This window comes from Gopherus flavomarginatus, chromosome 17 (genome assembly GCF_025201925.1).
Source record: "Gopherus flavomarginatus isolate rGopFla2 chromosome 17, rGopFla2.mat.asm, whole genome shotgun sequence".
NCBI classification, from domain to species: domain Eukaryota; kingdom Metazoa; phylum Chordata; order Testudines; family Testudinidae; genus Gopherus; species Gopherus flavomarginatus.
Window position 1 is genome coordinate 5,955,255 of NC_066633.1, and position 72,089 is coordinate 6,027,343.

Here is a 72,089-nt window from a genome sequence, read left to right on the forward strand (position 1 = left end):
TGGTGGGGTGCTTGTGTTGGTTTTGGGAGTAGGGGCAAATGAGCTCCTACTTCCTCTTGAAATAAGAGAGGCTCAAAAAAAAAAAAAATCCATGACCTGCACTTAACACAGTAGCTTTCAAAGCCCTTTACAACCTCCCAGCCACATTCTCTAGGTCCTGCAGCTGGTGTACTCGTTTACCATTCTGTGAAGTGGGTGGAAGACAATGAGTCAAACAGTCATGCATGCAAGGCTGTTTTTGTAGTTTCATTTATTATAAAGGGTAAAATCCACTCATCCTTGCACTATACCTAAATAATCTGGCTTTGCGTCGGGAACGTCCACTCCCCCAAGCAGGGTGACCAGACGTCCCGATAAAATAAGGACTGTCCCAATATTTAGGTATCTGTCCCGCATCCCGACCGATCTTTGGTTGGGATGCAATTTTTTGTTTTGCTCCATCAGTGGACCTCTCCTCCCCATGTATCCCGATATTTTCTCCCTCTCATCTGGTTACCCTCCCCCCACCCCAAGTTCTGTGGCTGATATTCTAGGCTTTGGGCAGTAGTTAGTAGCTATGGCCTCGTTGTGCCCCTTATGGGAAGGTTTTGGGTTTCTGGAGCCACATGAATGCGGCTCCAGAAGTTTATCTTTTCCTGCTTGCAATCGCCCTCTCCATGCTTGGCCTCTCTGGGGCCCATGGCTTCATTGGCTATAAAACATTCCACAAAGCTGACCAATCAGTGTAGACCAAGACAAACCATATTCAGCATCTATCTTGGACCCGTGTATGCTGCTGCCACTCACTCTCCCATCTGAGTACCTTCTATGTAAAATCAGTAGCAATAACAACATCCCCAGTAGATGCTATGGAGTCACTGACTGCTGAATCGTGATTACAATGCTGTAGTATAGTCTCATCTCCACACGGGAGAGAGACAGCGGACAGCAACCTGAGCAGTTACTCCACACCTGCAAGGGGATATGGCAAGACATAAGTCATGTTAGTGCAAGGGACTGGGGGTCAGGACTTCTGGCTCTCCCAGTAACTCCTTGGTGACTAACCTTCCTAATCGTTAATTTACCCAGCTATAAACATTGAGACAATTACACTCACAAGGATGTCTGTGAGGCTTAATTACTTGGGCCTGATTCTCTACTGCCTCGCACCTGCTGTAGTAATTTACATCTGTGCAATGTGGGTGTCAAACAATACCAGAGCAGAGTGGTAGCATCTTTGTAAAACAGTATCTCTAACATTTTCTCATTGGTTTAAACAACCAATCCATTCAGACGTTTAATAAAAATGTTTAATTAAGGTGGCACGTTTCATAAAGAACTCAACAGGCACTCGAGACACTGAGTTGTATCCATGTTTCAAAAGGTTAACATGGTGCAAATCAAACACCTTGCATTGTAGTTTATACATTCATCAGTTAAAGGGCAGAGCTAATGCGACTTTGTTACCACACATGCAATCATCCTTGCCCTTAAGTCTGCTGTAACAGATTGGGAGTTCCAGCTTCAAAAACATAAAGGTCTTCCATTCCCTGCATATCTGAAACCTGCAATGACTTGAAAAGGAGATATCAAAGGGAGTTTGGGATGTGCAAAGACTGCAGGATTGGGCCCCGAAGGGACACTGTCAGATCAAATACAGCCCAATATGTAGGTCTGGTAAAAATAATCTCTCTCAAAACTTATTTCTATTTGTCTTGCTTCTATGGTTTCTATTAAAATTCCTCTGGAAGCATTTTAAAAACCAAATAAACATTAATCTGCAGTATTTATAGCCCAAAGAAGCAGTATGACAGGATCAAGGAAACACTAACTAAAAACAAAAATGAAAGCGACCAGTTTATTCTCATTGTCCAAGATGAAATTGAAAAAGTGAAGCAAACATCACCAATGGGGAAAAGTTGATTAAATTTTTCAAATCGTTTCAGTTTTATTATCCATAGTTATTTGTAATATAATGAATTTTTTTGTCTAATTATTTTAATCTGACCATGTCTCTCTCATGTCTGAGTGAGTTTGGGAAACAGGAATAAATCCAAGGGAAAATTGATTTCCACAGTGGAGTAGGGTTTGCCCACACCTGCTCAGGCTAAAATATTTCTGGCAACTAACATTAATTTGCTATTTGTCTGACTCCTAAAGACATAGGAATAAATTCCAGCTTCTACCCGTTCTATTATTTGGTCTGTTCTGACCATTTTTTTTTTTTAAGAAAGGACTTTTGCAATGAAGAAAACTTTATGAGAAAAAATTGCTTATTGAAAGCACACGCTTTACTGTGTCGTTTACTCTGTCCATCATATAGCTTTGGCTTGGTTAACAGCTTTCTCCTCACAGCCTGCCTTCACGTCCTTGAACTTATAGGTCACTTTGAACATCTCAACTTCTCGAGAAAAACCTTTAATTAAAAGTAAACTTAAATGCTTAAAAACAAAATCCCTGTATTAAAAAAACTGATTACAATCCCAAATCTTTACCAAGATCTTACTTATTCAGCAACCTTCTAGGGATGTTGTGAAGATTAATTAGCTAGTGATTGTAAAACACTTTGAAGATGAAAAGTGCTAGGTAGGTGCCAAATATTATTCTATTCATGTACACCTAAAATGTTCAAGTTGACATATTTTAAAACAAATTATTTGAAAACCACTCCCTCTTCCTCTTACCTGCCCACATTGGTGTTCAAAGATCATTGTTTCCCCAGCTGCAGCAGATAACATCACTATCACCTATGCACTGTAAGGAATACAAGTCTTGCACTGGCTTAGTGCCCGTGACATATTTTTCCCTTTGTGTATTTAGTACCTTTCAACCAAAGATCACTAGCACTTTACAGAGGAAGGTAGGTATTATCCCCATTTTACAGATATGGAAAATGAGTCAGTTTCAGTGACTTACCCAAGCTCACAGCAATACAGTGACACATCTGGGAATAGAACCTAGGAATCTTGCTACTTGTTCGCCTGCTGTAACCATACCATGTATTTACAGCCTTCCAAGTTATCCACCTTTCCAGGAGAATCACAGAGTCCTGACGTCAGGTCTTGGTAAGTGAAGCTTTAGGGCATTGTGACAGCAGATATTTAGGCATAGGAAACAAATTGAGGGATCATTCTCATATATAGGGCACCATTTTCATCTACATTTAATCTTTTATGTGACCTTTTATCCTTGGTTGGCCTGCTCCTTTCCTTGATTTGATAAGCATTAGCCTTTTACTTGACTTCAGAAGGACATTCACTTGATACGTAATATCCAATTTTGGACACAGAGGGCCAGAATGGTGCTTTAGGAACACTGCAATGCACTGAAAAAATGCCTGGCTCCCTAGATCAACAAGGACTGGGACCACTGTAGATAGCTCATGCGGAAGATGGAACAGCTGAGTGGAAATCAAGAGAGCACACCGCCAAACTCTCCACTGATGCCTCTTTTGGCTGTTATTTAAATAAGCACTGAAAGAGATCCCCTCTGCCAAGAGTTTCTACCTGACTTAAAGCCAGAACTTGTGATGTGCCAGCCAGGCATAGGAGCACAAGTGGCTTTACCTAACTTTTGCACCTCTTGGATTTTGGATGGTTTGGGGGCTGCTGGGGCCTCCAGCGTTAGTCAGAGCAGCTCCATGGCTGCTGTAACTTACATTGCCTGCAGTGGCTCCCTGTGAATTGTCAGGGAGGCTAGGATAGTCAGTGCCCAGAGTGCTCCAACCCTTAGGCTGGGAGCTGCATGGAGAATAGAGATAACAGGGCATTGTTATCTCATTTGGGGACCCACCCTCCCCAGAGACCCGACGTAGCTTTGCTAGAAAGGGTCAGCGCACTTGAACCCAGAATCTGGGCCTCATCATTTTGGGAGGGAAGACTGGGGAATGGAAGTATCACAGAAGATCTCCCTCCCTCCCAGCAATTCTGGAAACTCATATATAAGAAATATAACTAAGGCAGTGATACTGTCATGGAGGTTGCAGATTCCATTACTTTCCAGGACCTCCAGGACTTCTGCTGGAGCAGCTGTCAGCCTTGGGGCTGCTCAAACCGCAGCTGCTGGAACAGTTGACCAGTGGCTAACCCCAGGGCCGCCGGAACAGCTGACCGGCAGCCAGCCGGAGTTGGGTCAGCCCCCCAGGAGCAGTGGCGGAGCTGGAGCAGCTGCAAATCCCAACAGCACTGTGAGTCGTGGCCGTCTGTGACTTTTACTAAAAATACCCACGACAAAATCTTAGCCTTAAATGTAAGATATTAGTAAAACAAAATAAGAATGTGTAAGGTGCTCAGACACAAGGGTGATGAGTGCAGGTTGGGTAGGCAGATGTAATAAACACAGCAGCTGGGTGAACTCTCCTAGAACAAAGCCCAAGGGGAGCAGTTACATGCACAGTTCTGGTAACTATCAAGGAGCATCAAGAGAACATGGCTTCTGGCACAACACTGATTAACCACTTTGCTCCCATGGAAACATCTCTCAGCTCCTGCAGTGCTGATCTAAGATTTATTCTGCCAAGACCCAACCTTAATCAGCACCCTGTGGTCAGTTTGCATTACTGGATTATCAGATTGTAAAGATAATTTCTGGTTTTGCTCTAGATTAAGGCTTCAGAGAGAAGCAGCCCTACTCTGCATCTGCAAATCTGCAAAACCAAATGTCTACCACCAAAAGGCACTGTCCCCATAAGCTGCAATGTAAAAACACCCTTTCCCTCTGCATATGAGTATGTATTGGACCCTATGAAGTAACCCTACTGAAGGAAATACAAACACGGAACCACACAAAATGTCTTTTCAATACATTAGTGACCTAATTCTCGTCTCACTTATACTAACTTTATATCAACATGACTCCATTGACTTCAATGGACTGAATTACAATGATTTGAAAACAGAAATAGGTCTTGGTCTTTGTAGCCAACCTTCTTGTAAGAAATCAATCTGCAATTCCTTACAGAAAAATGGGGAAAGGGACCACATTCTAAGTCTGTTCTGAGTAACTGCTGGTAACTCTGAATAGACACTTTGGGCCAGGCTCTGAACTCACTTGCAGTTATGTGTAAATTGATTTCAGGGGAATCACCCCAGATTAAGATCGGTGTGACCGAGATCAGAACTTGTCTCTCGATTATTAAATCATCAGAAAAAGTTTCTAATGACTTGACCTTCCACTGCCACAACTAGTGGCAAAGCCAGAATATTTCCTCTATATTATTAAAGAATTCACAATGCTGCACTTACAGATTTTGGTTACTTTTCAAGTTCCCCTAGATGAAGGACACCATAGCCTGATCTCACTTCCACTGGTGCAATTCAGGGGTAACTTCCATGAAGATACTAGAGCAAACCCAAAGAAAGAAAGATCGGAATCAGGTCCAGATATGTTAGGCATTAAGGAAGAGATGGAAATGAGTTACTCTAGGCCTATCATTTTCCAGTGGTTTATTTGCTGAGGGTGGAATTTTCAAAAGCACTTAGCACTGGGCCTAACTCTGCTTCCATTACTTCACATGGGAATGATATGTCAGTGCCAAGTGATTCTGGAAGATCCCACCCTAAATGCCTAAAGAGGGGTAAGCCGCTCAAAGCTATCAACGCAGCAGACTGAGGTAAATACAATATCAAAATGGTCCAAATACATCGCTGGTGTAAGTCTACTGAAATCATTGATGAATTTGGCCCAATATGTTTAGCAAAGGATAATACAAGTCCAGAATACACCAAGGGAGAAGAGTGGGTAGATAGGAATATATATTACTTGCACAGGACATCATTGAACATTTTTAGAAAGAGGATACAGATGATTAAAGGGGCAGGGTGCAAAATTATTTGGCTTCCCTCCTCCAGTTAAATCACTGCCCTTTCCATGCCCACTGGAATAGTTCAGCAGGCTAGACTCCTATGGACTGAAAGGAAATGTATGTAGTTTTCACTGTGGAAACAAAAATTGAATGTAGCCCATTTAAAATCAGGGATTGTAACTCAGCAGCACCCCAGCCCTCAAAAAAATAAAAATAAACCCAATTCCAGAGACAGGTACATGAATTTATCAAAATCTAGCACTGATAAATAAATTTGTATTTAAAAAAAGGCAAAGGAGATATCCAAAGGTTTTGGGGTAGAGTTAGAGTCACCTCCTGAGCCCACATGCGCTCACTTTATTTACATATCCACAAACACCATGAAACACCAGCCCAGCCCCCCCACTAGCAGCATGGTCACGTGAATTCCATAGATGAGCAGTTCATTCATGAGGCTGAAGTCCACCCGCCTTCGCCCCAACAAGAGGAGGATGATGGAGAGTTTGTACTGGAAACGCAGAAAGATCCGGATGCCCAGGTACTGAAGGCAAAACAAGATAGAGAGCGCCACCCAGAGGATGGAGGTAAACAGGCTGCAGCTGAAGTACAGCAGGAAACGAATGAATCCATACATCCATCGGGATTTCAGATAGATGTCGAAGTTGTTGTACTTGGTGCGCACCAAGTGAGTGGTCCTTACTGGGCCACAGGCTGAATGCAGACATGTTGTGTGGGGGCCGTGGAAAGAACGGACACGGCGGGGAATGGGGATTACAGGCATCAGGCACCCCACAGTTCACAGAGTCCCAGACCAGGATTTGCAGTGCACATACCAAATGTCATCCATTAATATGGAAAAGATTCAGCAACCTATGAATGCAAACTTTCTGCTGAATTTCCAGGAAGGAACAGGCCTGCAGGAAGGAACAGAAGGAAAACACATTTAAAAAACTCCAGAGGGAGATAAAGAGAGTCTGGTGGATCTATTCCAACCTGGTGCTATTTACAGCCACCTTGCAAAACTTTACTCACTCTGTTGCCTGGGGTAATGTATTTTTTGATGGGCAAGTAAAATAGAATTTTTTCCACTACTGCCTAACTGGATGATTACAAAACACCCAATCTGCATGGTATCTAGGTTATAATATTAACCTATCATCAACCTCACTATGGTAATGGAGTGGAAACAAGAGGACTGTGTCTCTGAGTTGGTATATTTTCATGACAATTTTGCAAGGTTGACTAACATATAGCATATCCCCTTAATCAACAGGGCATGATACCGCAACACGAGCAGTCCTTACCCATGTCAGTAGTCCCATTGATCCATGGGTTTTCATTTGATCCTTATTCACTTATAAGTAACACTCTATTCAAGTGAGGCTTTCAACATACTGTGCAAATAAATACAGGACATAGTACAAACAACAGCAATTCTGGGCTCCTGCTAATTTTTAAACCTTGCTAAGCATTATAGAATCACAGAATCGAAGGACTGGAAGGGACCTTGAGATGTTTTCTAGTCCAGTCCCCTGCATTCAGGGCAGGACTAAATATTCTCTAGACCATCCCTGACAGATGTTTGTCTAACTTGCTCTTAAAAATCTCCAATGATGGAGATTCCACAGTGTCCCTAGGCAATTTATTTCAGTGCTTAACTACCCTGACAATTAGGAAGTTTCTCCTAATGTCCAACCTAAACTGCTAAGCTTGCTGCAATTTAAGCCCACTGCTTCTTGGCCTATCCTCAGAGGTTAATGAGAACAATTTTTCTCCCTACTCCTTATAACAATCTTTTATGTACTCAAAAACTGTTATCATGCCCCCCAGGTCTTCTCTTCTCCAAACTAAACAAACCCATTTTTTTTTCCAATCTTCCCTCACAGGTCATGTTTACTAGCCCTTTAATCATTTTTGTTGCTCTTCTCTGGATTTTCTCCAATTTGTCCATATCTTTCCCGCAATGTGGCGTCCAGAACCAGACACAATACTCCAAATGAGCCCTAATCAACGTGGAATAGAGCGGAGGAATTATTTCTTGTGTCTTGCTTACAACACTCCTGCTAATATATCCCAGAATGATGTTTCCAACAAACAAAATGAAAACAATGGAACATTTTGCAAGAAAAACAAAGCAATGTCCCTTCGCTTGGATGAGCCTGGAAGGCTCACTGTCATCGCAATTCCCTGTGCTCCATAGTTTTAGAAGGTATTTACCTACCTTATTTCTCCCTTTATATTCTACAAAGATAAATGAAATACCCATAGTCTTACACAGTGTTTATGATTTATAATCTTGGCATGTTTCCATGTAACCTTTGTTATTATTTGACAGTGATGAGCATTAGTCTGTTAGCTACTCTCTGTTTCACCTCATGCTTTTAATGTGCCAACTTCCAGGAATTATCAGATGACAATACACTAATCAGACAATGCTATTAAGTAATGAGGAATTTCCCTAGCCTCCTTCCACACCTCATAACATTGTTTCTTGTTATTACTTTGCATCTTACAGCTGGAGAAAGTTCAGACACACAGGCCTGGAAAGTTCTCTCTTTTGCTGAAGGAGAAATACTATCATTGCTAGGACTAACAAGAAATTTCACTTTATTATTAGACCATTCTTTGAAACTAATTCCTATTATTACCAAGGCTACTATTAGTTAATTATAAGGTTATAATACCTTATATGCCAGTATTGTAAAGTACTTTACAAACCTCACAACAACCTCATTAACTCAATGTGTGACTTTGGGCAAGTCACAACCACTCTCTGCCTCAGTTAACTGTGTAGAGATAATAATCCTGACCTATTGGATAGGGCCATGTATTGGTGCACTGTTTAAGGTGAAATCCCCAAGTAAATTCTGCCTAATAACCAATGCACAGTATGACCCAGAGGCTTAACAGAGAGGAAAATTAATGGTGTTGTGGTTGAGTTATTTGAGAGATCTAGGGATCTGCTCCTGGGTCTATCGGGGCATCCTATATGACCCTAAACAAGTCACCTTCCCAGTCTTTGCTACAGCCTCCCATCTGTAAAATGGGAATAATAATTCCCTACTTTACAAGAGTTTTATACGAACAAATTTAGTACAGTGCTCAGGTACTATCATGACAAACATTACAGAAAAAGCTCAAAACATACAATTAATTCAAGTTTCTAAAGTGCTTTGAGATCCTTGAGTGAAAGACAATACATAGATGCAAAGCATTATTATTATTCTAATCATATTATGAATTATTCTTAATCCTGTGATTAAGAAAATGAAGTATCTTTCTAACAGATGAAGTTCTAGATTAACTTAAGACATGGCAGTATATGTAACAATGTGCTTCCACATACTATACTGCTTTTAAGTGATTTTTTTAAATAAAAATATTGTGAATGGACAAATTACAAAACTTAGAACTTGGTATATTCATGTATTAGATAGGGCAGTATCAACAACATTTTATATATTATTTTTTATTGTATTTTTAAAAATACAATCTCTTCTTGAATATCTTTAATTGGAACATTTTTGAATATTCTAAAATCCTTCCTGAAGACCCTGTTCCCGCAAACTCTTATGCACCTACTTAATTTTACTCAGATGAGTAGCCCCACTGAAGTCAACTGAACTACTTACCTACTTAAGAGTAAGTACATTAGTAAGCATAAGTGTCAGAGCATTAAAACCTGATTTCTGAATCTGCTCTGTTCTACCTTGCCCATGAATACTCCCCCTTTTCATGGTATTATGCTGGGGTGTAGTTAAGATACTGGCTTTATGTCTGAGCCCTATCATAGAGGGAGAGTTGTTATTCTCTCCCATGAAACAATCAGCAGGGTAATCTGAGATATGCTTCAGCTTCTGAGCTGACCAGGTCATTTAACAGCAACAGCTTGTTCTCATTTGCATGCTGCTGTGCCCATCATGTAAACATAAATGACTTTTAATGGGTCTATGCTCTTAGATAAGATTAACACTGACACTGTAGCAGGTGTGGGAGGGTGTGTTGTAAAATGAAATGTAAACTTTTAAGAATATTACATTTTTAATGGCATAACCATCCATTCAGCAAAAGGTCGATAATCCGTTGGTTTTTCTGGATGCCATTTAACGCCTGCAATGAAATAATATTTGACATTTTCCAGTGCCACCTGACTTGTTAGGTACAGTGAAAAAGATTGCTAAGGCGCTTCACAGCTCCACAACTTTCTAGGTTGGAGCTGATCTAAAAAATAAAAAAAACAAGTTTCATCTTGCTGACTTGAAACTTCCAAACTACTGAAACAATTGTCTTCTGATCTATCTCACTAAGACTTCAAAAAATATCAAGCCAAGTCTGAAGCACATAATATATTGTAGTTTATTGCATACATGGCTGTCTTATATTATACTGTACATAGTAGCAATTTGACAAATAATTTATAATGTTATAAAGAGAGACCTCTATTAAGGTATAAGCTCAAGGAACAGAGTTAATGTCACGCTTCCAGTTGTAGCTTCAAAGGAATCCCTCAATCTTAAAGTTCAGCAAGTGCATAAGTGATTTCATGACTAGGGCCTAACTCTGAAATTGTAGACTTTTAGGTGCTTGATCTCTCAGGGAAGGTCTACACTTAAAACACAGCAATGGTGCTGCTGTAGCACTTCAGTGAAGACACTACTATGCCAATAGGAGAGCTTCTCCCATTGGAATAGTCTATCAACCTCTGCAAGGGGCAGTAGCTATGGCAACAGGAGAAGCCCTTCTATCAACATAGCACTGTCTACACCATGGTTTACATTTTTCACATCCCTGAATGACATAGTTAAAGTGATGTAAGTTTATAGTGGAGACCTGGACTCAGCCTTAATATTGTATTAATGCTAGTTTTCTGCAAGGATATAACAAATTATGTTTCACATATCTATAGCACCTTTCTTCCCAAAAGCTACTGGATCTGTGTGGAGGAAGGTCCACTGAAATCATTAAAGTTCAGAACAGGTGCAAGGTTCTATTCACACGGCTCCAACTAATATGGGCCTAATTCATTCATCTCCACAAATTACAACTGCCACAGGGATAGAAAAGATCAACCAGCTGATGCACAGTACCTTGCACAAAAGAGGGAGAATGGAAATTTTCCCCAGAAACTGTTAGGCAATTTCCCCCTCTTACTACAGTATGTTTAAGGCCCATTAGAGACCCTACAGGACATAGAGTGAAAATTGTTAATCTCAGTGATTAATGCTAAGCACTTAAATCTGTATTTAGGCACCTAAAGTTCCTAACTATGGATTTGGATACCTAACTTTATGCACTGTATTTTGAAGATTTTGGCTTTTTTTCTTTTTCTTTTCTTTCTAAAGATCTGTTGCTGCAAGGAAGTATCTATCTCAGGAGGATGAAAAGCTGAGTCAACTCCTTCTGGATTTCAAGTATCAGAGGGGTAGCCGTGTTAGTCTGGATCTGTAAAAGCAGCAAAGAATCCTGTGGCACCTTATAGACTAACAGAGGTTTTGGAGCATGAGCTTTCGTAGGTGAATACCTACTTCGTCAGTTGCATCTGACAAAGTAGGTATTCACCTACGAAAGCTCATGCTCCAAAACCTGTTAGTCTATAAGGTGCCACAGGATTCTTTGCTGCTTTCTGGATTTGATACTGTGGTTCTAGGAATTTCAACTCAAAGGCTTAGACCATCCCATCGCTCAGTGTCAGTCTGGATCCAGGCTCTCACAACACAAAACCCTCACCACCGTCAGCACCCTTTACCATGCTGTCAGGCTAAAGATCTGAATGTCATTGAAAATTGAGTCCCCTTCTACCCTTTCAGACATTTCCCTGCTTGCTAAAGTAGATGGGGGAATGCATGTGCACACATATAAAGTGCTGCCCATGATGATCCCATTCTGCGGGTAAATGGAGGCATCGGTCTCCAAGGCAAGCAAGCTGGCACATTTTATTCTCTCTTTATATAAAGGGTGCTCATGATGAAAATGCTATAATTACCTCCTATAACACCAATTCTACTAGAATCACACTAGATTCGGTCCAGTGTTGTTTAATATATTTATTTGTGATCTGGAAAGGGAGGTAAACAGTGAGGTAGCAAAATGTGCAGATGACACACAATTATTTAAGTTAGTCAGGTCCAGAGAGGCTTGTGAGGGACTTCAGAGGGACCCAAACTAGCTTGGTGAATGGGCAACACAACAGCAAATGAAGTTCAATGTAGATAAATGAAAAGTAATGCACGTTGGAGGGAAAAATTATATTCCTCATACACCTTGCAAGATTCTAAATTAAGACTATCAATTCAGGAAAGGGATCCGGGTGACACTGTGGCCAATGAAGACCTTGGCTCGGTGTGCAGCTAGGGCCAAAAAATCAATCACTGTTAGGATGCATAAGGATTGAGATGGAGACTACAGAGCGTATTACAATGTCATTCTGTAAATCAGTGATGTGGTCTCATCTACAATACCATGTGCAGTATTGGTAACACCCCTCTCCGCACCCCCCCCCCCCCAAAAAAAAAGGATAATCCAGAATTAGAAGGAGTTCGAGATAAGAGTGATGAGAATGATCAGTGGCCTGGAAAATCTCTCAACTGAAAAGAGATTTACAAGACTTGGATTATTTACCTTACAAATAAAGAGCGGACATGATAAAAAATGTATAAAATGACAACGGTAGATCAGGAGTTAACAAAATTTTGCAGAGTTATTAAACCTCATGCTTTTTCTAATTTAAGAGATTAGGAGATCTAATTGCGGGGGAGGGGCAGTTATTCCCACATGTACCTAATATGAGGTTTCTTGCACCTTCCTCTGAAGCAACTGCTGCTGGCCACTATCAGACATGATACTAGACTAGATGGGTTGTGGCTGATCCAGTCTGGCAATGCATATATTGATAGAGTCATAGATTCTAGGGTCAGAAGGGACCAATGTGATCATCTAGTCCAACCCCCTGCACAAAGCAGGCCACAGAACCCTACCCATCCAGTTCTATAACAAACCCCTAACCTATGCCTGAGTTATTGAAGTCTTCAAATTGTGGTTTGAAGACCTCAAGCTGCAGAGAATCCACCAGCAAGTGACCCATGCCCCATGCTGCAGGGGAAGGCGAAAAACCTCCAGGGCCTCTGCCAATCTGCCCCGGAGGAAAATTCCTTCCCGACCCCAAATATGGCGATCAGCTAAACCCTGAGCATGTGGGCAAGACTCACCAGTGAGCACTCAGAAAAGAATTCTCTGCAGTAACTCAGATCCCATCCCATCCAACATCCCATCACCAACCACTAGGCATACTTATCTGGCGATAATCAAAGATCAATTGCCAAAATTTGGCTCTCCAATCATACCATCCCTTCCATAAACTTATCAAGCTTAATCTTAAAGCCAGATATGTCTTTTGCCCCCACTACTCCCCTTGGAAGGCTGTTCTAGAACTTCACTCCTCTAATGGTTAGAAACCTTAGCCTAATTTCAAGTCTAAACTTCCTAGTGTCCAGTTTATACCCATTCGTTCTTGTATCTACATTGGTACTAAACTTAAATAATTCCTCTCCCTCCCTAATATTAATCCCTCTGATATATTTATAAAGAGCAAGCATATCCCCCCTCAGCCTTCTCTTGGCTAGACTAAACAAGCCAAGCTCTTTGAGTCTCCTTTCATATGACAGGTTTTCCATTCCTCGGATCATCTTAGTAGCCCGTCTCTGAACCTGTTCCAGTTTGAATTCATCCTTCTTAAACATGGGAGACCAGAACTGCACACAGTATTCCAGGTGGGGTCTCACCAGCGCCTTATATAAAGGTACTAACACCTCCTATAAATCAATAATATATATATATATATGACATACACCATTACATGTACACACGGACACCAAATAACACATGATACGCACACACACATTTGGCAGAGCACGCTCACACCATCAAAGAAGGTTCTGTGAGATGAGCAGTTTGTTGCAGCCACAAACCACAACATAGCACTGGACAGAACGACATTTCCTAGCAGTAGCCTGATATCAGAGTAGCACAGGAGCAAGAAGCTACCGCAATACCCATCCACAGAACAAGCTGATGTGGGCAGGGCCACCTCCCTTACAGAAGATTTACACACAATACCCCCCCACAACACACACCCCTTGCCAAATCTACTACCCCAAGGCCCAAGCCATTAACTTCCTCCACATCCTTTTGCTCCCATCTCTTCCTCCCTGCTCTTTTTTGTTCTCTTTGTGGCCCTTGCCCTCCTCCCAACTATGGGGAGACATGACTGAGGTCTATAAAACCGTGAGTGGGGTGGAGAAAGTGAATAGGGAAGTATAATTACCCCTTCACGTAACATAAGAACCAGGGGTCACCAGATGAAATAAAGAGGCTGCAGGTTTAAAACAAACATAAGGAAGTAGTCCTTACACAACACACAGCGAACCTGTGGAACTCCTTCCAGGGAACGCTGTGAAGGCCAAAAGCGTAACAAGGTTCAAAAAGAGAATTTGATAAATTCATGAAAACGAGCTGTGTGTAGCTTGAGTGCCTACCTCTCTCACTAAGGGTATGTCTACACTACTCGCCAGATCGACCTCCGAGCCCTCTCCCTTTGACTCCTGTACTCCACCGCTGCAAGAGGCGCAAGCAGAGTCGACGGGGGAGCAGCAGCAGTCGACTCACCGCGGTGAAGGCAAGTCGATCTAAGTAGGTTGATTTCTGCTATGTTATTCAGCTGAAGTTGCGTAACTTAGATCGATCCCCCCCAGTGTAGACCAGAGCTGCGAGAAGTTGGGCAAATAAGAGATGTTACCTCACCCACCGTGTCTCGCTGGCCAGGCACAGCTACAACAGGCACACATAGAGGACTGGTCCACAAAGGAGACCCAAGGTGGGTGAGCCAGTGTGTTTTACGGGCCCGTCCCTTGGTGACGGAGATAGGCAGAGCTCTTCTCGGTCGGGGAAGGCACGGGGCCCGTCCCAGGCGGAAGAGGTGGGTTCGCCTCAGGGGTAACACACACGCTACGGGGCCCTTCACGGCGGAGTGGTCAGTTAACGGCGCTGCAAAGGCCCATCGGGGCTATGAGCCGAGAGGGGCAGGGACGCAGCCCCACGCCCGGGGTCCCCAGCCGCGGACTGCCAGGAGCTGGGACAGGCCGTGGGTCACTGGGCGACCGCCCCATTCTCTCCCTCGGGGGCACCCGGCACCGGCCACAGGGCTCGCTCCCCCCTTCCCCCGCCCCAGCAGCCGCACACCGGGGCTGACACTCACCGCGCTGCCCATGGTCCCGGCCCGAGTGGCCGCCGCTACTGGGGGCAGGTGTCCCGGGCCCGACGGGGGCCCGGGCCTGAGCTCAAGCGCTGCTATGCGCATGTGCGGGCCAGCGGTGCTCGGGCTCCAACCGGTACCGGCAGAGGCGACTGAGGGGGTGGCGCGGAATGATGATGTCATCATCGAGCGCCTCGCCTCGCCTCCCCTGAGAGCAAAAGAGGAGCCGCCAGGGTGGGGGGAGCCTGTCGCCCGGGTAACGGGGGAGGGACAAGAACAGGCGGCGAGGGGGCGGGGAGTGGGGGGCAATGAGGAGGGGAGTGAGTAAGAGCGAGGGGAGTGGGAATAACGGGGGGAGGGGGCTCAGGGGCAATGGGGAGGGGAGTGGGGGCAATAACGGGGGGGATAATAATTGGGGGGACAGAGGGGGCGGCAGTAGCAAGGGAAGTGGGGGCAATAAAGGGGGGGATAATAATTGGGGGGACAGAGGGGGCGGCAGTAGCAAGGGAAGTGAGGGCAGTGTTGGCGCCAGCGGGGGTGTTAGTTCTGTTGCCCCCATTTCTCACTATCCGATTCCGGGGCTGCCCCTGTTTCCCCCGGGCAGAGGACAGCTGGGCCCCCCCACAGGCAAGCAGCGAGGGTTAATGAACGGCTGCCCAGCGCTGCAGCGTTTCGGGGGCCCTGCGCTGGCTGGTGCGCGTGCAGCCCATGAGCTTGGGGGCTGGCGGGCTGCACCCCGGGCCCGAACCGAGCGAGCAAAGCGCAGCCCAGCCAGGCTCGCCTCTCCTCTCCCGGGCTCTCTCGACGTTAGGGGACAGCGCCAGGGAAACTCGTTGGCACCACCTGCTGCCCTGCCGTCCAGCTCACTGCATCTGCTCCAAGGTCGGCTCAGTTGGTACAGGAACAGAACCGTTTGAAACTTACAAGCGGTGTTCATGTTTTGTAAATTCCCATTGGTAAGAACTCGAAAGGCACCGCTTACCAGGAGGTGAAGTCCCTAATTTAGTGGTCTTTTTAGAAATCCGCAGAGAAAGCTGACTTTTCCCAATCTTTGCAATTGTTTGTTGGTTATAACTCTGAATTTTTGTATTTTCCTAAATATATACGTATATTTACAAATACATATGTACAAAAATAATGCGCGTCTTTCCCGTTTAAATCAGACACGTTACACCAGGGATGCATTTAGCCTGCTACCTTTTTTCAGTTTCACACAACCCAGACTTTCCGCCTCGTTCAGTGAACGATTTGAAATGAACTTTCAGTTTTCTATACATTCACATTTGAAATGTTTTATTACTAAATTCTTATTTAGTCAAAACCAAACTGTGGAAAATTGTCAAATGAAATTTCAACAATAATTATAATATGTTTCCTAATATGGATTTGTGTGCAGTGTTATTTCGGAAGTTCTTTTAAATAAAAATACCCAGGCTCCTGCTTAAAATAAGATATATGCAATGCTCTTTCAGACCCCATTCTGGCATAAATAAAAGTATGTACCTCATCAGTGACTACTAGAAAAAAATGTATTTTGACTTCTCAGGGTCTTTCCTTATCATGCTTGTATTTCTCATGTGTTTGTGTAGACATTTAGTCGAGCAGGGCCAAGCAAAACAGTAAAATTTGTTTCAGAGTGGTAGCGGTGTTAGTCTGTATCAGCAAAAAGAACGAGGAGTACTTGTGGCACCTTAAAGACTAACAAATTTATTTGGACATAAGCTTTCGTGGGCAAAAACCCACTTAATTGGATGTATTGTATTTGTCAAACAACAGCAAAACTTTTTTTTTCTAGAATGTTTCCACTGGACAACATATTTGGCTAAATTTAGATTAAAGAAAATGTAATTTCTTAAAACATACAATACCACAGCATGATAGAAAAAATATATTCTTACCCAACCAAAACAGGTAGATTTGATTTTTCAAAGAGTGGTGGAACTCTGTCCTATTGGCTCTGTTCTGACCTTTCATACTCTCACAAACAGGTCTTTGTATTCACAGTACAACTTGCAGAGGGCCAAAGGGTGCCCGCATCCCCCCACCTCCACTGTATAACACTTCTTACAATTAGGAGTTTTAAAATTAATGTATGGAAATGGGGGGAAAACATTCCTTCTCTTAGTATGAAAGGGCCAGATCATGCTCTGGCTGTCTGTGCCACAATATTTTTTAAATTAAAGTTTCACAGTGTTGCTACAGTTACTGTTGCTGCCATAACAGTGGTGGGAGTGCTAGTGTAGGCAATGCTCCGAAGACTGCTGCCATTTTAAGCAGTGTGTTGTGTTCAAGCTGCTCAGTGCATGTCTGCACAACATGGTGGTTAAAATGATAGTGGATGCTAATGCTTTGGGGCAGGAGTCATCTCACTGTCTGTGTTTGTAGAGCACCCAGCACAGTGGGGTCTTGGTTCATGACTGGAGCTACTAGGTGTTACTGCAATACAAATAAATAGTAGTAATAATAATACATTGGCGCTCCCACTATTTCTGTCTTTGATGATTCTGTACCAGTGGTAGCAACCCCATGACATTTTTAGGGGGAAAAAATGTAGACATTATGTGCCCTATGACAACCCGTAAGAGGCAACAGATAACTCAAATTTAAATTAATGGAGTTTCTAACAAGTAGTGCTGTCGGGGGGAGAAGGGGCAGAGAGGGAATTGCCTATGTTTAAAGAGCAGTAGGTGTAGCATTTCCAGTAAATTGATATCTGCCTGGCCCCTTCGAATCATAGGACCGGAAGGGACTTTGAGAGGTCATCTAGTGTAGTCTCCTGCACTCATGGCAGGACTAAGTATTATCTAGACCATCCCTGACAGATGTTTGTCTAACCTGCTCTTAAATATCTCCAATGATGGAGATTCCATAATTTCCCTAGGCAATTTATTCCAGTGCGTAACCACCCTGACAGTTAGGAGGTTTTGCCTAATGTCCAACCTAAACTGCCTTTGCTCCAATTTAAGACCATTGCTTCTTGTCCTGTCCTCAGAGATTAAGGAGAGCAGTTTTTCTCCCTCCTCCTTGTAACAACCTTTTATGTACCAAACACAGCTCTATCAGGAGCAAACTAGATAGAATATTAAGTGGGATGCTACTGCTTAAGTTGTCCTAGCATATAGAGCCACTCAGAAATGTCAAGCATTACAAAGATCATGATTGAAAAGCCATTTCCTAGTAGATTAGGCCCAGGATTTGACCTACATTAAACCACAATACATTTAAGCACAGATTCAGTCCAGTTTATCCTGTGATTTCAAGAACCAACCAACGTGCTGTGGCCTGGGAGAAGGCCTTCAGAAGTAGGGCTGTGCCTTGGCCTGGTTCCAGATGGTGTCTATGTGCAACTGGAATGGTCAGAAGAAGTTTCTATATTAAAAACAGTAGGAAAAGGAAATGTCTTCCCTTCTATTTTCTCTAGTCTTGAAAAAGGAATACTTTCCAGTATGGAAGGATACAAAACTCACATCAGTCCCCTGCTCTGGTTATCCTTTAGGCTCTACCACAATGTAAACATTAAATAATAATAATTTGAGCCTGTGCAAGCCATGGTCCTGGAAAAGCTGAGGGAGTATCAACTAAGATGGCTGGGTCATGTGAGACAATGAGATGCAGACCTGTTGGCCAGAGAGTACAAGATCTAGTAGTCATGGGAAGACCAAGAAAAAGGTGGCTTGAGATGGTGAAGGAGTACATGAAAAAGGTTGGTGTCAGCTTGGAAGACACACACGACAAGAATACTTGGAGACAAAGAACAACAGCCACTGACCCCAATTAATGGGACAAGGCAAGAAACAAGAAAAGTTTGAGCCACCCAATAATACCAATAAGCCAGACCAATCATTAGAGGTTACAGCCACACTACATGGGCATTTGAAAGCACAGGACCGTACCCTTTGTAGCAGTGTACAATAACTTACTAATGCACATACTGTCTTCTGGGTTATTGCAACATTCTCTCTAGCTTATATCTGCACTGGAGAGTATTTTTATTCTGCATATAGGAAGAGAGAGAAGGGTTCCTGATGTATGCAGTGGGGAAAATTATAGCAAGGGTAATAGGGCAGCCTTATACTCCTAGCAAATTGCCCTTTCTATTTCTCCCACATACCTTCTGGTGGGAGGGAAAAGAGGAGGTGAAAAGTCCATAGATTTTCTCAATAGCACAAAACTGGAAACATCTGCTCAATGACTAAGATTAGCAAGACAGCAGTCTTCCATTTATCTCCCTCGGTCATTCCCTGGAATTAACTCTCAGGAACTGGAGCCCACAGCGAGGGAACAAGAGAAGTACAATTCAGTCAAGCTAGTGCATAATAAGAAAATTATGAAAATAGATTTGTCCAATCCCAGTCTTGGTTTCCCATCTTCTGATCTGGAAAATGCTGGGTCTGCTGCTGAATCTGGGTGCTGTAAGGGGGGTGGGAGATGGCAGTCCTCGTGATATCCAATAGCAGCCCCTCTGACTGATTAAGAAATGCCTTTGATACGTTCTAGAAATGTCCAGTCCTCAGCTAGTTCTGAGCAACTACAGGAACCAAAATGGAATGAGAGCAGAAGGGGTAACTCCTGGCAGCAGCCACATCAGTGATGTATTTCAAATGCAACTTTTTATGTTTCAGGTCTCAGTTACAAAAAGCAGACAGTAGGATCCACTTTTCTGCTTGTGGTATTTTGGCCACTTTGCTGTTTAAACGAATGAGTGTCCTCATAAATATAATGTCCTAGGTCCAAGTGGGAATTGAAGCTTTGATATTCAAAGAGATAAGAGATCAGATCTTAAACACTCGTAAGTTCAGTCCGAAGAGAACCCATCCACATACACTTTGGTGAGGCTATTGGTTGTATTTCTTTCCTGTGCTAATTTTACTAAAGACACAACTCATATTCCTGTTGATTGAACAGTTTTGTGTTGACAGGATTGAAGATTTGTGATGAAACTTATCATCGGCCCCAAGAGCAGGCCATTAGTACTAGTCAAAGTGGCCGGCTAGCACTGATATATTTTATGGCATGCTTAGAAGACAAACATACACATTTATATGTCACTTGTTGAAATATAAATGCTAACTTGTACTTCTTTCAAAACTTTTAATGAATTGTATACATTTCCAAAGATTTATAGCATGAACCGAATGGATCAAAATATTACTTTAAACATATTTGTCACTTTGGCAATAGAACAAAAAAAATCTGGAAGATACTGCGTTTAGAAATAAATCATAAATATATGCATCTTAAAGGAGTTTATTTTGGTCATTAATAGTTGATACCCCCTCCCCTCAAGAGCAGGATTTAAAGTTAAATTATGCAAAATCAAAAACAAACCTTATAATACTTAATCAAACATGCATAAAACTGTCAGGGCCAAATAAATTCTCTCAATTAACTTGCTTCAGATTGTGATTGCATTTACTAATTTAATCAACACTAGAATAATTTGGAGGCTGGGTAATGATGAATTACTATGGTTCTGCACATTAAGGGACGTTAAGGTAGTGCACTGAGACAAGAATGCAAGAAATGCTTTCTAGGTTGAGAGGAAAGAAAGTAACAGCTAAGATGCTACAACCCTTTTGTAATGGAAACAATTTCTTTGCTACAATTTCTTCTGGAAAATTGTTTCTACTGAAGATTTCAAATGTCTATCAAGTAGGCACATTACTTAGATAAATTACTGTCTGGTATGTTAATCTATATGATAATCTATTTTATTTAAGGATGAATTAAAAAGTGAAATGTTTCATGCATTAGTGTTGGCATTTGCTTTGCTTTTGAATGATTTTATGGGTGTGGCCTGGTGGGCTGAGCACCAGACTAGGCACCAAGAACTTTGGAGTTCTAATTCTGGTTCTGCTACTGTCTCTCTTTGGCCTTGGTCATGTCATTTAGGCTGCATCTACAATGGCAAAATTGGAACCTGTAATTCTCGATTGGAGGAGCTCTACTGCAGCCATGTAGCAACAGGCCTGACCCCTGTCTGTGTAATAGCTTCCACCCTTGTTACAGCTGATGAGAGATGTGTCTGATTTCTGCTACTATAAGCAAGGCCGTAGGCCCTGTTTTTCTGAGGTTCTAAGCATTCATAGCTCCGGGTGAAGGAAGGAAGAGCTGTGGCTGCTCATGCCTCTGAAAATGAGGTCCTTAACCGCTTTCCTGTTTCCCTAGCTGTAAAATACCTTCCTCCCAGAGATGTTCTGAGACTTAATTAATCTTTGTAAACTGCTTTAATATGAAATATACTCTCTCCAGTGGTCACCCTCAAATTTTTTCATCTTTCCTTTGGAGCAAGGATCATGCCTTCTTACATTTGCACAGCACCTAGCACACTGTGGGCACTAGTGGAAATGAATAATAACAAATACTAACTAAATAATAATATACTACCACTCTATCTACCGTACCACAAAGTGAATCCAGAGTGAGGGCTTCAGAATTTGACTCAGAGACCAAAGGGGCTACTCTTAAAAGTTGGACAAAGTTCAGAAGGATTAAAACAACAACCACCTAGTCATCATAGCATGTTCCAAACCAGTTCTCCCTGCAGATTGCCAGCAGCACCCTAAATTACACTTCAACCCAACAGCACCTCATCTAAACTTCGTTTTATTGAAAACACATCTTCTATGAAGCTAAAATACAAATGAAGGAATTTGTATTAAGAGATTTAGGGTCAAGTCTGGACCTTGTATTAGATGTAATTGATGTTCCCTGCAAATCTAAAATGTAAGAGTCTGCAAAATATGTTTCCTTTTATTTAGGGCTCTCAAGCAAATAAAAAAATTGTGATTAATTGCGCTGTTAATAATAAAATACTATTTATATAAATATTTTGGATGTTTTCTACATTTTCAATATATTGATTTCAGTTACAACACAATACAAAGTGTACAGTGCTCACTTTATATTTATTTTTATTATAAATTTTTGCACTGTAAAAATGAGAAATTGTATTTTTCAATTCACTTAATACAAGTACTGTAGTGCAATCCCTTTATCATACAAGTTGAACTTACAAATGTAGAATTATGTACAAAAAATAACCACATTAAAAAATAAAACAATGTAAAATTTTAGAACCTACAAGTCCACTCAGTCCTACTTCTTGTTCAGCCAATCGCTCAGACAAACAAGTTCGTTTACATTTCCAGGCGATAATGCTACCCGCTTCTTGTTTATAATGTCACCTGAAAGTGAGAACAGGCGTTTGCATGGCACTGTTGTAGCCGGCGTTGCAAGATATTTATGTGCCAGATGTGCTAAAGATTCATGTGCCCCTTCATGCTTCAACCACCATTCCAGAGGACATGCATTGATAACGATCCAAAGCAGTTCAGCCCAACGCATGTTCATTTTCATCATCTGAGTCAGACGCCACCAGCAGAAGATTGATTTTTCACATTGGAGTGTTGCTCTTTTAAGACATCTGAAAGCATGCTCCATACCCTGTCCCGATCAGATTTTGGAAGGCACTTCAGCTTCTTAAACCTTGGGTTGAGTGCTGTAGCTATCTTCAGAAATTTCACATTGGTACTTTCTTTGCGTTTTGTCAAATCTGCAGTGAAAGTGTTCTTAAAACAAACAATGTGCTGGGTTGTCATCCGAGACAGCTATAATATGAAATATATTGCAGAATGTGGGTAAAACACAAAGCAGGAGACATAAAATTATCCCCCAAGGAGTTCAGTCACAAATTTAATTGACACATTATTTTTTAAATGAGCATCATCAGCATGGAAGCATGTCCTCTGGGATGGTGGCCAAAGCACAAAGGGGCATATGAATGTTTAGCATATCTGGCACGCAAATACCTTGTAATGCTGTTTACAAAAGTGCCATGTGAGCATCTGTTCTCACTTTCAGGTGACATTGTAAATAGAAGCAGGCAGCTTCTGTAAATGTAAACAAAATTGTTTCTCTTAGGGATTGGCTGAACAAGAAGTAGGACTGAGTGGACTTGTAGGCTCTAAAGTTTTACATTGTTTTGTTTTTGAGTGCAATTATGTAACAAAAAAGTCTACATTTGTAAGTTGCGCTTTCACGATAAAGAGATTGCACTACAGTACTTGTATGAGGTGAATTGAAAAATACTATTTCTTTGGTTAATTTTTACAGTGCAAATATTTATATAAAAATAATATAAAGTGAGTACTGTACACTTTGCATTCTGTGTTGTAACTGAAATCAATATATTTGAAAATGTAGAAAAACATACAAAATATTTAATAAATGTCAATTGGTATTCTATTGTTTAACAATGCTATTAAAACTGAACACCTTTGCCCTGCCCCTGCCCTGCCCCACCCCCTATGAACCCCTGCCCTCACTCACTCCATTCCCCCCTTCCTCTGTCGCTTGCTCGTCTCACCCTCACTTGCTCATTTTCACCGGGCTGGCTTGGGGGTTGGGGTACAGGAGGGGATGAGGGCTCTGGCTGGGGGTGTGGACTCGGGTGAGGCCAGAAATGAGGAGTTCAGGGTGCAGGATGGGGCTCCAGGCTGGGGCACGGATGCGGAAGGGAGCTGTGGGCTGGAGCAGAGGGGTTCAGAGTATGAGAAGGGGCTCTGGGCTGAGGCAGGGGGTTAGGGTGTGGAAGGGGTACAGGCTCTGAGCTGGGAGTGCAGGTTCTGGGGTGGGGCCAGAAATGAGGGGCTCAGGGTGTGGGAGGGGACTCTGAGCTGGGGCAGGAGGTTGGGATGCGGGAGGGTAAAAGGCTCCAGCTGGGGGTGCGGGCTCTGGTGGGGCTGGGGATGAGGCGTTTGGGGTGCAGGAGGGTGCTCTGGGCTAGGTCTGAGGGGTTCGGAGGGGGATCAGAGCTGGGGCGAGGGGGTGGGGTATGGGAGAGGGTGAGGGGTACAGGTTCTGAGCAGTGCTTACCTCAAGCAGCCCCCGGAAGCAGCAGCATGTCTGCCCTCTGGTTCCTACATGGCGGCGCGGCCAGGTGGTTCCTGGCCAATGGGAACTGCGGAACTGGCACTTGGGGTGGGGGCAGTGTGCAGAGCATCCTGACTGCCCCTACGTGTAGGAGCTGGAGAGGGGACATGCCACTGCTTCCAGGAGCCATGTGGAGCAATGGCAGGTAGGGAGCCTGCCTTAGCCTCACTGCGGCGCCGACTGGACTTTTAACAGCCCAGTCAGCAGTGTTCACCGGAGCCACCAGGGTCCCTTTTTGACTGGCTGTTCCGGTCAAAACCCAGACACCTGGCAACCCTAACAGCAATTTGTGGCTTTTCGAAGGCTGCTGCTACTGTCTGTGGCTAAGCAAGCTTGCAAAGGACTCCATTTGTAACACTCCTGGACTACAGACCCCAAGGCCAATGGGAGTGCATCAGGGTGGGTTTACAGCTGTTAGTTAATGAGAATGCTCCTTTGCGCCAAGGGTTTTCATTTGCTGTTGGAATTATTGACTGACCAGAGTGTCCAATCCACACTTGCTCTCTGGGGCTGGGTTTTTTCTTAGCCAAGTTTGGCTGCATTCTGGTTAGTATATCTAGCAACTGTCAGTTTTTGATCCAGATCCCTGACTTTATGAAGGGGCAAAGTTCAGTTTTACCTCCTGCAAAAAACAGTGTAATGAAAAGCACAGCTCACCAGCCAGAAGTCATTCCTGTGCTCAGCATGAAGCTTTCCTCCATGGATCTAGAAGTCCATTAGTAACAATAATGAGCTAGGTCTCCCAGGACCCCTGTGAAGCTGGGATTATTATCTTTGTTTTACAGAGTGGGAGGCCAGGGCTGCCAAGAGCGGGTTTGGGCCCCGGAGAAAAAATTTTTTCAGGCCCCTCAGCAAGGGCAGACTGGCTAACTAGGGCCAATGAAGCCAGGGAAGCCGGGCCCCCTTCCAGACCGCCGGGCCCTGGTAATTTGTACTGGCTTCTGCCCCACTCTTGTCGGCCCTGCTGGAGGCTGAGAGACAGAGATGTTAAGATGAACATTTTCCCTACCGGCCTCTGCTTTTTGGATGTCCAGACCTGAGACTGATTTTCAGCAGTGCTGAGATCCAACAGCTCCAGCTGAAGTCATCGGGCTTTTTTCCTCCCCATTAATATAGCCTGTCTCAGAGTCACAAGCTGCCTGTCTTCACAGTCCAGGTTTAATTCCCGCTCATCTTGCCCACATCTCTGCTTCCTTTCCATGCTACTCCTTCACTCTGCCAAGACCTCTGGCCAACCGCTCCCTTTGCATCCTTCTCTACTCTTGCTTTTGCATTATCTTCTGTGGTGCCCCTTATTCCTGGAATAGCATCATGCTTCTTAGCCCTGGTGTACACTACGAGTTTAGGTCAAATTTAGCAGTGTTACATCAATTTAACCCTGCACCCGTCCACCTTGTCTGCCCAGCGATTTTCATGTACCATTGGTGAAGATAACCGGGCAGTAGGGCAACAGGGGGAGAATTTGGGAAGATTCACTGTAGACCAGGGGTTCTCAAACTGGGGGCCACGAGGTTATTACATGAGGGGTCATGAGCTGTCAGCCTCCACCCCAAACTCTGTTTTGCCTCCAGCATTTATAATGGTGTTAAAATACAAGAAAGTGTTTTTAATTTATAAGGGTGGGGGTTGCACTCAGCGGCTTGCTGTGTGAAAGGGGTCACCAGTGCAAAAGTTTGAGAACCACTGTGTGTAGACATAGCAGGAGTGAGCCAGGCTGGTTGCACTGGGAAATACCCTTTTATTAGTGCATATGTCTCTCAAGAAAATAGTTCCCCACGAGTGAACTGGGCACTCTCAAATACAGCAACAGGCTCCTCCAAAAGAACGCATAGCAATAATACTTCAAAGCACCTTTCATCAGAGGGTCTCCATTCACTCCTCAGCCATTCATTAATTCAGCCTCCCTGAACCCTGTAAAGGAACAGCTCTTTTCCCCCTTGCATAGCTCTATTTGTTTAATCCATTTTGAAGATGCCCTCTGAATGCCATCTTGGCAAAATGAATTTGCACAATGAATCAGTGGCAGAACTCGGATTTAACACCTGGTGCCCCCCTCCATCTGCACTAGTTGGGATGTTCAGGGCGTTACGCACTTGCATTGGTGTTTCCAGTATTCCTATCTGTGTTTACATTTTTCACACGCTTTGTAACGCCTAGGGGAGCACGCCCAGCATGAGGTAGTGCTTACATGGGAAACACTTCGAGGCAGAGACAGTCTTTTTGTTCTGTGCTTATACAGCACCCAGCACAATGGGGTCTGTGTCCCCATGGGTGCAGCTCATAGGTGCTAATGGAACTCAAATAAATCATCATCATCACCATAAGCAGCAGCAGCAGCTAAATAATGATGATAATTAAGGATCACATTGGGGGCACTTATAGGGATGAAATAACATGAGATCTGATCCTCTCAGGTGGTTTTAACCCCTAAATGGTGCAAATATTCGCGATGAGACCAGATCTCACTTTATTTTGTCCTCATAAATGTCTCTCTGTAGCAAAACAGCCAGTGAGAAACACAAACCCAGATACCGAGATATTCAGGTTGATTCTAGCCTTCACCTCCAGGGAATACTCCCTCTGTGCTCCCTTTGTACTTCAGGTGTTTGAATGGTAGACATTTAGAGCCACGTGGTTGCTTTCAAATGTACAAAGCTGAATATGGTTTTCTTCCCATCAGCTATACCTGGTGGAGATAAACCACAAGTCCTGGCTTTGGTGTGTCAGATTTTGAGGTCTTCTAGTGGATCTGTGGGGTCTCATCACATCATGCTATGGCGCATCCTGCTTTTCAAGGCTTAGTCCAGTCACCTTTGCAGAGGGGCAGGACCCATTGCAAAATAAAGAGACTGGTAAGAAAGCCAGAACAAATCTCCTGGGATTGCAAAAGATGAATTTCCACAAGAGTTAAAATCTAAGGATCCTCTGATTCTCCCCCACCCAAAACTAATCAATAAGGTCATTTACTCTGCATTGGATAAATGTCAAATTTAGAGATAGCATTAATTTTCCTGAGATCAATAGAAATCAGGATATGCTCATATTTCTTAAGCATCATTATGGGAGAGCATCAGTCAGGTCTCACTCTTACCTCTTGCCATTATTGTTCATGGTAGCGTCATTTTCAGTACTGGAGGTTTCAGCATCTCAGGATCCTGGAAGGAGGCTTTAGATTAGGGCTGAGCAAAAAAGTGAATTTATTTTTCTACCAGGAAAATTTGGAAAAAAAAATATTTCCGACAAAACAAAAAACCCAAACAAACAAGATTTTTTTAAAATGAAACTTTTCCAGTGGGAAAAAGGGGTGGGGAGGGCCAAACCCAAACTAAAATCTGGAACCGTTTAGTTTGAACTTTTTGTTTTGTTTTTGCTGAAAATTTTCAAATGAAATAAAAAACAAAAAACTTTAAATTTCATTTGAAAAGCCATTTGCCACTGAAAAAAATTGTCATGGGAAAATGTTCTTTCAAGCTTACTTTGCATTGACTGAAGTTTGTTTGTCCATTGGTGTAAAAGGGCACTGTTACTTGATCACTAATACACAATTCAGCATGTACTTTGCATCTCCAAAAGCATTTAACAAACTTCAGACCGAGCTCACTGTTGGCAGAAGCCAACGCAACTTAGCTGAGGTCAGTGAAGTTGTGCTCAAGCCAGCAGTGAGTTTAGCTCATTAACTAATGAATCCAGATAGGCTGATATTGCTATTTCCACTTTACAGCTGAGGAAACTGAGGCAGGGAATGATGAAGTGCGTTACCCAAGACTACACAGTGGATCAGTGGCTGAGCCAGGGTTAGAACTGAGAGGTTCCTGATTCCCAGTGTTTTGCTCAGGAGGGATGTTAAGAGATGGTTCCAAGCTGCTAAATTCAGGTCCAGATATCCAAACATTCAACTACTAAAACAAGACGCTTCACTGTACCTGCTTCTCCCCCTGGGTAGCGGATGAGTAAACAAAGAAAACATGGCAGATGTTTGTCACACTAGTTCGAGCACTGCTGGAGGTTCTCGGATACTATGGGGATGAAGATAGTATAAGAACTTATAGAGACTAGAATAGAAAAGTTTGGGAGTATTTGGGTCTGATATTTTCAATCCATTATAGTTCAAACCATTAGAGAGTCGGGGCTAATTCCAAAATTTCTGTCTAGACGCAGTTAGATTTCTCAGACCTGACATTTTTTGGATCCTGGGTTTGGGTCCATTTGCTATCCGTAGGCCACACTTGCCTGTGCTCCTGGGTATCGGAACTGCAGAACAAATACCCTGCCAGTGACTTTACAGAAGTTCTCCCTCCATGTATAAGTTTCTCCCCTTTGACTTCTCTAAATTCACGATCTTTATGCTACCAATGCCCTAAATATTTTCAAGAGGCTGCACTACCATGTGCATAAGACATATTCATTTAAAAAATGAAGTCCCTTCCAATGTGCGAGACTTTATGGAAATTATTTGGTCCGAAGACATTCTAACAGTGAGCCACCAGAGGGTGCTCCTGCCAAAAAGATGTTTCAGTCGAGGCTTCGCGTGCTCCGCCAACATAGATTAAAAACTGGGCTAAGCAGCGGCGAGGTTGCTGAACAGCAGTAAGCAGTTAAACATGGTTCGGGGGGATTGGGAGCACTGAGACCTTAATTTGCTCAGTCATTTTGGTGAACGTGCTGCAAAATTCTTGCAAGAGTCTTAATGTTTGTTAAACATAAAAGATAGAAGAAAGGAAAATTCTGCATGAAACATTGGAGGTTAAGGACAAAGGGATTCCAGACCATCGTATCCAAGGCTTGGCAAAGTTCTTTAGAGAGTATCAGAGGGGGAGCCGTGTTAGTCTGGATCTGTAAAAGCAGCAAAGAATCCTGTGGCACCTTATAGACTAACATGACATGCATCCAACAAATTGGGGATTCACCCAGAAAAGCTCATGCTCCAATACATCTGTTAGTCTATAAGGTGCCACAGGACTCTCTGCTGTTCTTTAGAGAGTGGATATTAATTAAAGACCCTTGTTTATTAAACAGTCCTTTTTGGGGAAGAGATGAATACTGTTGTTGGATCTTTAACCCAGAGTCCCTTGTTTAAGGTTATTCCTTCTTTTGACAGATGGAGACGGACACAAGGGAGACGAGGGAATTGGGTAGCAGAGGCGGGGGAATTCACCTTTCTGTTAGCTGTTCATGGGAATTGATGCAGGTAGGTTGATCACAAACTGGTGCATATGAGCCCTGTCTTGCTTCCCTGATCTGGGGATCCATCTGACTGGCCTCCGTCTGATCCATCCCTTCATCACTGGCCCTCATCAGGCAGGGGAGTGGCTGCCTCAACCCACAGGGCTGGTGCTGTGCAGTGTTGTTGATTCTGAGATCACGACAGAAGCCAAGAGAGAGGGAGGACAGGAGCAAGATAGTGGGGACAGGAAAGGAGCATACAAGGGAAGAAAAACACAGCAGGAACCTTTTATCTTATATTTCAGCATGCCAGAACCCTCGCTGGTCCAGTGTCCTCACCGTGCATGTTGAAGTGTGGACAGCTCTGAGTCTCCTGCCAGTTCCTAGATCAAGGACGGAGCCTCTGGAGCAGAGTGGAGGCCTGTCAGCCTTCCCAGGGAGCACTCCAGGTGCCTGTATCTTACCCTCCAGCCTCGCTTGTTGTGAGCAATCCCCAAAATCATGGTGGACCGCATGGACCATCCCCTCAGTATCACAGCCATCCATCCAACATCACTTCTGCTGCCCCCATCTGGGTGCATTCTGCTTGCTGCAGAATCCCTCCTAACCTGCAGATTTCAACTGGAGCATAGTGTTTGGGCCATATCAGTAGTCCTCTTTATTTATACAAACTCTCTCTTTTCTATCAACAAATATTGCTATCAGTTTGTTCCCGTTTCCATACATATAAGGCAAGGCTTAAGAAATCAACTTAGACTTGCAGGGGTTCTCAAACTGGGGGCTGTGACCCCTTAGGGGGTCATGAGGTTATTACATGGGGGTCACGAGCTGTCAGCCTCCACCTCAACCCCCCCTTCACTTCCAGCATTTATAATAATGTTAAATATTTTAAAATGTGTTTTAATTTATAAGTGGGGGGTTGCATTCAGAGGCTTGCTGTGTGAAAGGGGTCACTAGTACAAAAGTTTGAGAACCACTGTGCTAAACCCCAATTGTTACAACATCGCATACAGGTCACTTGCAGAGGGATAATATTAGGAAGGTGAAAAGAGCTCTCCCCGGCTCTTGCTGGGAAAATTATTTTTAATCCTTGGCCCCTTTGGCAGGCTACATTTTGTGTACACAGGTGAAATCTGCACTGGCTACAGGCAGAATTCAACCTGCAGCTTAGGAAAATGCTATGCTGGTTGGTGTAAGGAACTTTACCTAATACATTTCTGAGAGACAAGATGGGTGAGGTGATCTCTTTTATTGGACTGGCTATGGAGCCTGAAAACTTTCTCTTTCACCAGCAGAAGTTGATCCAATGCCAGTTATGATTTCACCAATCTTGTTTGTAAAGTGCAGCAGATCTTGAACCCAGTCCACAGCATTGCCAGGCAGCAACCACCACCCAAACACAACTGTAACCATTGTGACAAAGTTCCTCCTCTACCTTGGTGGGTCCTGCGCTTATTGGCAGATTTGCTCACCTCAATGATCTTCCCCACAGTCTGAATCAACTCCTCCTGTGTCTGATCAGGAGTTGGGAGGTTTGGGGGGAACCCGGGCCGGCCCTCTACTCCGGGTTCCAGCCCAGGGCCCTGTGGATTGCAGCTGTCTATAGTGCCTCCTGTAACAGCTGCATGACAGCTACAATTCCCTGGGCTACTTCCCCATGGCCTCCTCCAAACACCTTCTTTCTCCTCACCACAGGACCTTCCTCCTGGTGTCTGACAATGCCTGTACTCCTTAGTCCTCCAGCAGCACAGCCTCTCACTCTCAGCTACTTGTGCCTCTTGCTCCCAGCTCCTCGCACACACTTCCTCTCCCCTGGCTCCCCCTCACCTGACTGGAGTGAGCTCCTTTTTAAACCCAGGTGCCCTGATTAGCCTGCCTTGATTGGCTGCAGGTGTTCTAATCAGCCTGTCTGCCTTAATTGGTTCTAGCATGTTCCTGATTACTCCAGTGCAGCCCCTGCTCTAGTCACTCAGGGAACAGAAAACTACTCACCCAGTGACCAGTATATTTGCCCTCTACCAGACTCCTGTACCTCACTGGCCTGGGTCTGTCACACCAGCTTGTGCTCCTCTTCCCACAACTCGCTGTGCACATAGACCACAGGAAGTCCCACCTCCAGGGGTTTGACAGACAGCAGCCTCATGGTGCCTGATTTGCTCCCCACCTGGTATAAACCCAAGGGGCATTCCAGGAAGTGTCCTGGTAGCAATGCAGTTGAGTAACTAGCTGCCGTGATCACCCTGCAGTCCCTGTTCCTGAACTCCTGGGTAAAACTCTAGGACACCCATTCAGACCCTGATACTTAGTATCGGCCCTCAGCCTGATCTAGGGTGACTAGATGTCCCGATTTTATAGGGACAGTCCCGATATTTGGGGCTTTTTCTTATATAAGCACCTATTACCTCCTATACTCTTTCCTGATTTTTCATACTTGCTATCTCGTCACCCTAGCCTGACCCCCGACCTGTCTCCAGCTCTGCCATTCAGCTTGACCCTCAGTCTGACTATTGACCCTAGGATGACCAGACAGCAAGTGTGAAAAATCGGGACAGGGGGTGGAGGGTAATAGGAGCCTATATAAGAAGACCCAAAAATCAAGACTGTTCCAATAAAAGCAGGACATCTGGTCACCCTAGTTGACCCTGATACTGACTCCAAACCCTGCAGGTTGTTCCTGTCTACTGAGCTTCTGCACTAGCCCCACCTACCTTGGCCCAGGATCCTGGCTTTGTCTCTCTCATATAGTGGGACTTAAATGGCTACAGCAATTACATAATAAAGTTCTGTCACTTAACATATTTCAGAGTCTCTTTGACTTTATTTACACATAGAACATTTGTATGGGAGAAAAAACATTTTAGCAGCCTCATTATACTCAAAGTCCTACAATAAAAGTGGTCCCCAAAAAGGAAACAGCAGATCCAGTGGGCCAATTTATAAGACAAAAATTTCTCCAGATGTACCTATGTTTAATACCAATGGTTGAATCCTGCAAACACAAGCACATGTACAACTTTACGGACAAGTAATATAGGTGAATTTAGTGCAATGACTTGCATAGGTAAATTTACTCCCATGGGAGAGCCAATACAAGATCTGTCCCTAAATGCTAAACCTCAGCTGCTAAGACTATGTCAGTGCTTGCACTACTAACCCAGTTTTTCAGGCATTTATAACTGGGCAGAGAATATTTACTCCGTCCTGAAACCTGACTTGTAGTTAGATCTGGTCTAAAACCCCAGATTCTGAACACCTCCAAATTCTGGGAAAGTTGGGATCCAGATACAAACATTGCAGCTTCGGTGTAGTTCTGCAAATAAGTAATAACTGTTTTATTTCAAACACTTCTATTCAGCCCCCACAAGCACTGTGGGATTGTACATCATAATAGAATAAAAAAAATCTGAAATTGATTTAAAAAAAAATCTGTTTTTTTCAGTTATGCTGTGCTGTTCTTTTCCAAAGAAGCCTAAGGGAGTGAGAGGCCCCATGAATGTAGGTTGGAGTTAGGTGCCCAAATCCCTTAGACACCTTTGAAAATCCATCTGCAAGTGTAAGTATTATTTTATACAGAACCTATGATCTTAGGATCTCAAATGCTTTGCACGTGGAGTAGGTAGTTATTATGCTCATTGCATATAGGGATACAGACACAGAGATGTTAAATGATTTGCTATGAAGAGACAGGGAATAGAACCCAGGTCTCCTGAGTTGAGCTGGATGAAACATATGCAGTGTTACCCTGAACCCCAGGGTTTTGTTACACACTCAGAACTCAAAGCAGGCTCATTGGAAGGTGCATGGATCTTCACACCAAACCTGGGGCCGGTTTGAAAAGAAGTGAGCCTGAGTTTATGGTTTGGCACCCAAGTTGCTAGGCCTGACTGTGCACTTATACACCCAAAGGTTAGAGTGTCCAGCTCTGGGGTGCTGATTTGGCCCAATATGAAGACAAGTGCCATTTATGACTTTGGGTGAGGTGTTCAAACTGCCCATGCTTTCAGGGTGTTTGGATCCAGGTATATACTCAGGCCTGTCCCTAACTGGAAATGACACATTCACAGTTTTACCACATTTTGCCATAAAATCGGATTAAAAGTAACATTCTGGGCCGAGTTTTGATGTGGGATTTGTTGAAATTAACACTCAAAGCAAATGCCAGGGCTCAGGAAACCTTACATGGATGAAGACTGGCAGAAGTGACTGCACATACTCCTGTGAAGGGAAAACACTGCGTTTCACACAGCGCTAGACTTGACACTCCTGTACTTACCACTAGACATTTTGACCCCAATAGCTGGACACATGCCACAAGCATCTCTCTGGTGATTGAGGCTCTAAGTCCATGTTGATCCAAACAAAGAGAGAGATGTAGTGATAGATCAAGTCATCTTAATAACCAAACTGCCAAATCATATGAGAGAAAGCACCATACTGCTGAAACAGCAACCTTCAGTTGGCTCAGTTCATTATATGAGGTACTTCAGGCAGATTCCTGCTTGCAGATTGTCAATGTCCTTTCTGGTATAATATCCTCATTTTAAACACATGGCAATGGAAGGTTTACTCATCCGAGCTTAACTTATTTTCTTGCAATTGTTCACAGCTGATCAACTCTTAAGATGCAACATTTTTGTTAGCGAGAGCTTGGAGAAGACAAAACGCCCAAAGCCCTCATCAATCATCCCCCCCAGCTCAAGATACAATTAGCAAGTTCTATTATCTTAGGACTGACACTTGTAGCTCAGAGCAAATCACAGCATACCTAATATTATAATACTGCATGTCAAAAAGGGAAAACCTGAATTGCATTAGCATTGCATTAGGTTCCCTTGACTTTTTATATTGGCGCTTGTGAGTTATTCATGAATTCACTTATTTACAAGGACACCCCTTTCTGCATTCAGTTGCCATGGTTGCTTTAACTCCTGTGTCCTATTAATTCTGGATGTTATGAAATAAATATAGATCAAACAATCATTGTGCTCTTGGTGGTTCTTTATTTATTTATTTTTACCATTCTTATTGTACTCGTTTGATTCCTGTCGTCCTGGCCAGGAAGCTTATATTGCTAAGCATCTCACTGACAGTCTAAAGCATTAGCCAGCTAGTGCCAGGGGGAAGCTGGGGCCTGGGGCAAGGTTTTACAACTAGACATGGGTTCAGCAAAGCACATGCTTAACTTTAAGCTCCTGAGTGCTCACATGCTTAAAGCTATGCACAACCTTAAATAACTGGCTGTATCTGGGCTTTAAGCACGTGCTAAACTTTAAGCGGACAATGGGATTTAAGCACAATGAGACTTTACAGTATACAACTAATACAGCCCCTATGAAGAATAGCAGTCCCTGACCTTTCCATGGCACCTTTCTTCCTAAAGCACGTCAAAGCCTTTTATTTCTAAACTCTTCTCAGGAACTGTTTTACCTACCATTGAAATAAAACCTTTGCTGTGGTGAAATCTGGCAGCTGCTTAACAGTGCACATCAACACTACACATTAGTTAAAGCAGAAAGCAGCAAATCCTCTTGAAACTGCAGCATTGTATAGGGAGACAGAAGATTAAAGCATCACAATATTTGCCTTGAATGCCAAGGTATGCACCTCTCTGCTCCTTCAGAAAGCGCTGTGGAATCAGTGGTTCTAGATCTCATCCAAAAGACACCAGATTCAGCAGCACAGAGCCACCTAACATCCGGCTGGGACACTGGTTGAACCTGAAGGCCCAGATTCAGCAAGGTACTTAAGGAGACGCTAACTGTAATTCTGTGAGCAGTCCCATTGACTTTAATAGGTCTATTAATGAGTTAAAGTTAGGCACATGGTGAACTGGGATCTGTTTCACTAGGGAAATGGCCACTCACTAAACATCACCATCATTTTCTGGTGAAAGCACCAGAGTATGTGCTCTTTGGAGGGTTCCCATCCAAATATTGTCCCAGTGCAAGCCCTGCTTAGCATGTAAAAGCAGAGAGGAAACTTCTGGCTGCTGTTCACCCCTCTGGACAGAGGAGCTAATCCACTGACAGCAGAGAGGAGCACAGTTCACTGGCTCATCTGAAACATCCTCAGGGACCATTCCCCATAAAGGGAAAGCTCAGGGATAAACCCATCTCGGGTCTCTCAGAGTGGGAAGATGGACTTCTTATCCTTGGCGGGCTCCTTGAGTATATGCCTCAGTTGCTCCACATCAACAGAAGGGCCCTGCATGTCCAGATCACACCGACTCAGCACCTTTATGGACATCCGATAAAACTCCTCACGCCAGACATGAATGAAATGAAAACTGAAGCTGAAAGCTATGAGGTACTTCAAATCAAGTTCCAGTCCATTGACTCCGTTGGCCAACCCAGGCACAGACTAGTCCATCATGCTCAACACATGAAGGTCAATAATGAAGCCAGCCAGCCACTCCAAACTGATAAATAATCTTTGTGGTCTTCATCGTTCTGGGAATAAGCCTATGTCTGACCAAGTATTTATTTGATTGCACTTCACGCCTTCGAAAAGGAAGAGTAGATGCTCAGAGTGGGGAGTTTTCTTGGTGCTGGGCCTCAGAAGGGAGTGAGCTGAAAGTATTTTGTAATAGAATTCCACAAGAAAATTAAATCAATTACTGAGTCTAATAAAGCTTTCAAGGTTTTTAATTAAACTAAGTTTTAATTAAAGCAGCAAGAGCTTGTGCTGGTTTGATGTTCTGCATCAGGCTCAGGAGGCTCGTGATTCCTTTTTGTAATTTACATGGGGCTGGATCAATCAGGGAGTCACAAAAATGTGAGGAGTTTGTCAATTTTACAGGATGAAATACTGTATGTCAATCCTGGGCCACTAACAATTCATTGTTGAAAGAGCAGTATAGATTGAGGTGACCTTTGCTGCCCTCAACAAGCCAAGACAAAACTCATCAGTCTAGGCAGTTACCAAGTAAAATTCATGTCTCAAGCAAAATACCTGAATTCAAATGATGTGGCTTGTTTTATGGAAGACGTTTAGGTAGCAGAGTGATAGGTGCCTTGAAACTACCACCGGCTGAGGAAAGATGGTCTTGTGGGTAAGCTATTGGACTCAGACTCAGGGAATCTGGATTCAATTCACTCTCTATGTGACCTTGGGAAAGCTGCTTACTTTCTCTGGACCTCAGTTCTCCATCTGTAAAATGGGGATAATAATTATTCCTCTTCTCCGTCCTTTGTCTGTCTCGTCTATTTAAATTGTAAGCTCTTCGGGACAAGGACTGTCTCTTATTATGTGTATGTGCAGCACCTTGCTCAAAGGAGTCCTGAACACAGTTGGCGCCTTTAAACACTACTGGAATAATAAAATAATAACAATAATAATAAATAAATTATTAATATAATGATGATAGAGAGATACGTGAATCCCATTCTTGGCCAGAACATAACATTGTTGAGTTGCTAGTTCCTATCCTCTTTACCATTTATCTCCAGAGTTGGTGCTCTGTTCGAGATACAATATGCCCAGTGAGAGAAGGAATAGGAGCTCCAAGGAGTATGTTGTCAAACACTTTCTCTGTTACCTGTTGATCTGACTTAGCATAGGCCACCCCTGCATAGCCTTTGAACTAAAACCCTAGCAGAATTTGTGTGCCTCTGATATACTGCACTTTATTATTAAAAAGCCCTGTTCTGAGAACTGGGCCTGTTAAGGGTAAATGAAAGACAAATCCTAAGGACATATTTATAGAGAGAGGAGTACATTAGCGGCACAGATCTATGGTTCATATGTTGCTTATATATGGCAGAGCCTAAACCAACCCCACTCCTGAATCTGGGCACCCCTTAACTTTGCAGGGGAGGGAGGATGTATTTCAAAATCTGTCCCCAGAATGTTCTGGCCAAGGCTCATCTCTATTGAGCACGCTGGTCGAACTGGAGATATCCTTCCGCTGCCAGGAAATGTCCAGCTCCTCAGGGTCACAGTTACATTTTTTCTCTTGGCTTCTCTGTTGGGCTCTCCAGCCCTGTTCCCTGGAGCCTGGGAAATCCTGACTCCCTCTTCTTTTGCTTGTTTCCTCACAAGAAGGAATGCCTGCTTCGTTGTTTCTCTGAAGAGATTCTGATGGCTCAACTGTGAGAGAAAATCCAATCATCTGCAGCCCAGCCGCAGACAGGAAGCATACTTCCCTCATATGCAGCACGGCCGTAAGATTGCCATTGTTTCCTTCAGCTGGACTCGAGATGCATCCGAGGTCACTGGCTAGATTAAAATGTCCCGCAGCATCTGTAGCAGAGCAGATCATGGGACGGGACAAAGCCTTGGATATCCTTGATTATTAAAGTCTTAAAATAAGTCGGCTGTCTAACCATCTCAATATGTGTCTGCTGGGTAGCACCTATGATTACATATCAACCCCTCCTCCTTTCTGTGCCTGCTCTCACTGCCATATTTCACAACAAGCAAGAAATAACGAGAGGCCATTCTTCCCAGGGAGCGTGGAGGTAATTTGGGAGTATGAGTTGCTAGCAGAAGAAGTTTTGAAACTGTGTTCTGTTCTGCAAGAGGAAAGTAACGCTGAAAACTGGGAAACTTGATGGTTCCATTTAATGTTACATTATCTGTTGTCTGATATATTGTCATATGTGCTTAATTACTCATCCATTCTGTGTTGCAACTGGTAATATTGCTGCCTGCTGTTAGATAAAACTACTCGGCTGGGAAGAAGTGTTGTTAGAACTCTGGGATTCTACTCTCAACTCCATCGTTAACTTGCTGAGTTTGCTTCAGGCAAGCCACTCAACCTGTCCATGCCTCAGCTTACTCCCCAGTAACACAAAGATAATATCTTTTGTCTTATGAAGGTATTGTGGGGGGTTGATTAGTTAGGAATAAATTCATTCCTCAAATACACACCCATAACTTCCACTGAAGCCAATAGAGACACAAGGTGGGTGAGGTAATATCTTTTATTGGACCAATTTCTGTTGGTGAGAGATGCAAGCTTTGGGAGAGGTACATCCAGACCCGAAGAAGAGCTCCATGTGGCTCGATAGCTGGCCTCAGACCAACAGAGACCCCACCTTGTCTCTCTAATACCCCAGGACTGACACAACTACAACTACCCTGCATGCATTGAAGCTAATAGACATTCAGCAGCTCTGAAAAACAACCCCAAAAATGTGCCATAGGAGTGTTATTTTTTTCTCTTTCGTTAAACATTTGGGGTTAGATCCTTAGTGGGTGTAAATCAGCATAGTTCCATTGAAGTCAATGGAGCTTCACCAATTTATCCCAGCCAAAGATCTAGCCCAATAAGTAGAACTGATCCAAATATTTGTTCCTAGCAACTTGTCTGTCACATTTGGCCCATTTTCCCTGTTATCAGGGTGGTGACAGACCACTCACTATTCTCCCGAATTTGTGCATCAATCATGTTTGCAACGTTGGCAAAGAGATCTTTATACAAACAGAAAAAGGAAGGCCCTCACATGTGGCCATCTGGTAAGTGGCCCCAGAATATTCTGTCTCTATTTTAGTCTTGTTTTGTGTACAATATGCACAAAACATGCTTTATTTCTTAAGGAGATAAGAATCTTTATGTAACCTATTTTGCCTTAACACTAAGTCCTTTGTCAGGATTAAAGAATCCTAAAACATCTGTACAGGGTTGGGTGACAGATGTATGGAAAAAGCTGCCTAAAATAACACAGAATATTAACCTACTAAATGAGGTATTTAAAAATAATAATAAAATAACCATCTTGCGTCTTTTGCTACAGCCTATTCCTGACACATCTACAATAATACACTAAAAATCATATCATTTGCACTCACATCTGAAGATCTCAAAGTGCTCTTACAAAACGAAGTGTTAACCCCATTTTACAACCAGTGAAACTGAAGCAGAAAGGTTAAGGGTCAGAATCCGGTGCCATTACTCTGGTTTAGCAGCATTGTACTGCATGAGTAGTCCCTCCCCCCCATAAGAATCTGGCCCTAAGTGACATGGAAGAACTGTCTGCAACTAAGACCTGGGGGTTTAGGAGCCAGTTCTGTGGTCTGACTACTAGCCAATCCTGCTTCCCAGACGATGGGCTAACTTCAGAGCTGGCATTAATGCAGCTTCATTGAAGTCACTGGAGTTCCTTCCAGCTTCTTATACCAAGTCAGAATTTTGCCCATTATCTGAAACTAGAGGGTTTTGTACAATACATTTCTCTGTATGACATCAGGTCGACAGAAACAACTGACATACAATGGCGTTGAAGGCTCAGAGGCCATTGCAGTTTGAAGGCATATTAAAAATAGAGATGGACTCCATCCAAACCCTGGATCAGGACCGCCCCAGATTCTGGAAAAGGTTCGATCCAGATCTGAGACCCATTTCCAGGAGCGGCGCAAGGGATTTTGGCACCCTAGGCGCAGGGCCAGCTGCGAATGGTCCGCTGGTTCCATGGCTCCAGTGGACCTCCCGCAGGCGTTCCTGTGGACGGTCTGCTGGTTCTGTGGCTCCAGTAGGCGTGCCTGCGGATGCTCCACTGGAGCTGCGAGACCAGCGGACCATCCGCAGGCACGCCTGCGGGAGGTCCACTGGAGCAGTCTGCCGCCCTCCCAAATCCTGGCGCCCTAGGCGACTGCCTAGGTCGCCTAAATGGAAGCGCCGGCCCTGCCCATTTCTGATTAGCTTGCTCTGAGTGCAGCAAAACACCACCATTTCCTCTGAATCCGTCCGGCTTGTATAAAAGAAAGTGAAACCTAACAAGGTCCATTAGGGAGGTTCTCCTATGCTGCTGTGATATGGAGAATGGATTGGTTTTAGGAAACCCCATGCTGAGCAGGGCATTCCTGAGACCAGACAGCCCAGCCAGACTTAATATGGAAGCGGTGTGGTGAGGCCAATGGCAAGGAAGGGAGGGTTTGTTTTGTCAGCCTTGCTTCATTTCCATGCTGGCCATAGCGGTGGTTCTTCTCTCAGACTGGGTTAATAATTAATACTAGGCCAGATCCTCAAAGCCATGCTTCCTGCAGGAGAGCACCCTCAGGAGATACTTTATTCCATAACCCTGTATTCCTGGTTTCCCTTTATTTGGATGCTATTATTTAACTGTATTCACCAGCGCCTAAAGACCCCAGCTGGTCTCCATGTGTCCTTGTACCTAGTGAGAGACAGTCACTGCCCCAGAGAACTTACATTCTATATAGACAAGACAGAAGAAAGCAGGGAGAAAACCCTTACTATTGGCCCCTGTTGGGAACTGAGAGATGGAGAAATTAAGTGACTTCCCCAGCACATAAAGGCAGAGCTAGGAATTGAGTCCTGATCTCCAGAATCCCAGTGCAGTGCTTTACCCACAAGACCCTCCTTCTTCTCACTCTAATAGAAGGAAGGACGTGCCTTCATGTAAGCTTAATTGCAAGTTCTTCTGAAGGAGTCACGTGCTTTTGCAGCCGTCCATCAGGAGATTTAGTGGAACTGGTTTAAGAAGCAATGCATAACACCTCTAGACAGCAGCAACTTCATTTAAATTTATTCAATACTACTTAAAAATCAGTCCTTTGTATTAAAGGAATTGATTGACGGGGGCTTCTGATGTGTAGTAGGTTTGTGTAAATTGGAAGAATTAAGAAATTTTCCTTTAACCTGATTATTCTGAAAATGTAAAGTACTGGGCCTGGGATATTTCTCTCTTATTGTAAGATAAGATGTTGAGAGGATTCTTGGAATGGCAGACATTGTGCAAAGTATATATTGAAGGAGTTATATTAACTGGTTGTGCAATTCACTTTGTTTGGAGCGCATCCGGTTACTCATTTGAAACATATAAACTCCCTAATAACAATAATACTTTGCACTTATAAAGAACTTTTCATCCAAGGAATTCAAAGTACTTTTACAAACAAGGTCACAAAGTTAATCAGTCCCAAAATTGGGACTATGCAACCCAGGAGTCCTGACTTCCAGTCCCCTGCTCTTGTTATCAGCCTATATTGCTTCCCAGTTTAGGGATGTTAATATTTTACATTTTAAATGTGAGGCGCTGCACAATATCAACACCTGCAGCTGTGGTGTCCCTTTTCTGATCAGAGTTTTGTCTCTGTCTCTCTGAGACATTTGGTCTCTGGTCTTTTTCTCAAAGTGCTCTTACATCTACCCTGTAATAATACCTAGCTCTTTTCATGTCTAGATCTCACAAAGGAAGGTACAATTGTCCCCATTGTACAGATGGGGAAACAGGCTGAATTGCTTTGTGCGATGTTACCAAGTCATCAGTAAAGCCAGACCTAGAAGCGAGTCCTCCTATACCCTGTCCATTGGACCACACTAGCACTCTAGAGACTTCAGTAACATTCATTAGCTTATCTTGTTTCTCAAAGTAAAATTTCTTGCCTGGAGAAAATGCTGGGTCTGAAAGACTCCTACTTTCTCCTACAGGAAAAGCTCACCTTCCCCACTACCAAAAATATAGCATCTCTGCATGCTGGAATGGCCACAGAGTTATAAATAGAATGCATCAGTCCTCTGCTCTGCAATAGCGGGTTGGATTTCCCGTGATAGTTTACACATTGAAGAAGATGTGATGTCTTTACTGCTTGACTCATTGGTTGGCCCCGGAAAGTCAGGGAACGCCTGGGACAGACCTGTAATGTATTGCAACTGATGTATAACAAGAGTTAAATTTTTCAAGCTGGAAAGCACTGCATAAATGCTGAACAGTATTAACTATGATTGTTATACCTAGGAGTTAAGGTTACCTTGATGGGATTCACCTATAACTTATACTGTAATGTTTATGGTCTCAGTTCTGCTGTATTCGCCTATTTTGTAGACGACACTCACTTGTTAATGGCTCATGTAAGGAAATAGCTTGTATTGATGACAATGCTGTTTGTCTTTCATTTTAAAAAAGACTAAAAAGCATATTTTAAAAAGTGTATTCTCTTAAAAGGAAGTGGTCTTGCTTTTTTAATACTCACAGGCTCTCTGGAGAATGGCGGGGGTGAGAGGGGAATATTACCTACCTCACAGAGGTGTTCTGCAACCTTGAGGAAGTCATTGAACTGCTATGTGCCTCAATTTCCCTTTCTATAACATGATACCTACCTACCTCATGGTGTGTTGCAAGGCTAGATTAATTAAAGTTTTAAAATGCTTTGAGATCCTCATGTGGAAAGTGCTGAGGAAGGGGAAATGCTGTTATTGTTCTATCCCTTTTGTTCTAGTGAACATATGTACACATGCTGACACAGTTATTGTGGACAATTAGAAGAAAAGTCTCTCTCCCCCACCACCATGTTCTCTTGTGCCCCTTTTGTGCCATCCCAGTGCAAGGCAGGATCTAGCACCAACACGCGCACCTAGGTCTCGTCTAGACTGAGGATTTCGACCGTCCATGACAAGGCCACTGGCCTAGCTGCCCCCAGTGCCAGCCGCTAGTATAGTTAGAGTAAAACAGTATCAACTGCAATTTGCATGAATGGATCTTAGCCCTGCTGGAAACTAGGGTAAACGGTACCAAATAGTGACTTCTAGCAGCACGATCTGTTTACTCTAGGGTTTGCCCCATTGCAGCTGACCCAGTGGCTGGCCACCAACAGCTGGAATTGGGTCAAATCTCCTGGGTAGACAAGGATTTAAATTTATCAGATTTGGGTTTTTTTGCCGCCATCAGGATTCTATGCCCATAAACTCCCCACTAGTTCCAAATTTTACCCTCAGAGAGGCCACAACTGAGCATCTGATTTTGGCTTCACTGTGCCAAGGGACTGGACTGTGGTGTAAAATTTCAGAGGCCAAAAATTAAAAAACAAACAATCCAATGTCAGGCTGGTAACCAGTAGCGAGTAAAAGATTCAAGATAGCCCCATCCCTCAGTTCCCACTGCACACACGGAGTATTCATGGACAGCCGCATGTTGCTGTATGTTTGTTTGGTCTGAGAGAGAACCGGCCAGGCTAGGTCCCAATCTCATAGAGGTTTGGGAGAACACAGAGAGCTGGAGGGGAGAAGATGAGAGGAGCAGGGATTGGAGACCTAATCAGAGAGACTGAAGAGAAAGATGATCTTGCTGACATCCACCTGCCCATAAGAAGGACCTTTGCTGCCACCAGAACTGGAGCTGCCTGGCCAGAACATTGCCTTTGGCCCGAGAGAATAAGAAGGCAGGTTCCAGACCCCTATGTTTTTCCTCCCCACATCTTTGAATGAATGCAGGGCATCTGCCTCGGAAGGTTGCTGCCAGCTGCCCACTCCTGACACCCTCTCTGCTAACCAGACATATCTACGCGCTATTTGTTAGCTTTTACAGCTCAGCACAGATGGATGGAGGGAGAGAACTTGCAGTGATTGTTTTCCCTACGCTTTTGCCAATTCCCTGATCAAGTCTGACCCAGAAGAAAGGCCGGGGGAGCTTCTCTACTTCATCCAGAAATAATGCACATTGCCTCGGCCAGTTAGAGCAGGTTAGCAACCTCTCGAACTCTCCTTCCCAGCCTCGCCCTTAGGAATCTGTACAGGCTCAGCAGCCCTGAGACAGCCAGTTCCCTCTCTTCCACCCAGCCACGGCCATTAGTGTGATTACTAGAGGTCGTGAAGTTCAAACGAAAATGTCAATTTTCATTTGGAAGAATGGTCCCATTTTAGGAGTGAAAGGTTTGTGGGTTTTTTTTAAAGAGACCCCTGACTGTGCAATCATTGCTCCCGAAAGGCTTGCAAATTCTAGGCTGACGAAAGGTGCCAATAGCTGCTCGAGCCAATAAAAAGATTAACAAGGGTCACTGTTGCTTTGCTCTTTCTCTGTACTCTAAAGCTCTGGGGCCTATTTTGAAGATATTAACCATTGCTTTTCCCCTCTGAATGTTCATCACTGGGCTTTGCGTCTTTATGGATTTATTGACAAGACTTTGCCATTCATCTTACCAGTAGAATGCCGGCCCTGGGGTCACTTAGGACTACTGCTCTAGTTCATACATGAGAATTTGTCTGGATGAGTTAAAACACAGAGAGAAAATAGGTAAGAGATAGAGGTGAAGGACAGATTATAATCATCTAGCTATTATCTCAATTTTTTATTATCTCCCTATCTAGTTACCTATAGACTGAACAAGTTTAAGCAACATTCCACACTCCAAAATTCCGGGCTGTCCACATCTGGGGTGAGATGCCCCACTGAAATCAGTGGGAGTTTTGCTATTGACTTCAATGCAGCCACCCCTATTGGATACAGGGTCCAACTGCAAGATTCAGATCTGGATCGGAATTTGGATTTCTGAGAGTTGAATGAGGTCAGGGGATTTGTTCCATTCTGAAGTTTGGGATCAACCCATTTCTAACAAACCTCCGATAAAGAGCTAGATAGAGAAAAGTACATGGGGATAGACAGAGACAGACAGACACTGAGCTTCCATAGATGTAATTAATAAGACCAAGATTTTCCAAAGACACTACTAATTTGGGGGGGTTGTTTTTGGGGTCCCAATTTGAGACCTCAGAATGGCCTGATTTGCAAAGGGCAGATGCAGGTGTTATTTGCTCACTTTAGAAAACCTTGGCCTACATTACCAGCGCTGGTGGGTGAGATTTTCCAAAGCCCCTTAGGCCTGGGACTTGTGCTCTAACTGTCTCAGATGCTTTTAACTAGTGGCTCTCAACCTTTCCAGACAACTGTTACCCTTTCAAGAGTCTGATTTGTCTTGTGTATCCTCAGTTCCACCTCGCTTAAAAACTACTTGCTTACAAAATCAGACATAAAAATACAAAAGTGTCACAGCTCATAGTAAGCCATTTTTCAGTAACATTCTCATTTTTACCATATAATTATAAAATAAATCAATTGGAAAATAAATATTGTACTTACATTTCAGTGTGTAGTACATAGAGCAGTATAAACAAGTCATTGTTGATATGAAATTTTAGTTTGTACTGACTTCACTGGTGCTCTTTATATAGTCTGTTGTAATACTAGGCAAATCTCTAGATGAGTTGATGGTACCTCCAGCGGTACGCGTACCCCTGGCTGAGAAGCACCGATTTTAACATTTTTGGAAATTCCACCTGAGCTGGAGGGAATTTCATGACATTCCATTTCAAGGAGCTTTAATGTTTGTACAGATAATAAACAAAAGTTGCCAAGAACAACAGACCAGCCCCGATTTCCTTCTCCTCTTTTGTTTTCCTTGCTCTGCAACTAGCTTCTCTTTTCCACAAACTTTATGGTTGCTTCACCTGTTTTGAAATGTAACTTCAGGTACTTTGTGAAACAGATCAATAGATTATCTGGTTTTGCTATGACTTCTGTACACACTACCACACTCTACTTCCCTGCAGCTTCCCAGAGTGCATCGGTGCATCCCAGTGGTCCTAGGCTTCCTGCAGCAGGTGTGTACCTTAAGTGTGCTGGAAGTCAGTTTGCCTGCTTGTATATGTGAAGCACCCAAAGCCCATGGAAATCTGATGAATTTCACTTTTTTAAAAATCCCAGCCTAAGCACTTCGCTGGATCAGGGACTAAAGACTGAACCTAGGGAAAATCTTCCCCAAAGCACATCACCACCGTGCTGCTCATTTCCACCCTTGGAACACTGGCCCTGCTTGGGAATAGCAGGAAGCTGGAAGTACATTTGGGAACATCCTGCCCCTGGATAAGCAATGCTACCAAATCTGGTATTCTGCTATCATGCTGTGTTTTGGTTTGTTTCCCCTATGTCGTGTTAAATAATTAAGTCTGTTCTATCTTTTCTCTACTGCTATCAGTGTGGGACTTAATGAAGTGGTTTAATTAGAAGCTGGCGGTTTTAATTATGTTTGGGCTGGTAGAGGTGATTTAGAACCTATACTTTCTTTTAAGTCCATGGGGGAGTGAAGTGAGTTATAGGAGAGGGACAAAGGTACTTTGATCTGCCCATTTCCACTTTCTTCCCTCCAACTGCCTTAGCAAAGTAAGAGAACAGAGCAGCCTCAGATCAAACGTGTCATCCATTATCTTCACGTCTCATTCCTTCTGCACGCAAAAGGACTTGAAAGAAACCTCTGCTAAGTAGGGCTACTGCCTTTTGCTCTGTTTGACCAAGGAACTGGTCAATTGGATTAGGCCAATATTATTAACACTTTCCTGATCAACTAGACAACATTAGATCCTGAGAGATTTAACTGTTCTGTGTGAAGTTCCTATCGTGGCAATAAGTAGGGCTGGGGACTTAGCAGGAAGCTGGACGTTTGGGCACCTTTCATTCACAAATGCGGTGAGAAGAGGGATCTGTATTTTGCCCACACTGTCTACAGTGGAATTGTCCAGAGTATAAATGAATAGACCGTTATAAAGGAAAATGAGTGGAATTGGCACAGGGTTGGGAACCAGGAAGCTACGAGTTCTAATTCGAGCTCTGTCAATAAGTGAGCTGGGTGACGTTACAGCAGCGCTCTACCTCACTTTACTCTAATACTTACCCCCTACTTCTTGGGGTGGTGTCAGCGATGCTTTATTAAGATCTCTACAGAGCTTTGAACATGTAAACCCCTACAGAGGTGCTAAATATTAACTCAGCCTCAGAAGTGCTGGAATTTATGTTTAATTCATCTTCGAAGACTTGGTCGTCATTCGTCGTGGATATTGGGCCTGATTCTGATCTCCCCTACACCGATGAAAATAAGGAGTAATTCCAATTAAGTCAACAGAGTTACACTGGGGTAAGAGGAGATTCAAGCCTTCAGTGCACTAGGGATCAGAGCCTGTACTACTTACCCTGGTAAAATTCCCATCAAAGGCCACATCATTCACCTGTTTGCATGAGGTCTTACCACTGTGCGTTAGACACTGTGGCTAAAGTCAGATCTGTTCAGTCCCTATTTTCTTAGATACCTGCTCCACAAATGTGCAGTGAAATTCATTCCTCTTGGGGGAACGGTTAGATAATTACAAAAATACCCCGTTAAAGATCATTCATCTTTATAGCAGGATCAGGAGTATGTGCAATACACAGCAGCACTTGTGTTTGCTCTGTGTGGTCATTTCTGCTTCAACACTTTTGAGTGCTTAACATTTCAACAGCTGTGAGTGAAGAACATGCATTTTCTGTTGTCTCTAATCCTCATGGTGACATGCCATCAAAACCTGGGGCCAGACCGCCAACCCTTTATAAAAACACCCCCCACCACCACAGTTCATGGCTAGGGGAGATTTTTGGATCAAGAGATTTGGTTCAGCTCATTATAGGAACAGATTAGAGTCGTTGTTTTCTGGGCCTATGTCTAGATGATTCAGCTGAACCTACCTCCCTAGCAAACCCTCTGCTTCAGAAGACATTAGGAGTCCTACCCATGCAATATGACAATCCCAGTCAGCAGTGGTGATGATAACATGATTAATGTGAGCAAAGGGCAAATTGCCAGGGGGCAGTTAATTGTAAACAGAGGCTGCCCCAGGCTTAATCCCGATATCTGAGCCTGTTTGGTCTAAATTCATTTGTTAAGGTGCAATCTACATTATGCAGTCCAAGAAACTCCATTCTAAGAAACCAGGCTTGCAACCTCAGGACAACAGTCTTCATGGAAGACTTCTGGTGAACCCTGGTTACAGTCCAATTGGAAATGCCATGAGAAAATCTTTGCCTAGCTACTTCTGCTGCAAACATAAGGGATAAAAAGTCTTGAAAACTTTTTAAAACATCCTGAAAGACCCTGTGCACTTTTGCCCAATCCTAGTTATTAGTTCTTCTAAATGCATACAGTGAAATCTTGCACTTCATAAATTTGGGGTGGCCATGCTAGGCCAAATGGGGAAGGGGTGTGGAGCGGTAATGATTGTACTGCACAGCACTAGAGCCATCCATGCATGCGGAGGGCCCCATACTGAGCAGAGAAGAATCTAGGGGCTGTGGTACCCCAAAAAATGTGATAAACAAGTAGGTCTCCATCCTAATATTCATTTGAGTGCTAGTTCTGAATCAGAGCTAGGGGATTGAAGAGGGTCTCTCTGCTCCATAGTCAGTGACAGGACAAGGTCAGAAATGAGGATTCATAGCAATGCCCAGCAACCGCCTCCATCAGCACAGGTTTGGTTTCAGAAGCTTTCTTGGTTATGGACATATTATGAGGATGGAAGACCAACACATTTTGAAGTACGTTTGCCAAAGGATGCCACTACAAGGCCAGAGATCAGGTGGGCATGAAAAGCTTCGGTGGAGCGATAAGATCACCAGTGATGGATATAACCTGAATATTAAGCCAGAGCACCTCACTGGTATAGCTAGAGATGGATCCAGGTGGCCCTCTATGTACAATAAGACCAGGTCCCTTTAGGATTTTTCATGATGATGATGAGCTCCATGCCACCCACAGGCAATTCAGGGAGGGTAGGATTTGCCTCTAGAAAAAGGATCCCACTTCAGGACCCTTATTCGGGTTAAACTTAGTCAATACCAATGACTAACACCAGTGTTCAGAACAAGTATTGGAAAGTGAAGGCTACAGACTGATTTGGGAACTGCATCTGCCATGCAAACCTATGCACTGGGCTGTCTAAAAGATATATTGCTTTTTAATCATGTAAATATGTAAATATGACAGAGGCACCATTAATCCTAGTTGCCTCAATGTGATACCACTCTTAAGAACAGATGTAATAAGATATTATAAATATGCAAAGTAATAGTACATTAACCTGGCTAACACCAATAAATTGCAGTGTTTAGCACAGAGTGGAAAATCCTCCATGGAATGGCCTGCATCACTTTCCTGCTAAGTGTAGTCAGGAATCCTATCTAATGTGACAATTCAGCTGCTGCCAACCATGTACCCCCTGTGTTTTGTAGGGTCATGACATTGCTCCCTACTTACTGTGCATGGTGGAAAGTAGGTTTTGCTCCATGGCCATGTAGAGGATTCAGGAAGTTAGGTGCCCAATTCCCATTGTTTTTCAGTGGGAGTAAGGAGCATAACTTCCTTAGACCCCTTTGAAAATCCTCACCTGAATGTCCAGCCTACAGATTTGGGGGACGATTCTTTGGGAAACACCCCTCAAATAATGGACATGCTGCAAGCCTGCCTGCACGTATGTGTGGTGACAAAATCTTTAGCTCCACAGAAGCCTCTTGCTACAAAAATTGCGTCAAACTGCATCCAACCTTTGCAATCAGTTTACCTCAATTTTCCAAGTTATCTCTTGCTAAGAAAAGGGCTACACACTTGGCTGGTTGGTTAGTTTGTTTTTATATGAAAGCTGAGATTTTTCAACACAGGCCCAAAGTCCAGTTCTATTAATGAGCATCCTGCAGCAGGCCTCCAAACCTGATCCAGCTCAGACTCGCAGCGTTGCTCCCTGCGGGGGTGGATTTACTTTTTGAAATGTGAACACACATAGGAATTGAAAACTAAAATGAAATTCCCTGAATTGAATTTGCCAGAGTACAAGGGAAAGCTAACGCCAGTTCTTCTGTTAGCTGGAGGAATAGCTTGCTCTCTTTAAGATGTGTGGACCGTGAGTGGCAAAGGAAGAATCCATGGCAGATCTCAAATAGGGGAAAGGAAAAACCATAAAGTCTGAACTTAGGGCTTGACAAGGAAATTGTTCTTCGCAAATCAGCCTTTTCTACATACTGTTGATCCTTCTCACAAGGGAAACTCAAACAAGAGCTCTGAAAAAAGCAGTATTCCAGCAGTGCACAAATTCTTGAAGACTTTAGCCTCTTAAAGACCCTTGGCGCCCAGCCATTGTGTGTAGGATTGGAGAGCAGTTAAGGTTTGCCCACATACATGGCTCTTGCACAAATGAACCTATTGGCTTTATTTGGACCAGGTAATCCAGTTTATTTTGGCAGTCTAGGCACTTGAACTCTAAGGAGGCCTCAGGGAGGAGCAATACCTTCTCATTCTTTGTTGGGAGGAAAGTGACCGCGGGGGGTTAATATGCAGCCACAGTGGAAGAGCAAAGGCCTGTGCCTGCTTAGATGTGGCTGGTTTTCACACCAATGGAAGCCTCAGCATGAGAACAGACACGGGAAACATGGGTACAAGAGGGAAACATCCTTCTTCTAATGCACTGATGCCCAGATTAGGATTTATCCTTCAGTATGAATGAATACTTGGATTCATGAAAAATGAACCCAGCACTGCATTTTCAAAGGTACCTCAATGCAACATGAATCCGCACATTTGCACACTTGTGCTCCTGCAGACTTCTTTTAGTTAAGTCCTCAAGGTGGCTCACATGAAAAGTCTAGATTTCCCTGGCCAAAGTGCATTTATGAACTGGACATTCGGAAAAGTGTGCTGTAAACTGGGCAGTCAGAATCAATCTTGCCATTCAATGTATTCGGGACAGGGCTGAGGTACAGAGTGTGTGGAAGCAGCGTCACTGTCCAGGAGGCTTTTGCTCTGTGGATAAATAGATGTCAGCCTCTGGAGGCTGTCCATCTGCAACTAAATCCACCTAAATAAACCCCCCGATGGAGGTCACCTTTCACTGATATTAGGGTAAAAAATCATATTTATTTAAGGGGAGATTATTAAAGGCACAAATGGGAATTGGGGGCTCACGTCCCATTGATTTACAAGGGGAGCTTGGAACCTGCTTACCCTTCACACATCTCTCCCCTAAAGCTGTGCACACGCTGACCGAGTGTGATCATGAGACTGTTACTGCTTCCAGTGAATAGACTGAGGCAAGGATGTTCAAGGCGCACATGGGAGTTAGGCACCCAGTTCCCAGTGACGTTCAATGGGACTTGGGCACCTCGTTCTCTTTTGTGCCTTTGACAATCTAGTCTTTAAACTCCAGTTGTAGAGGCCTTGCCTTTGGACCTTGGGTAATTGGGTTCAGACCCTGCTGATGACCCAGCAACGAATTGCTACTTTAAAGGTTTATCGACACAGAGAGTTTCACTATTTTAACTAAAGGGGTGATGTTAAATCAATGCAACAGGCAGTGTGGATGCTCTCTTACTGTTTTAGCCTAAATCAAATAAGCTCAATCAAAATAAGCCACTCTTATTAGAGTGTCACACAGCTGTTGGTGACTATATAACTAAACTGGTTTAATTAAACTGGTTCAAGTTTGTGTGTAGACAAGGCCATATGTTAATTAAAGTGGCTACAGTATCCATGTATCATTACAGATTAACGCACCTTCACATCCAATGCATCAGCTATGTAACCTACAAGGACCTTCTGCCTTCATCCTCCCCTCCTCTTCCTTCTTTTGCTTACTGAATTCAGATGGCCAGCTGAAGGATGCTGGATAATAAATTCCTCTCTCTTCTCAAAATGTAAACTTCACATTTCTTTCCAGTGTTTGTTTCTTTGATGCATCATCATTTCAGTAGATCCTAGTGTATCAAAAATCTGTTTGCCAAATGTTAGCTAGAGCTCATTTGGTAATAGTCTTCCTTAAATATGAATGGAGAGGGATCTATTTTAAAAAAGGGTGAAAAGATCCTTGGGTTTCACAGCCTGCAGATGTGGAGACAGAAGTTTTGGCAGATAAAAACACGTGGGAGGTGACTTACCTAATGTAAGAAAGCCAGGCACTCGGCGGTAATAAGAAAATTCCCTATCATATTGCATTTGAAGTGCTTTCAAAGTACATAAACATAGAAATGTTAGGTTGGAAGGGACCTCGAGAGGTCATCAAATCCAGCCCCCTATGCTGAGGCAAGACTAGGTGCAAGCTCCCTTGCAAGCTTATTCCAGAGCTTAACTACCCTTGTAGTTAAAACATTTTCCCTAATATCTAACCTAAATCTCTCTTGCTGCAGATTAAGCCCATTGCTTCTTGTTAATTACTCAGGTAACGTCATGCGAACTACAGTCTTGGCAGGTTCAGAAGGCTTTAAAATTGTGCGTGAATGTGTTACTATTTAAAAAGTATGAGGAGTTTTCCAGGTAAGGTGGAATTTTTAAGAAGGAAGGCAAATAGTTGCCATAAAATGGAATGTAGATCTCTTGTAACCAGACTTTACTGTCATAGGTGCTGGAACCCAGGGGTTCTGCAGCATCCTCTGCCTTGAAGTAGTTTCCATTATATGCAGGGGTTACAGTTTGGTTCAATGGCTCTCAGCACCCCCACTATACAAATTGTTCCAGCGCCACTGTTTACTGTCCTTATCGAACACACAGAATGTGGCCTGGTCCACACTACGCAGTTAAATCGATTTAAACAGCGTTAAATCGATTTAACGCTGTACCCGTCCACACTGCAACACACTTTAAATCGATTTTAAGGGCTCTTAAAATCGATTTCTGTACTCCTCCCCAACGAGAGGAGTAACGCTAAAATCGATATTACTATATCGATTTAGGGTTAGTGTGGACAGAAATCGAAGTTATTGGCCTCATCATTTTACAGTAGCTACCCACAGTGCACCACTCCAGAAATGGACGCTAGCCTCGGACCATGGACACACACCACCGAATTAATGTGCCCTAGTGTGGACGCATAAAATCGATTTTATAATATCGGTTTTATAAAACCGGTTTTATTTATTTCGATTTTATGCTGTAGTGTAGACGTAGTCTCAGACAGGTGAGACGGTCTCACCAGCGAATCGCTTTGAATCTGCCGGTTTTTTAAGAGAACCCCCACTTACAGCTTATTGTTTCATTGATAATAGAGTACTCAATTGTAATCCAACTGCTAATTTGAAAGAGACTGAAAACACCCGATGACCTTCCTCACCACACACCTCAGCAATCTTCACTCATCTCCAGCAGCCGCCTCTCTTGATCTATACATTCTGACATCAAAGATGAGATACACCCAGCATGTGTGTTGGACACAGAGCGTGTAGAACAGCAACAACATAAAAATAGAACTTTGAACTGTGTCTGAATTTCACCATGGGCTCCAACTCTCTAACTGAACCTCCCAATTCTTCACTACCTCCCACCTCCGCTACAGAAGTGACCTACATACAACATATGTTATAGGTCACTCAGCTATGCAGAAAATTGAGGGCGTGGGGGAACCTTTCAGATAAAATTAGAACTCTGCCTGAGACTTCTCGAACCTACGCTTTGCTTGGCCCCGCAATCTAAGAGATCTTAGAGTCACTTTTGGACCTGCCTCTAGGTTAGGAATGGAGAAATTGAGAGTGAAGCTGGAAGTTCATTGTAGTTTTGGATGAGCAGAATACTAAACTCAGTCCCAGGTCTGCAGGCTCATATGCTCAGGGGTGGGTTGGACGTGTTTGTGAAATTTAGGGCATTTTTCAAATATGACTGAAGATTGTTCGCACCAATCAATACAATGCCACAGCCCTTTCATAAATTTGTTAATTTTGTCCAGGTTTCCTGGACCAAAATTTTCTCACCTCCTCAATGCTATGTACAATGTTGATTGCCACCCCCCATGTCCACCCTAGAGGTGGCTGCATTTCTGTGGGACTTGATGGATGGAAAAATCCTTCTTATAAAAAGCAGCTCTATAAATGTGTTTATTTATTGTTCTCCAGGCCTCTGAACTTTATGGGGTTAATTCATTGGCTGAAGCTGAAACTTTTCTCACCCTGTGTACACCCTTCCTCATCCACTCTTCCCAGGGGAAAAAACCAAGAGACTTTTGGGAACTTCCCAGGAAGGAGGAGTCTTGGTTTTGACCTATAGTAAAGCCTCAGGTAGAACCCGAACAGACACACTTTGGGGAAATGGCTGGTGCTTCCCCTTTTCTTTGCGGAATGACAGGACCACCCAGCTGGTTTATGAGAACTGTCAACACCACCCTGGCTTCTCAGTGACCATTAACTCACCCAACTTTGAGTTAGAAACAACAAGGGCAAAAGGACAACAGAGCAGAAGTCAGCCTTGAAGGGTGTCGGATAACCAGTCACCTGATCCTTGCCTCAGAGGTAACCTCCTCATGAATAGCCTACAATTGCTCATAAGAACTTCAACATGTGAAACTAGTGAATTATGCACAGGGCCCAGGCTGTACTGAGCAGATGGCATTGCTGGTGTAACATGAGCTTGGGCTTTAAGAGGAGCTGCACTAGACAAAAACGCAAAGCCCAGCAATTAACCTTTGCGAAGGTTCACTCTTGTTTATGGGCGCAAAAAACAAAACAAAACAAACAACAAAACCTCCCAAAAAACACACACAAAACCGAGAGGCCTCACAACAAAAAGCCGTGTCATCTGCGGGAGGCCTGTCCAAAGGGTTCATGTGCATTTGGCCAAACACAGCCAGGTTGTAAAACAAACGCTGAGCATCGGCAATGCATAAAACTCAGTTTTGCTGGAGCATGAACTATCCTAGCTCTCTTCCTAATTTCATTTTGCCTTCTGACCTTCATTCCTAACGGCAGCTGTTGCCTGGGAAGCCATGCTCATGTCAGATTCGCCTTTGTGGCAACTTTACTGGCATCAGAGGAGTTCTTCCAGGGCTGAATTGGCTAATCCGGACTTCTCTATACTAGACTTTTTTTAAATCACCTTCCATTGCCAGTGTTCCACTTTTGCACCTAGAAATGTTTCTGCTGCTGCATGCCCTCATGTGTGTGTCCTGATCAGGCATTTCTTTGTACAAATCTGTGCACAGCTGTGATAAAATCCCATGCAAGTGTAGTCATGCAATTGCACATATGTCTGCATGTGCAACTAGACCTCCTATTTCTAAACATTTGGCCCTAAATAGCACTCCCTTAACGGTGTCTACACCTTTAGTTACTTCACAATGCTGTCTTGCTCTTATGTCTGTCGAATGAGTCAACGTCCTCTTCGCAGAGTCAATTTCTGTCCTCACTCACACCTGTGCCATGGCCAGTGGAGTCAGCAGGGTTGCTCCGGTGAGCCTGATGACAGACTTTAGTGCACGCAGCCATCGTCACAGCTTGAATGGTCTCAGCAGGGCTTATTTCCAGAGCAATTCAGGGAATAAAAGGGACTCAAGCCAGTTCCCACTGAAAACAACAGGAGTCTTTCCAATGACCTCAATGAGAGTTGCATTGGGCCCTATGAGCCCATTCTGTTCATACAGGCCTGTGAGTGTTGGGACTATCATTCAACTGGCACATGGCTCAGCTTCACCAGGCTCTGCCAGCTGAAGAGCTGGTTGCCCTGTAGTGAGTGGGATAAACCATCTAGCAGACAGGAGCTGCAAAATTACAGCTTTACATGCACAAGAACCCTCTCCCCGTCAGAGCAGGCCTTCCACTGTAGCCGCTTCCACTGTAGCCTCCATAGACTAGAAAGTTTATCATTACACTTAATTGAGTCCATTCGATTATTGTTCTTTGAAATTAATCTTCTGTTCCAGGAGACTCTTTGAATCTGCTTCAGATGCAATTTTTATTTACATTTTCAGACTTCAGCATTTTATCCTTACCGTGGCCTCCCCTAACACAGCCTTGGCTGGCTTTGATTTACGACTGGGAATAAAAGAAGAAGAAATCATTTTTTAAAGGAAGACCGTGAACAGATCTTTTCATCTTGGAGTGAAAAAGTTTCCATTATATCCAATAAAAAAAGTCTCTGGCTGTTATTACAGGATTTGAAAGAGACCAGACCAGAGCAAAAGAACCACAACATTCAGAAGACGACAGCCTCAATCCCATGTGCTATATTTAACGCTTTCATTTTTTAAACTATATTTCCTTTTGCCCTGCAGCTTTCCCCAAAAGTTGCCAAGGGAAAAAGAGAGCCCTAAAAACTGGCATCTAACCAAGCCAAATCTCCTCAGCAGAATACCCATGCTTGGAAACATAGTGAAGAAAACCAAATGCTTTCTTCCTATAGTCTCACTTAGACTTTCATTTAAAAAAACCAAACATTTAAATGTTATGTCAACCTATTGGACCATCAGGACTTTGATCTCAGCCAAACCTTGAGTCCAACCACCACTAGGCTTGGAGCAAATGGCTGACATCCAAACACACAGCTGATCCAGATTTTGCCCCTCTCTCTATGATAGTCTTAAGTAAAACTCTCAGATCCAAATACCCCAGGACTTGCAGGAGTTCAAAATACAGCTCTGGATCCAAAATAGCAGTGTTGGCCCATCTTATCTGATTGCCAGAAGCACCCACCATCTAAGGTGAGATGTCTCCTCCCCCAATTCTGACCATGTTGTGCCACTTAGGTGGTGCAAAATGGTGGAATCCAACTCTCATTGGCCAGCAGATGTGGGGGAGCTCTCAGCTGACATCATGTGGCATAACTGGCTCCTGTGCCAACAGCCTATCCCACCCCACACCTTTGGCTTGGGGAACATGGGCACAGGACAGATGCAGCTAAGCTAGGCCAATTCACAACTGATGCAAAGTCCTGTAGGCCCTTAGCCATAGTGGCATAAATTAGAGCCATGGCCAAGCTGCGCTAATCTCTGTCAGTGTGCCACAGCTGGTACAGCTGCATTAGGAGCGTGAAAGAGATGCACCTTGTTCCCTGATGGGCTCCGCATGGGAGATAATGGGCACCTAATTCACACTCTCTTTGCTATGCTACTATCTCTGTGCTTCACTCTTTCAGTAATCCAGCTACTTCAGACTAGGTCCCCCTCCTGCTCTCCTGTCCCAGGGGAAGGAGATCGGAGGACGAGGACCAATAAGGGTTTATCATTTAGGGATGAAAAAAAAATTGTCCGAAGCTTTCATCTTGGTATAAGACTGAAAGCTATTATTTTAATTATGATATTTAGTCATCCCCATAATTAAACTGATTAATTCACAACAATGGAGCCTATATCGCCTAATACTTTTAATTAACAAAGTATTGTACATACACTGGAAAAGCGTTACTGGCACGTTCGCTGTGTAATACTCTTAATTTGGTAATAAATTATCAGCATGAAAGATTAAGATTCTGTCCCCCAGGGTGCAGTGTGTCAAAGAATGAGAGCATAGGAGGGCTTCTTCCATTGATTGCGATCACAGGGGTATGGGTGTCACATCCAGGGCCGGCTCTAGCCATTTCGCCGCCCCAAGCACGGCGGCACGCTGCAGGGCGCGCTCTGCCTGCGAATGCTCCACCGGAACCGCGGGACCGGCAGACCCTCTGCAGGGACACCTGCGGGAGGTCCACCGGAGCTGCCTGCGGCCCTCCCGGCAACCGGCAGAGTGCCCCCCGGGGCATGCTGCCCCAAGCACGCACTTGGCGCGCTGGGGCCTGGAGCCGGCCCTGGTCACATCAGATCCTTTGCTTCCTTCTCTTCTGTTGTGGAATCAGGGAGGACCTTATACCGCCAGGCTGGGGTTCCACTGCTTCCCTTAGCCTCTATGTCCTGCAAGTAATGGTGATTCTGCTGGTGCTGCTCATGGACATCCTTCTCCAAGACCCACTGAAGTCAATGACGGGCTCTTCAGTGCTTTCCATGAGTGCCTGACCAGGTCCCGACTGTGCCATGGAGATGCTGAGTTTCTGGATCCTTATCTGAAATCTTTTCATCTCAGTGCCTGGGGTCATGCACAGGAGAATTGCAAGTCAGGTCATGTACCATGTTCTTCAACCTCTATTGGAGGCTTTGCCTGTAATTTTCATGTTTACACCCTAACCCCATTGACTTGTGTGTTCAAACCGGGACAGCATGGACCTGATCTTTAATGTAGGAGTCACATGGCCTTGCTGTAGATCATAGAATGGCTTCTAGTGTCACTGATTCTTTGTCTGCTCTCTTGAAGTCAAACTATTTTCATGTGAGGCAACAAATGGGTTATGTTCAGTCCTTGACATATCTTGCTAAATCTATCATTTTATTTGTTTACTTTGCACAGAATGCACGTATGTACACAAAATATTTGTGGAAGATTTTTGTGATGTCAAAGAGGACTTAGAAAAAGCCTCAGCCTTAAGCTGGACTGATGCAGGAGAGGCTAGAGAAATGGGATATATGAACAACACAGAGAAACTACAGGATACCACCCCGACAGAATGAAGGCAGTAACAGGGTATAAGCAAGTCCCCCAATATCACAGATAACAGAAAGAAGAAATGAGAGACTGGTTCAGAGATGAGCATACTTGAAAGACAACGAGACCTAAGAAGCCACAATGGTCTGGCAATCAAGGTCATATCTCTACAGTGGGCTAAGCACTAGTAACTCCTGGTCCTAGCAAGTTAGCAAGGAAAAGGCACAACAACAACAATTAAAAAGAAAGATGTTGCAAGCTGCATGGAACTTGGCAGAAGGAGCACAGGTGGCAGGAGGGAAGAGTTTGGAGGAGGCACCAGGAAGTCAGTCTGTGTCCAAATGGCTAGAATGCTAACTGCAATTGCAGCATCCCTCCTTATAGTTCTCTTAATAAAGAACCAGTTTAGTTTAAGAAGTATGGAGTCCTCTCATATTATTATCCAGCATGCAGTACATAACACATAATTCATTTTCAGAATGTGCCCAAATAAATACTAAAGCAAGGGCCACATGTAGTTAAACAAATTGGGTCTAAATCCTGCTCACAGTTACCCCAGTGCAACTCCATTGAAGTCAATGGTCACAATGGAATGAAGGCAATGGAGTTAAACCAACGTAAAGGGTATCAAAATGTAGCCATGGGACTTCAATGGGAGTTTTGCCTGGGTGGGCATTGTGGAGCATGTGCCTTATCCATTCAGTCTTCACCCTGTAAAGCATGCTCTGTGTGTGTGTTTACTCCTGTTACAAGGCTGCTAGGTCAGAGGTGACTGATGTTTTTATTAACAGTCATTAGATCTCAGAAGGAATCTGTATCTTGTAAAGTAAGGAAATGAAGGTTAATGTAATGATTCTATGGTTTCCCAGGTTCCTCTCAAATAAGTTAACAGACGCAAATACCCTGGGGCCGCATGCAAAGGCAAAATTCATTTCAGAAACTTTTATTAGATCATAATTGAAGAACCTCAAGGTTAAAGGTCATCAGTGTTACTTTAAGACACAATTGCTGGGGTCAAACTAATTAGCGTTAGGGATCAAGTTACAGGCATTTCCCTTTTCTCTTCGAAAACTCAGTAACCCCCTAGATCTCAGCCTGATGCTCACCATGAGTGTGAAATTGTCTGGATGGACTGAGATGGGAACCTCCTTACTTACGGCAAACACTCAGCTTACCTCTAGTTTTACTCTTTTTTTTGAGTTTGCAACAAAGGCAAGAAAAATGACCCCCACCAAATACAGCTAATTGTTTTCCCCTGACCAGTGTAATTGGCGGTAACAGCGATACATTCACTTGTGCAATTGACTGATGGCAGAGAAAAGCATGGAGCTCATTCACTGTGCAAGTTCCATACACAGCTACAGATTGTGATGCAGTTACTCTCCTTTCTCTCCGGAGCAGTTCTTTATTGTATATTCTGTCTGTTTAGGTTAAACAGGAACTGGAATTTCTAAATGATTTGGGTTTAGAGGGCAACACCATCGTCTGAACAAGATGAACTTTCGGGGAAGTTTTTTCAACAGTCTTCGCCATCTTTCTGTCTGGCTATGCTTTGCCACTTTTCTTTTGCTCCTCCTCATATAGTTCTCTCCACACTAATACCCACAATTTATGCATACAGAGTGGATCCTGGAGTATTAATGGAGTGTGCCTAATTTTAAGAGCCCTGGAAATCAGGACCCCTGGGTTCTAGCCCCAACTCTGCTACACAGTCTTACTGTGTAACCATAATAATCATATTAATTCCAACATTCATACAGCCCCTCTCTTCCGGAGATTTTACAGTGTTTCACAAACAGTGGGGAAATGGCTTAGCCTCCCAGTGCCTGGGGTTGGAAATATTGATGTTTCCCTACCTAGAAAGGGGCAGATGAGATAATACATATGAAGTGCTGTGAGTTCTCCAGACAGATACAGATGATTCTACAGCATTGCTGCTCATTTTTTTAGTTGCTCATTTTATGGCTGGCATTTTGTGCTGGGGATAATAATAATAATAGGAGATATACCAATCTCCTAGAACTGGAAGGGACCTTGAAAAGTCATCAAGTCCAGCCCCCTGCCTTCACTAGCAGGACCAGTTTTTGCCCCAGATCCCTAAGTGGCCCCCTCAAGGACTGAGCTCACAACCCTGGGTTTAGCAGACCAATGCTCAAACCACTGAGCTATCCCTCCCTCCCCATGAGACTAGACTCTGTTCATCTTGGTGCTGAGGATATGGTGCCCTGGGTTGCCCTTGAAGAAGCCATTTGTATTGGCTTGTAGAAGCACAGTCAGCGTTCTCCGGCGCTGTTGACCAGTCTCTGCTGATACGTATTCAGCAGCATACATGTCAAGAAAGGCCCCAATGCTCTTGCATATTGTCCCTGGGGAAGGCCTGCAAAGAGCCTGATGTTCAATAGTAATATTTCTCCTAGAGTCCAGGGCTGGTGCACGTATCCCTCTGGTACATTCTGTACCCTGCTGAGTGTGTGCCAAAGCAGCTCACCTGGAGATTGGCATGTTTCAGCCAGTTGTGCTTGGTCAGCATGTCATGATGATGAGTTTCATGCTAAGGCGAAGCCTGGCCCCAGTCTCATAAATTTGTTATGCATTACATCCAATTAATGTAAATTATGGTGGTGACTAATAACGGCCCTGCCATCCAGGCGAGGGAATAATCGTAAGTGAGCCTGTAACTTCCTGAGGCTCCCGCTGAAGTAACCCTTTCCTTTTATCACTCACTCCTTAGCCAAAAGGGGACAGTAGCGCTTTCAAGGACAAGCTGTTTGGAAGGTTTACTGCCAGTTTGTGCAGGCCTGGAGCCCTCACGTGCTTCTCACTCCAGCAAAACTCCCATCTGTCCTTTCGGTTATCCCATCGCCATACAAACTACCATAGTCCGGGCTCTCAGCTTCTGCCAAACTAGTTTATTAATTAGGCAAGGTCCTTATCTGGGGTAAATCAGTATTGACTTCAGTGGAGCCATGTTCATTTATACCAGCTGAGCATCTGTCCCTCCGTGTTTTCATCTGATGAACTAACCTTTGAATGCAGCTGAATTCGGTATCCTTTCTATCCCCCCTATGCTTGGGGGTGGGTATTCCTCAAAGAGAGACAAAACCATGGAAATCCTTGAAATGTTATGACTTAACATGGCAGTAAAGTCAGAAAAACTTTAGGTTAAGTAGGTCAATAAAGGCCAAATCCTTCCCTGGATGGTGCAGTGAAGGGCTATAGAAATATCAATGCCCAATGCACTCTCTGCTAGAGGAATTCTGTTTGGCAAAAGCAGGCTTTCTCCAGGCAGACAAGGAATGTGTGCTCTGGATCATGCTGTCCTTGTGTCAAGTATCAGAGGGGTAGCCATGTTAGTCTGGATCTGCAAAAGAAGCAAAGAGTCCTGTGGCACCTTATAGACTAACAGACGTATTGGAGAATGAGCTTTCGTGGGTATCCTTGTGCTCGATACAGGAGCGCCAGGCAGTCTAAGCTAGCGCTAGGAAGTTACAAAGAGAGACGTGCCTCCTAACCAATAGACTGACCCTACGGGAACATGGTGCATGAACACATTAGGGATGCCCCTCTCTTCCAGCACTTCCTTGGCTGTTATGGAGAGAGGGGGACAGACTGGTCCCCCAACCTCCTGTGCACCAGCCCAGCAGAACGTAGGCAGAACCAGGGGATTAGGGCACCATTTAATAAACTTTGGGTCAACTTCCCATTGGATGTGTTGCCCGAGTAAGGTCTTCAGGATTTGGCCCTCTAGGCACTAATTCACCAGCATCCTATCTGCAATATAATATGTTCAGGAGCTCAGTAGGCACAATGCTCAGCACGTACACAGAACCCAACCCTGTAAGGGCCAAGCTGTGCAGTTGGCCCTTTCTGCAGAGTAAATTTAACGCACACACACACGTGGTCACCAACTGTGCGCTGCCCTGCTCACTAGTGCACAGTGTTTGGGACTGCATCAAAGCATACAGTCCCAAAGGTCATAAAGAGCTGGAGAGCCCATGCATTGCTAAAGCTGGAGGGGAACATAATCAGTGTTTGCAATAATTTCAGAGTTCAGATTACATGATATAAAGAAGCTGGTACGTAGCAATAAATATCTCTGCCCCCCTCCCATGCTTACACACGGTCACCGTAGCTTCATTTGCATGCTTTTCCACAATATGTTCCTACTTGGCTTCTCAGTGCCCGGTCGCTAGCCTTACCCATTACCTTGGCAGAGCAGCCCACAAATCATGCTGACAGACCAATCAAGAGGTCTGGGAATTTTTACACCGCTCTGCCTCTTGAAAGATGATTCACCTTCTGCACCACATTCCAGGGCAGCGGAATAAATCTGTCAAAAAACTTTCTTTCCTGAAGATGCAGAATGCTCTCCCTTCCCATTGGGCTGCATTTCTGATTACCCCTCACCCCTCGTTGCTCTAATACACACACACACACACACACCCCTCAGCCCTCTCTGTACATTTCTTCCTTTGTTCCCGTTTTACTGACAACTTCATCCTAATAGTCTCCGCAAAGGGATGATAAATGCTTAAGCTGCATATTGATCACCCCAGTGATTGATTACTAGATCTCTTTGACAGATGAGCTTACTAAGGCAGTTGCCAATATGGAGGCATGGATGGGAGTGCTCCCTTGCTCAACAGTCTAATGGTATATGACCTGATAGGGCAGAGAGGCAACTCCCTCATTTCAGCAGGAAGAAAGGACTCTTTATACTCTTTATAAAATAATTCATAGGAAACTTAAAACACTGAGACACAGAGAGATTGCAAATGGGGAAATATGATGGATTATGGGTTGAAAGGAACAGACTTCTAGAAGCTAAATTGATCCCCAGGAAAATGTTTTTGTCTGTTGTGAAAAATGGGCAATATCACAGCAGCTCTGGAGGGCTATAATCTGGAAAATAATTTGCTTTTGATTTCCTTTAGTTTCAGGCAAGGCTCCCCCACCCCGAAGTTGGTTCCTTGCAGGCTTTGCTGCGCAGCTAGAGGAATGAGCAACACAACGGGCAAGGGATTAGCAGCACTGACAACACAAACTGATCTTTATTTATGATTATAAAGCTCTCATCCCGCCCTTTATTGGTTATTTGATGGGAGATGTTTTGTCACTTGGAATAACAAATATTTGCTGGCTAACAATCAAGTGCATCACTGAAAACAGAGAAAGTAAAAGAATCCCACGTCCCAAGCCTGTCGAGCCTTGGAGACAATGGGAATAGTCATAGGCATAAAGCTAAGCATGTGCTTAAGTGTTTGTAGGATCAGGACCTGGGTTATTGCCTAAATGTTTCATGATTACCTTGGTATTTCACTAGTAAACAAGCAAGCTGGTGGAAGGATTGTCTAATGTCTAAGGCATCGCACCTGGCTTGCTAAAATCTGGGTTCAATGTCTCTTCAGTCCGATACCCTACATTGGGGTGGCCAACCCATGGATCTTCAGAAGTTAAATATGAGGATTCTTGTATAGGCACCGACTCAGGTGCCAACTTTCCAATGTGCCAGGGGTGGCTCACTGCTCAACCTCTGGCTCTGCCCCAGGCCCTGCCCCCACCCCAACCTTCCCCTAAGCCTGCCATGCCTTGCTCCTCCCCCTCCCCCCCAGAGCCTCCTGCACACCATGAAATAGCTGATCAGGAGGTGCAGGGAGGGACGAGGAGGCTCTGATCGGCAGGGCTGTCGGGGCAGGAGGAGGCACTAGGAGTAGGGGAGGGAGTGAGCTGATGGAGGGCTTCTGATGTATTACTGTGGCTCTTTGGCAATGTACATTGGTAAATTCTGGCTCTTCTCAGGCTCAGGCTGGCCACCCCTGTCCTACATGCAAAATTGCAAAATCACTTGCTCTGTTCTAGATCTGAGCTCCCAGCCCGTGAAATGGGAACAATGCTTTTCTGTCTCCCAGGGTGCAATGAGGTTAGAATCCATTAATGATTGTGCGGCACTCAGATACTACAGAAACAAGGACTATGTAAGTCAACATGGAGATAAGGAATCCAAAACCTGCCTCTGAGATTTTCCATGTGCTTCACATACTGAATCATTTTGTTACTAAATGAGACTGCAGATTTGGATCCAGCTTCTGTGGAAATTCATAGCAAGAGAAAATATCAGGGATGCACAGATTCAGCATTTTTTTAGCCCCATCCATTTCAAAATGCTTGACAAATGTTAAAGCATTAACCTTTGCAACGCCCTGTGAGATAGGATTATCCTTATTCCCATTTTACAGATGGGGCAATGGAGTCACAGAGGGGTGTGGAGGTTTCCTGAATCCCAGTTCTGTGCTCTAACCACTAAGCTATAAAGCCTCCCTGGCACTTTTGTTTGAGGGAAAGAATATAGGGTCAGTTTCTAGTATGTTTCAAAGCTTCCATTCATATAAGAGAGACAAGGTGGGGGAGGGAATATCTTTTATTGAATCAACTTCTGAGCCATGCAGAGATCAGGTTGTCTCTTTCACCCACAGACGTTGGCCCAATAAAAGATATTCCCTCATCCACCTTGTCTCTCTAATATCCTGGGACTGCCATGGCTACCACAACGCTGCACCCATTTGTATAAGGAATTTCCCCCTCCCCACCCCCCCCATTTAAAGGAAGTCACATTTCTGCTAGTAATACCGAAAAGAAGCAAAGAGCCAGCTATGACCATTGTTAGGAGAGTTTATTCTGTACTGTGAATACACCAGCATCTTTTGTCATTTTTAGATATGGACTCTCAGCCTCTGACATTTCCTTGGCACAAAGCTTTTGCTCCAGAAGCATATGGCAATGGTGATTTGCTAGCAATATGTATACGTTAAGTCCAGGCAATCAATAACTCAGTTGGATGGGGTACCTGAAAACAGACCCACATTAGTATATGGTTTCCATAATGTATATATGTGGAGAGTAATAGTCAGTAGATGGAAATTAATATAATCTGAACAGAACAATGAGCCAAACACCAATATTCTTTATTCAGTCCATGCTCAGTTAAATGCCCAATGGATTTAGTGAGTTCACCAGAGTATAAATGGAGGCTCCAGTCTTGAAAACATTTACATACATGTTTAACTTTAGCCATACTCCCACTGATTTCAGTTACTTCTGAAATCAGTGGGGCTACTGAGTATAAAGGTTTTCACGATCAGGCCCAGTATATAGATAACATATCAAGGTTACTGAAACTTTGGTTTAATGTAAAGCATTTGTTATGATCTATAGATCCACAGTTTGCTTCCTGATCAGATAAACTTCTACTAAACAAAACTGAGCTTTGCTATGCACTCTGCATATCAATAATTAGAACTCAGAGGCTAAATACTTTTCTTCTTACACAGTTAATCCCACTGACTTCAGTGAAACTACTTACATGAGGAAGGCAAGTAGAATTTGATTCTGGTTATACGCCACTTGGGGAATCACTAACTCCAGTCCAGAAGAAGCAGAGCCATAATCCAAGATGTGTGTGAACCAAATGTTAATACTACAAATGGTTTTGAGAAGGTTTCCATGATGTTACATGACCAATACAAAGTCAAATTGCTATTTTTCTCCCTGAGATCCAAGTTTCTTTTTTCCCTGGGAATAAATTGCCTTTTTATAATCCCATTTCTTTTTAATCAGTAGATGCCCATCAAGATTTGTGCGCTTCTTTGCTACTAGAGCTTCTAGTAGCTAAAGCTAAATTATAACAGAACACTTAGAAAAGTGCCTGTGACATCCACACAAGCACCAAATGAATTCATTATGGGCACAATTGTTGCAATCACTCTCCACATGGGTTTCTGGCTCAGGGACAGTCTTACTTTTGCCTCATACTTCTACAGAATTAGTGACTAATTCTGATCTAACTGACATTTGGGTTAGATCAGAGTACCTCTACTTCTTTGCCTTGGCGTAACTGACACCAGAAAACAGCTCTAGGTGTTTGGAGTTTTTCATATTCCTTAACAAAATCATCCTGAAAACTATTTCTAAGCAGCCAGATCCCTGAACAGGTGACAGATTTGTTCTGAGAGGGGCTCAGGGCTTTCCCATTCTCAGGCCTTTCTTTGAATTCAAAACTTTCTATTCATAGTACCTACAGGAAAATTGAGCTCTTTTAAATTCCATCCTGGGTAGCTCAACAACTGGATTTTCTGGAGATACATGTTTTGGGGAATTAGCATAGTCTACTATATAGGTTCTTATCTAGGATATTTATTGTGCTTTTTGGAAAAGCAAACTTTTTCTGAGTTTCCCTGAGAATATTCCTCCCTATCAGAAGTACTAGATAATAGATCCTCTGTGAGCATTTTTCATGTTACCCTTCTATCTAGTACAGAACCTTTCCCTAACTGCTGATCAAGAAAGAGTAAACACTCCTTTCCTGGTTAAAGGGACTTCTCCTTATATAACATTGGCCAGGAGTTGGCCAATGTGACTCAGCTGAAGAGTGGCCAGAATGATTATAAGAGGAGTGAGTTTGTGCTGCTTGTTTTCCAGGAAGGGCTACATGGTTGTTAGAGTCAGTTATGTTGGGGGCAGCCGGGCTGAGAGATGTTCTTTTGGTTTAGCTTTGTGTATTCTGACTGTAGGGGGGACTTATGGATTTTCCCATTCTTCATTTGGGACACTAGCCTGGGTGTGGTTGAAGCAGTTTCCTAAGCTTTGATTGAGTACTCATGTGAGTGCCTGCTCCAGGGAAATTAGATGCCTGAATGGTTTCTGGGGGGTTTCACAAGCTACTTTGCAAGGAATTCAGGGAAAGCTTGTAACCCTTCCCAGTTAACTAAAAATGTCTTTTAATCTGAAAACTCCCATGGTTGCTCCTGGTTGTATTGTGGTCAGTAAAGTAAGCAACAAATTAAAGGATACTTCATAGGACTGAATTCATTATTCGTACTCAGTAAGTGCTTTGCCTAATAAGGCCAGTGATACAGACCACGGGTAGGCAACCTATAACACGGGTGTCAAAGGCTGCACGCAAGCTGGTTTTCAGCGGCACTCACACTGCCTGGGTCCTGGCCACGGGTCCGGGGGACTCCGCATTTTAATTTAATCTTAAATGAAGCTTCTTAAACATTAAAAAAACCTTATTTACTTTACATACAACAATAGTTTAGTTATATATTATAGACTTACAGAGAGAGACCTTCTAAAAACATTAAAATGTATGACTGGCACACGAAACCTTAAATTAGAGTGAATAAATGAAGACTCCGCACACCACTTCTGAAAGGTTTCTGATCCCGAATCTAGACTAACTGAAACCATGCTTTGGGCACTTGAAGGACTTTACCCAGGCCACACTTAACAACATGAAACAGGGAGAAAGAACAAGGCAAGAACCAGTGTAGCTACTGGGAAGGGTGGTGAGGCAGACCAGGCCTTGTAGGAAGTCTAGGTCCTGAAAAGGTGACTTGTCACGGAAGCAGCTTGCACATGAGAAAAAAGAACCATGTCAGGAAAGCTCAAAGCCTTAATAAGCTGCAACCCTATGCAAGTGACATCTAGGAATCTCACATAGACAGGCTGTTGGAGGAAGTGATATTGTGGAAAGAATATTTAGAGAAGTCATGCCATGGGACTAATGCTATTTGTTAGTAAGGATCCTTCTGAAGCAAGGACCATTGGTGTAGGCTAATTATTTAACTTAGGTTGACTTCATAATAGATAAAAGGTGCGCTGGGTTTCCTGGGGCAAGAGGCTTTCTCCCTACTTTTGCTAAAGTTCCATGAAAATTGCAGAAGCTAGTGATTAGTTATTAGATCATCTCTTCCATCCTGCTGCTTGTGCAGAGCTTGTCTGCAGGTTGTTTCCTAATGCTTTGTCATGTCTAACTTTAAAAGTTCCCAATGATGGGGTGTGCCTCACTTTCCTGGGGAGATTCTTCCACAGCACTGCACATCTTGCCCTCAGAAAACTGTCCTCGATAGTCAACCTAAGCTTCCATCATCCTGGCGTCATCCCAGGACTCCTAGCCACACTCTGGAGTACCCCCCTAACTAATTCCTTTTGCTCTTTGCTGCTTACACCCTACAAATACATGCTGACTTCTCTCCTCACGGTCCTTACCTCTGTCCACCCTTCCTAAGTAAATAACTCCAAACCGGCTGGTTCTAATTGCTTTCTCTTCCTCTCTGCACTCACTTCAGTTTTAAGACTTGGAGCACTTAATTACAAAGTTTAGGAGTGTAATTTTAGCCTGGTCAGTAATTATAGACCCTGAGAACTGGATTGTGTGAGGCTAAATTGAAGGGAAAGGCAAGGCTGAGGGAAGAGATGATACAATTGGAGTCAACTTCATGCAGGAGAATCCTGGGGCCTTTAAACAGCTGGGGTAGCAGATCTGCTCCCCAAAAGAGGCATAAGCCAAGGAAGCTGAAATAGGAGAGCTGAGCAGGATTCAAACACACATGGGGTTGTGATGTTTCCAGATGTGGTGATTCAGTCAGCAGAGTGACGTGAAAGAGCAGGAAGCCATGGAGCTATGCTAATTTTGAAAGGGAGACCCCTTGCCCCCAGACATGAAGATTCTCACTGTATTTATATTTGGTTTCATCCCATGAAGTGCATAGTGAATGATGTCGACTTGGCGCTGCGCATAGTCGAACTCTGAGAGGGGAAGAGTAATGTGACTCATACTGCCCTCTGTCCTGTTGAGGCACTTGGAGTGCTGCACAATCATGTTAAAATGCCAGAGGATAAGGGCCTTACAGGAGCCATGCCGGGGCAGATGAAGTCTGCATCCACTTGGGTGGCAGTCAGCCATGTTCTTGTTACAAATGTCTGACTTCCAGCCCCGGTTACTGGCCTTTAATAGTCCACAGCGGAAATGGAGAAATTGAGGAAAAGTTGCTCATAAAAACATCTCCAAAGTAACTCTGCAAGCGACCAGTTCAGATGGATACAGCCAAGTTAGGGCGTGTTGTGCCAATGAAAATGTGGGGGCCGAGGTAATAAGCATTGGGTAACAATTCTCATACTAAGAAAAAAAATCTACCTCATTTAAGGGTGAGTATTATGGTGTGGAATAGGAAAGACTGAGCTGGAATATAGGGCACCCACTCACTAGGGCCCAGGTACTGCAACGTATGATTGCCTGCCAAACAAAGGATGCAATATGGCATTCCTAAAAGATATGGGAGGTGGGGGAGAAGGTCTGATCAATCTCTGTGACAATGAGGTTCAAGCAAGATTCCAATGTTTCCACGCGTGCACATCATTCAGGAGTAACGCCGGTAATCCTAGAAAGACCTGGTCAGCACCTCGCCTGCTGGTGCAAATCAGGAGTAATTCTGGAATCCATAGGCCCGCCTCTTCCTCTCTCTAATCAGCCTAGTGAATGGAGTTGTACTAGCATGAGATAAGAACTGGACCACAAATGAGTCAATCAGCTGACAGCTCTGACTGAAGAGTCTGGGTAACACTAGGGCTCAACTTTCACATCAACAGAAGAGACAATCGTTTATCCATGTGGTACAGTGCGACTGGCTTAACCTCTCGCCCGTTCAGTTATTCCTCATTTCTAACTGCCCAGTGGGTGAACTTCATCAGAATGATCAGAAAGACCCGCAGAGGATACTACGCAGAATATTTGAGTCGGTTGTCTGTCTTGGTGTTATTCATTTTCACTAGTTTATAATAATTTACTTTGCCATTCATCGAAAACGTGAAGTTTCTAAAGAAAAAGAAAAATCCCCACGTTAACCACCCAAATCTCCAGGTCACTTTCACACGTGACCCTTCATTGTAGATTTCTCCAGCAAGCTGAGGGAATTAATTTGAAAAGAGGAGGCAGCACAGGAAGAGACTGATCTTTAAAATGCTCTACATTTAAAGGGGGGTGGAGGGGTGTATCTTAAAGATAAAGCTTCAGAAGATCACAAATTATATGTGTCATTAACTGGAATCAAGGACATATTCAGCCTCTGTGGGGCGGGAAGGTTCTGAAACTGTGAATTTGCCAAAGCTTGACTGTATTTCAAAGAGACATTTTCGTCCGAAGGCTGGGAAGCACACGCTGGTATCATGAAGTGATCTATTTCTATTGCCTTCAGTAGGATGGGCTCAGTCCAGTCTCTAGCGCTGCAGGGAACTTACATACAGGCACATGGAACTGATGAATTCTGCAGTGACTTTCATAGCAGTATATCACATTATTGCTGCAATATATGACCATCAGTAACACCTACCGGCCTTTAATATTCCACAGCTGAACCATAGAAACAGAGAAAAGTTGCCTGTAAAGGACTAATTTGCAATTTAACTAGGGACCTCTATCCAAATAGCTTTGAGGGGAGACTTCAAACAGAGGGCAAAAGCTGTGAAATTTAAGAAACTCCATAATTGACACTGAAATGCATGAAACGTATTTTAGAGAAGAAACCTAACAGAATATTTTCCATTTTCATTCCCATCAGAGGATTTGAATTAGGTCTGTCTAATCAGAAGTATTTCTAAAGTGCTGCTCACTGTAATATCGAGGTGGTAAGTACAGTGGTTTCCCGTGGCCCGGCTTTCTCCACAGAGCATGGCACAGTGGTGTCTGCTCTTCACCTCTCTGAGTTAGGAAGCCGTTCTTGCTCATCATTCTATTAGTTACTTGGGGTTTTGTGGGTAGTGTTTCCTGAGAGGTAAAACATGCTCAGGCGCACTTACTGAGCTTCTGTGATACTTCCTATGTATTACGTTATCGTCTTTGAAAGCAGCTGCTATCATTTTAGGCCTCAGTCCTGCAAACACTTACTCAAAATCTGTGCATGTTGTGAGTAAGCGTGTGCAGAAGAGTTGACAGGGTCCCAGTCTTCAGCCAGAGTGGACAGCATAGCATTAGGCACAAAGACATCTCTTTTGTACTAATTAACTGGAGGGCTTGTTCATTTAGGCACTGGTAACGCAGTGAGTTCACTGCAGGATGGGGTCTCCCACTGTAAGGTATTCAGGGGAGGGACTGTCTCTTACTTTGTTTGCACAGCGCTACAATAATGCAAACAGTAAATAGCTCCCAAAACATTGCCCCAGACCAAATGGGCAGCTGTCAGTGGTCTCAGGGTGCCCCTCTCCATTGAGCTAGACAGAGCTTGCTTTGCATTCCCATCATTCGAATCACTTGTATAGTTCATTGCATGAAACATTGTCCGAGGGGTTGGCCGGGGAGCTGTGCTTGCCAGCAGACTCTCACAAGAGGCACTTGATTATATTAGACAGATAATTATTGATCCAGCTATAGTTTATCCTTGCTGCCTAATTTCAATAAATAGCAGCTTGGGGGAATTAGGATGGGATTCTGTTCTGCCCCTTCCCCCCCCTTCTTCTTCAGGATTTGTCACAAACAAGATGATTTATGTGTATTCCGGTAAGGGTGTCGTTTGTTGGCACACTGCAGAATTTGTTTGGGGATGGAAATGCAAAGCTTTTATATTTAAATGTTTCCACATGAGTATGCATGGGTCTCACTGCCTTGCATTGTAATATCTGAATAATAACTAGACTGATGCAAACAAGTTTTAACAGTTCACTGTGATCAGTTTTTCACTTATAAGCAACTCCCAGCCTGTCCCTGGGGTGGGGGATGGGGAAAAGCTGGCAGGAGAGAAGAGTGAAAGCTATGGAGGTTAGCTATGCTCTCCCGTGTTTAAAGAATGCAGGTTCATTTCTGGGACATTTTCTATTTAGTGGATAATAGTCTGTAGATACCCCTCCTGATTTCTGATGAGGCCTTTTGAACAAGAGACTATCTCTAGAGAATCTGTTGGAGCCCAGTGCATGTGAAGGATGGGGCTTGGGGAGTTTAGCCAGAGCTGTGTGAACACACATGCAGTGAGTACATGATCAATCACGATCATAATTATTTTTCCAACTACCAAGCCTCAGCACTTTGATGTAAGGCCGCTGGGGGCGGGGGAGGGAGGGGGGCTACACAATGGCATTGATGTGTGCTGTTAAATAAGTGATATGTTTCACACAGAGGAGGCTGCATTTCAATGGTGGTTGCGTGAGTATTCCCTGCGTATGCAATCTGAAAAGGCCTGCAGGGTGATGGGCACTGTGCAAAGAAACTGACTACCGTATGCTGCACTTAGTCAGCGTGGCTGCTCTGTCGGAATATCACCCAGGAAACTGATTTAGCCTGATGCTAATGAATAGCAATATTTGCTGTTTAAGTGGGACAGCAGTAGCAACCCCTCCCCCCCCTGGAAAAAAA

At 43.7% G+C, this 72,089-nt stretch overlaps 1 protein-coding gene across 2 annotated transcripts; it reads right to left on the reverse strand.

The window, feature by feature from the left end:
- Positions 1 to 1,271: 1,271 nt before the first annotated feature.
- On the reverse strand, positions 1,272 to 15,204 carry TMEM250 (transmembrane protein 250). Of its 2 annotated transcripts, XM_050926977.1 has the most exons (4): positions 15,033 to 15,204; positions 9,820 to 9,892; positions 3,486 to 6,696; positions 1,272 to 2,598 (listed from the first exon to the last, which is right to left on the reverse strand). In XM_050926977.1, the coding sequence occupies exon 3, from the start codon at positions 6,561 to 6,563 to the stop codon at positions 6,144 to 6,146; it is 420 nt and encodes a 139-aa protein (XP_050782934.1). In that variant the 5' UTR covers positions 6,564 to 6,696; positions 9,820 to 9,892; positions 15,033 to 15,204; the 3' UTR covers positions 1,272 to 2,598; positions 3,486 to 6,143. The 2 variants fall into 2 exon arrangements, with proteins under 2 accessions (XP_050782934.1, XP_050782933.1); XM_050926976.1 differs by lacking the exon at positions 9,820 to 9,892.
- Positions 15,205 to 72,089: the final 56,885 nt, after the last annotated feature.

Coding starts and splice junctions, on each gene's coding strand:
- TMEM250 (XM_050926976.1), bottom strand. CDS start 6,563: ATGCCTGTAATCCCCATTCCCCGCCGTGTCCGTTCTTTCCACGGCCCC.